Consider the following 72,089-nt stretch of genomic DNA (forward strand, 5'->3'; position numbering starts at 1 on the left):
ACCTCATCAAGAAATACAGAGTAATAGTGACAAAAAAAAATACACAGAATTGATACAGAGACAGATGGGTTGATGATTGGAATCAAATTGAAGACCCAAAAATAAATCCATACTCCTATGGACACTTGATCTATGAGAACGAAGCCAAAACCACATAGTGGAAAAAAAGAAAGCATCTTCACCAATGATGCTGGTCTAATGGGCAGTCTACATGTAAAAGAATGCAAATTGATCCATATTTATCACCTTGTACAAAGCTTTTGATAGAAGAGAAAGTGAGAAAGAGCCTCAAATGCATTGGCACAGGGGAAATTTCCTGAATAGATCACCAATGGTTCAGGCTCTAAGATCAAAAATTGACTAATGGGACCTTATGAAACTGAAAAGTTTCTGTAAGGCAAATGACACTGACAATAGGACAAAATGTCTGCCTAGAGAATGGGAAGAGATCTTCACTAACCCTACATCTAATATCCAAAATATATAAAGAACTCAAAAAGTTAAACTCAAAAACCAAACAAAAAAAATAACCAAATTAAAAATGTGGTTCAAAGTTAAAGAATTCTCAACAGAGGAATCTTCATTAAGAAGTACTTAATGAAATGCTCAATATCCTTAGTCACTAGGAAAATGCAAATCAAAACAACCCTGAGATTCAAACTTACACTAATAAGAATGGCTAAGATCAAATATTCAGGTGACAGCCCATTCTGGCAAAGGTGTAGAAAGAGGAACACTTCTCCATTGTTGGTGGAATTCCAAACAGTTACAGCCACTCTGGAAATCAATCTTGTGGTTTCTCAGAACATTAGAAATATTTCTACCTGAAGAACCAGCTATACCACTCCTGGGCATCCAAAAGGTGCCTTACCATACCACAAGGACACATTCTCCTCTATGTGCATAGGAGCTTTATTCATTATAGCCACAAACTGAAAACAAGTCAGATATCCCTCAACTTAAGAGTAGATATAGAATGGAATATTATTCTGCTATTAAGAACAAGGAAATAATGAGGTTTGCAGGCAAATTAATGAAACTAGAAAGTATATTCCTTAGAAAGGAAATCCAGACCTAAAAGGGCATTCATGGTATGTAATCATTGATAAGTGGATAATACCCATGACACAATCCACAGACCATTTGAAAATTAACAAGAAGGAAGGCCCAAGTGAGGATGCTTTAATCCCACTTAGAAGGGGAAACAAAATAATAAAGGGAGGCAGAGGGAGGAAGAGAGGTGTAGGAATGGAAATCCAAGGCAGGATCATGTAGAGAAGACAGGAGAGAAGCCTAGAGTGCCAGGGAATGATGGTTATATGTAGTAGTGTGGGTGGGGCAGGGGAAAACCTATAGAAATTCCCAAAGACCAAGGAAGTGAGAAGCTCCCGGGACTTAAAGGGAATGACCTTATCTGAAATGTCCAACAGTGGAGAAATTGAACCTGAAGAGACCATCTCCAACAGATAGAGTCAGTGGAGTTATGGGACCACCCACCTACTTTCAAATTTTTGACCAAGAATTGTTCCTATCAAAAAGAAATGCAGGGACAAAAATGAAGCAGAGACTGTAGGAAAGACCATTCAGTGACCAGCCCAACTTGGGATTCATCCTATACATCAAATGCTGACAGTATTACTGATGCCATGTTTTGCCTGCAGGCAGGAGTCTAGCATAGCTGACCTCTGAGAGGCTCTACCAGAAGTTGACTGAGACAGATGCAAATACATAGAGCCAACCATTGTACTGAGGTTGGGAACCCCTATGGAAGAGTTAGGGGGAGGATAAAAGAAGCTGTAGGAGGTTACAACCCCAAAGAAAGAACAACTATATAAATGAATCCAGAGTCCTCAGAGCTACCAGAGTCTATGCCACCAACCAAAGTGCATACATGGGCTAGTCTGTGGACCCTAGCCCAATTGTAGCATAGATGCACCTAATCCTGTAGAGACTTGATTCCCCTAGGGAAAGTTGATGCTGGAGAGAGTAACATAGGGGTAGAGAGAGGACCAGGAACAGGGGCAACATTGGGAATGTATATAAATAAAATAATTTAATAAAAATTGCAATGGTGTATGAAAAGAATAATGGAAATGGGATGTGTTTTACAGAGACAGGAATGATTTACCTCATAGTATAAGTTCAACTAAACAGTTTCCTCTAAGAACAAAGGGCCAATATTATATCACTTGGCATACTTTTTCTATGCTGTAACTATTGTAATTGGTGTGATTTAGAACTTCTATGCCATTATAACACTACGATTTGATAGTAACTTTTGATTGTAAAAGAAGTACTCCTATTCACTTAACACTACAAGTGAGATCGGTTACAGTTTATTGAAGACCAAAAAATCTGTCATGAACAGGAATACATTTTAGAATCACTAAATTGAAATAGTTGGCTATAAACTTCTATATCAAGATCCTCACTCTCAACAAACACACACATACACAAACCACACAAAACCCATCCACTCTAATATGTCTGTATATTTATGAAGAAGTTCTGAAATATAAGGAGAGTTTAGAGGCAAAAGAATAGTAATAATTAGGTGAAGAATGCAAGTGGTGATATAAATGTACATTGAGCATTCAAATTTTCAAATGATAAATGGGCTGAGAAAGAAAATAAGGAAACAACACCCCTCACAATAGTAGCAAATAATATAAAATACCTTGGGATACCCAAACAAGTGAAATAGCTGTATGACAAGAACTTCAAGTCTCTCAAGAAAGAAATCAAAGACGACTTCAGAAAATGGAGAGATTTCCCAGGCTCATGGACTGGTAGGATTAACATAATAAAAATGGCCATCCTACTAAAAGCAATCTACACATTCAATTTAATCCCCATCAAAAATTCCAAAATAATTCTTCAAAGACATGGAAGCAGCAATTTGATATGGAAAAAAAAAACAGGATATCAAAAACAATTCTTAACAATAAAAGAACTTCTGGGGGAATCATGATCACTGACCTCAAACTGTACTACAGAGCAATAGTGATAAAAACAAAACAAAACAAACAAACAAACAAACAAACAAAACCAGCATGGTATTGGTACATAGACAGACAGGTTCATCAATGGAATAGAAATGAAGACCCAGAAATAAAACCACACTCCTTTGGACACTTGATATATTTTGGCAAAGAAGCCAAAAAATATACAGTGGAAAATTGAAAGCATTGTCCATAGATGGTGCTGATCTAACTGGTAGTCAGTATGTCTAAAATGAAAATTGATCCATATTTGTTACCTTGCACAAACTTCAAGTCCAAGTGGATCAAGGACATCCAGATAAAAGCAAATTCAATAAATCTAATAGAAAGGAAAATGGGCAAAAGCCTCGAACACATGGGCACAGGGGAAATTTTCCCGAACAGAACTCCAATGGCTCATGGTCTAAGACCAAAAATTGATAAATGGGGCCTGATGAAACTGAAAAGTTTCGATAGGGAAAAGGACAGAGTCAACAGCAAAAATCACCAAGATTAGAAAAATAAATTTCTCTAACATCACATCTGAAAGAGGCTAATATCCAAAATATGTAAAGAACTCAAGAAGCTAACCTCCAAAAAAACAAACAAACAATCAACCCAATCAAAAAATGAGGTATAAAACTAAACAAGATGCAAAACAGAAGAATCTTAAATGGCTGAGAAGCACTTAAATAAATGTTCAAAGTCCTTACTAATCAGGAAAATGCAAATCAAAATAACTTGGAGATTTTAGCTTATACCAATCAGAATGGCTAAGATAACCTCAGGAGATAGCACCTGTTGGCAGGAATGTGGAGAAAGAGATAATACTTCTCTGTTGCTGGTGGGATTGCTACCTGGTACAAACACTTCGAAAGTCAATCTTGAGTTTCCTCAGAAAATTAAAAATAGAGTTACCTAAAGATCTAGCTATACCACTCCTGGAAATATACCCAAAAGATGCCCTACTATACCACAAGGGCATGTGTTCTACTATGTTCATAGTGGCCTTATTTTGTGATAGTCAGAAGCTGCAAACAACCCAGATGTCCTACAACAGAAGAATGGATACAGAAATTGTGGTTCTTTTACACAAATGAATACTATTCAGCTATTAAGAACAAGGACATCATGAATTTTGCAAGCATAGGGATGGAAATAGAAAATATCATCCTGACTGAGTTATCTCAGACCGAAAAGGAAATGCATGGTATGAACTCACTAATAAGTGGATATTAGGTAAAAATTTACAGAACACCTAGAACACCATGCACAGAACTAAAGAAGGTTTTCAAGTTGAAAGGCCCAAGTGAGAATGTTTCTGTTACACTTAGGAGGGTGAAGAAAGCAATCATGGGGTACACAGGGAGGGAGGGATATGAGTAGGCTATGGAGGGGGAGGGGGAAAGGGGAACAGGATCTGGTATTGGGGGAGGGGTTCAGGAGCAAAGCCCTGAGGACCAGCAGAATGAATGGAAACAGGCAACCTCGGGAGGTGGGAGATCAGGGGTCTCTCCAGAATGTACCAGAGACCTGGGAGGTGAGAAGCTCTCAGGACTCAAAGGCAGGGACCTTAGATGAAATACCCAACAGTGGGGAGAGGGAACTCATAGAGTCCATCTCCAGTATAAAGATAGGGTATCAACTGGAGGGATTGAATTGCAACCACACAGTCAAAAACTTTGATCCAGTATTGTTCCTGTCTAGAAGAACTTCAGTGACAAAAATGGAGAACAGACTGAGGGAAAGGAGGTTCAGTGACTGGCCCAAATTGGAATCCATCTCAAGGAGAGGCTTCAAGGTCTGACACTATTATTGATTCAATGACGTATTTACAAACAGGAGCCTAGCATGTCTGTCCTCCAAGAAGCCCAACAACCAGATGACTGAGACAGATGCAGATACTTAAATACAACCAATGGTCTAAAGTCTGGGAACCCTGTGGTTGAATTAAGGAAAGGCTGGAAAAAGTTGAGGAAGAGGGTAATCCCATAGGAAGACCAGCAGTCTCAACAAACCTTGACCCCTGAGATCTCTCAAACACTGAGTCAACAACCAGTCAGCATACACCAGCTGATATGAGCCCCCCCCATATATAAACAGCAGAGCACTGCCTGGTGTGGTCTCAATGAGAGAAGATGCACCTAACCCTTGAGAGACTTGAGACCCCAGGGAGTGGGGAGGCCTGGCAGGGTGTGGAGGAGTGTCTAGGGATATGGGGATATCCTCTTGGAGACAGGACAGGAGGAATGGGATGAGGAACTGTCTGAGAGTGGACGTGGAGGGGGTTAATGGCTGGACTGTTAAAGAAAAAAAAAGATTAAGGATAGGTAATTTTTTTTAAGTAATATCCTTTTACAAGGCACAGAAAGGAATGTGAAATAACAGCCATATTTCAACAACAAAAAGACTCTTAATCACATTTTCTGATTATGGATACTACTTTGCATCTGTTTCATCTTTAGAATTTAGAAAACAGTATTTAACACCACTGTCTAGCATCTTCTCCCTTTCACTGTCCCAAGCCCTCAAAGAGGACTGCATCTGCCTTTTCTTTTTTGATAGATAACTACATTCTAAGGAATCATTGCAATACACATAGAAAAAATGTAGTATATAAATGTATATTTATAAGGTTTGGTATAATGGATTATCATTACAGTTAATTTATTCTATTCCTCAAAACTGATTGACTCATTTGTATACTCTTTAAAGATATCTGAATTCCTTTGATTGCTGAAGTCATTAAGCAAAAGATAATCCCCTCAGATAGATTTCTGGAAAAGAGATTTATTTTCTCTGATTTAAATAATGTGGAGAATGTAGCCAGAACCAATGAGTTTGTTATGTGAAATATTTTAGTGTGCTGGGATAATTAAACCTCCTATCATGAATTACAGGTGAAACAAAATACTAAGCAAAATATAAAGTTCACTTCGGTTGTGTTCTTGGCAATACCCCTAGAAGTGTGCATTTTCAAATATTACAAAAGTGTTAGTTATGAAGATATCATTTGTTCCACATTTATGTGTTACACTTATTTATGTATTACATCACATGCCTTTTGTTTGTTTTTTTTTCCGCATGCAAGCTTTAACACATTCCTTATTTTTATGAGGTTTCTTACAAGTCTGTGTTAATTTATACATTATGAGATAAATGTCAATGTCAACTGCAAAGGCCTTACCACATTATTCACACAAAGGTTCTCTCTCCAGTGTCTTCTTTTATGTATTCTAAGATATATCATGTGCTCTTTTATGTATTCAAAGATAACTATGATATGCAAAGGTTCACCACATTGTGTATATTTATACAGTCTCTCTCTCTCTCTGTATCTCTGTCTCTGTCTCTCTCCAGTATGTGCTCCCTGCTGCATTAGGAAATAACTTTGCATAGCATAGGTTTTACCACATTGCTTATACTCCGGATTCTTGCCCCTACAAGTATGTTCATGATGATTAAGACTATGATCACATTCACAGTCTTTCTCTTCAGTACATTCACTTATACATTCAGAAATGATGGCGTTGTAAAAAGGTTGCTTTCATCCATTTCCTTCGTAGCTTTTCCCTCCAGTGTGGATTCTTTTGTTCTTTTGAAGATGACCATGTTTTGAAAAGACTTTCACACACTGATTACACTTGTAAGGACTCTCTAGTATGTCCTTTATGAATTTATAGATTATAATGATGGGAAAAGGCTTTATCACATTCATAACATTCATAATATTTCACTCCAGTATAAATTCTTCTATGGATTGGAGGTTACAAGGTTGGGAAAAGGCTTTGTCACACTGATTACATTTGTAGGATTTATCTCCTGTATATCTTCTTCTATGAATTTGAAGATAACTGTGTTGTGAAAGGCTTTGTCACTTTGATTACATTTGTAAGGCTTCTCTCCAGTATGTGTTCTTTTATGATTTTGGAGGTGTTTTGAAAAGGTTTTATCACATTCATTACATTTGAAGTGTTTCTCTCTTATATGTATACTTCTATGAATTTTGAGATGAATATATTGGGGAAAGGCTTTATCACATTCATTACATTTGTAGGGTTTCTCTCCAGTATGTGTTCTTTTATGAATGTGGAGATTACTGTGTTGGGAAAAGGCTTTATTACATTGATTACATTTGTAGGGTTTTTCTCCAGTATGTATCCTTGTATGTGTTTGGAGACAACGTTTCTCAGAAAAGGCTTTATCACATTGATTACATTTGAAGGGTTTCTCTCCTGTATGTCTTCTTCTATGAATTTGAAGATAACTGTGTTGTGAAAAGGCTTTATCACATTGATTACATTTGTATGGCTTCTCTCCAGTATGTGTTCTTTTATGATTTTGGAAGCAAAATTGTTTTGAAAACGGTTTATCACATTCAATACATTTGAAGGGTTTCTCTCCAGTATGTATTCTTCTATGAATATAGAGATGACCGTATTGGGAAAAGGCTTTATCACATTGATTACATTTGTAGGGTTTTTCTCCAGTATGTATTCTTATATGTGTTTGGAGACTACGTTTCTGGGAGAAGGCTTTATCACATTGATTACATTTATAGGGTTTATCTCCAGTATGTGTTTTTCTATGAATTTGGAGATGACCAAATTGAGAAAAGGCTTTATCACATTCATTACATTTGAAGGGTTTCTCTCCGGTATGTGTTCTTCTATGAATGTGGAGATGACTGTATTGGGAAAAGCCTTTATCACATTGATTGCATTTGTAGGGTTTTTCTCCAGTATGTTTCCTGATATGTGTTTGGAGACTACGTTTCTCAGAAAAGGCTTTATCACATTGATTACATTTGTAGGGTTTATCTCCAGTATGTGTTCTTCTATGAGTTTGAAGAGTACTGTGTTGTGAAAAGGATTTGGTACATTGATGACATTTGTAAGGCTTCTCTCCAGTATGTGTTCTTTTATGATTTTGGAGGTGAAAGCGTTTTGCAAAGGCTTTATCACATTCATCACATTTGAAGGGTTTCTCTCCAGTATGGGTTCTTATATGAATTTGGAGATGACCGTATTGGGAAAAGGCTTTATCACATTGATTACATTTGTAGGGTTTTTCTCCAGTATGTATTCTTATATGTGTTTGGAGACTACGTTTCTGTGAAAAGGCTTTATCACACTGATTACATTTGTAGGGTTTCTCTCCAGTATGAATTCTTTCATGCCTTTTAAGATGACTGGGCGTTGCAAATCCTTTACCGCATTGATTACATTCATAGGGTTTCTGTCCAGTTTGTGTTCTTTTATGTACTCGGAGACTTGTGTAAGGTAAAAAGTCTTCGAAACAGTGAATAACTTCAGAGGGGATCTTTTCTGTATGAATCCTTTCATGCCTTTGGGCATGACTGTGAGCATGTAAATCAAAGGCTTTACCAAGTTGAGTATATTCAGAGGATTTCTCTGCACTCTGACTCCTTTCAAACCTATAGCATTGAGGTTCTTGTAGGTATCCAACATGACATCTTTGTAGAGCTTCTTCTGAGAAGGATCCAGCAGAGCCCACTCCTCTTGAGTGAAGTTCACTTGCACGTCCTCATAAGTCACTGCATTCATGATGAGACTCAATAGCTTGCAAGCACTCCACCAAGGCACCCAGCAGCAAAGGTCAAAGCAAGTCACACCAACCATTCAAGGCTGCTCCACAATCATCACATGCCTTTTGAATGAGCTCTTTTCATAAGGTCATTATTGCTTCTTAAATCACTTTATTTAATCATTCAAAAAAGGAATAACAGATCATAGATCATGAGAAGAGAAAGAAAAGGCAAGTCAGGAATGTGGTATGCAGTATCCTGGCTGCTCAGGGGAGGAAAAATGTATTTTGAAAGGAAAGGTGAATTATACATGATACTGATTCCACCGTCAAGAGGTTATGATGCATAATTCTCATCCTGCTGTTATCTGTGCAAACATGAAAAATAAATAATACATGATTAAGCTGGCAGGAACGTTTTCATTACTGAGATTGCAGGAGTCCAAAGTCAAATATGACAATGTAGACTATAGAGGAATAATTGTACAAAAGGTCTTCCTTTGGCAGAAATCAACTGTGTCCCATACATTGGATATATAGTTTCTACATGAAATAATGACACTGTGGTCCTACATTCAAATTTAGACTGAGAGTGATCAAAGTATATATTTAAATGTCAACAGGCTTATGCCAAGTCAGTGGAAAATATATTCCACAAATTATATACAAATTGAAAGTTTTCAAGTGAAAAAAATATTTTGTTGATGGAATATTTTCAAAATAAAAACACTACAAATTCTGAATGATACAAAAATCTTTAATATTGTTTTATAAATGAAATTATTCTCTATGTCATATTTGTCACTATGGGATTTGCAAATATAAAGTCCTAGTAACAGACTGTCTAGATTTTGCTTCATTTAAGAACAAGTACTTTTCTTCACATGCTTATGTTAAATTTTCACATGCTTATGTTAAATTTATACCTTCTGTTTCTACTCACCTACAGAAGATCATTACTCAGGACAGGTATCTGTAAAAGAAAGTAAGTGGGGTAAGGAACAACAATGTTTTTATCACTACAAAATGAGGACAGCTCCCAAATAATTCTATCTAAATCATGAATTATGGGTGTGTGTGTATATACATATATACACATATATACATATATTCACATATATGGATTTTAATATGAACATTAATATAAGCATTATATGCATATATATATATATATATATATATATATATATATATATATACATATATATATGTGCTATAGCAAAAAACAACATGCATTAACTTTACCTGTACCCAGGACATGTTGAATGTTTTCAGGAGGAATGTGGCTTGACACAGCATATTTCACAAGTCTTTCATTTTCTTCAGAAGTTAAAGGTTTATTGCCTGTATTCCATGAATAATAATGTCAGAGATTTGTTCATGACAATCCTGCATTATGTACATTGCTTCCTTTGTGTCCCACCATGATATTTAATGAAAAGTCCCAACTTTTCCAAAGTCATTTATGCTAGATGAGCCAATACCGATAATGAAAATTAACCCAATGATCATGGACACACTTACTAAGGTAAAAATTGTGGTATGAGATCACTTTCCAGTATTTCATGATGAAGAAAACATAGAAACTATTTTTCTATGGAAATTACACATATCAATCCCATCTACTCTTAAAAATAAAAGAGTAAAGAACTTCAATGGAAAATAGAAACTTCACATTTCTCTTGGGCTATTTTTTTAATTTTCTACACATTTAGAGACATGACAATGAAAATGGTCTGAACTTTGGGAAAATCACATATGCTCCATTTTTTTAGGGAACAAACATGAACATGAATTCTTCTAATCACTTCCATCATTGCCCACAGTCTTCAGTGCCATGCTACTCAAATTACAATATAATACACAAGTAGGTCCACACACAATCTGGTTGTCAGTTAGTAGAAAAGGTTTTGGAAATCCTATAACACTTCATGGGTGGGTGGGTGGGGGGAATCTGACTTAGTCCTTATTTGTGGAGCAGTAATTTTGTTACTATTTCAGAGATCCACTGCCATTCTTACCAAGAACAAATATCAATTTTGTTTTCCAGTCAGCTCTGTCCACATTCTCACTATAAAATACTACGTTCTCAGGTGTCTCCTTCACAAGTTTAAAATGATTATTTCCTTGATCTGTAATGATAATAGAAATATTTCAAAAGTCAGTAACACTCAATGTTCTACTTTATTTGATGTCACCTATTTGTGAAACATTAATGTTGACCCTGACAGTAACAGTCATCTCTGATTCACTAATATACAACCCATGCATGCATGGCTATTCCTGTAGGCATTCTTTTTCCATATTATATTGTAATATGAAGAACATCTGTTTCTATGCTATAAAACTGATTAAAAATCCAAAGTACAGAGACTTTCCATTCCTCTGAATATCTGTGTCAAGACTAGTGTGCTATTGGTGAGGTATTCCTGCATTTTCAACAAGCTAACAAAGGGTTCTTGTAAATTTCGTGAGAAGTTAAAACTGATTTTTAGCAACACTTGGTGGGAAATGTATAATGTATAAAAAGAAAATATTTGTAATTAGTAAAATGCACAAACATTGTACTTTTTCTATTATTGACAAAAAAGATGTAAGTATGAAATTTTTAGTGATAACCAGACATTCACACTGTGGGGGGGGGGGGGCGAAAAGAGAGAGAAAGAGAGATAAAGACAGATTCTGTGAGTAACATTTCCACTTATTGTATGATACATCTGGTCCCTTTCATTAGCAAGACTGTTTTTTTTTTTTTACACCCCGCCCCCCCGCAAGACTGTTTTTTAACAACCATGTAAAGTTAGGTAAAGCATTTCCTTACCAATAGAATGTACACTCTGGTGTTTGTTTGTCTGTTTTGCTTGTTATAATATCAAAAGTCAAATTTTGTATAATTTAATTGAATAATGTAGCTATTATTTTAGCAATTCTTACAAATATGAAGGAGAAATTTTGAAATCCTTAAACAGATTTTGCCCATAACTGCTTTTCGGTATTAAAGTTTTTAAATATTCTCTGCAAAATATAAGAAAATAAATATTGAAAATAAAAGTGTAAACTAAATTTCCCTTACTCAAGGGTGACAGATCATCTTGGTAATGTAAGCACATGGGAGCCAGATGCAGGAATTTTGCAAAGATATTTGATGATATTGAGGCCTTCTAGAGAGAACCTGATTTGGCAAATAAAACAGTGATGTAATATATGACAAAAAACACAGTAAAAATGATCTAGATATTGTTTATCTGTGGGAAAACTTCTTGGAAAATATATTGTTAAAATCATTCACAACTTTAGGTTATAGTGGTCTTCTCCAAGTAAACCTGGGATGACTTAGAATTTATTTGGACTTAGTTGCATATCTGAGGGTGTTGGGAATGATTGATAAATTTCCAAACAGCCAGATTTACTTTTGATCTATGTACCTTTGGGCAGTTGAACTGTGAGCTTGCACGACCACAATGCTTTGATAATAGAGGGTACTCCCAGAACATGTACTTACACTGAGTTTTGTAGGTCTTACCATCTTCTTGCAAATACCCAGTGATTGTGGTCAATGAGCACTGTCCATTTTCACTAAAAAGTTAAAGAGAGAACATATGGCTTGTTCTTTGCTACCAATGAATCCATATTAAAGATCTTCAAGTGTTAGAATGCATTTAAGAAAGTATTGTACAGAGACAGAAGCTAATTACTTATGTTTACCTCAATTTGTCCTAATTCTTGTTTAGAAATTGTCATACTGTTTGCGGGCATAGAGTTGCCTTTCTTTATTTGTGCCAATTTTGCTCCATGGTATGAAAGTTCTGGTGATATCCTTATACAAACTTCAATAGTCATCGAGTATGATACTCTGTACAAAAATTCTTTTGTTTTAGTACAGCCATAATATAGACATGGGTTTATAAGTATATATTTTAAGTGGTGTTATATGTAACCTAAAACTTACAATTGTGGCTATTAGACAGAAATGGTTCTAAGAATTTTCAATACTTATTGACTTATGTACACATGCATTGGACACAGTAATCCAAATGTCAGAGAGAACCTGTGAACATAGAACTTCAGGAAATAGGAATTCAAAAACTAAATTTATCTGACTCATTTGTGGAAAAAGTTTATGAAAACTCTTAATTGAATAGCACAGCATATATGGCACTGACTTATATGATCACACCCTTTACCTAACTACAATCAATATCTTTAGAGGGTTCTGTATCTAACAGAAATGATAAAATTCAATAGCAGCCCTCCAACCATATTGATTACTCAGGATATATTCATAAAATTGGAGACACTGACTATATCTCTATGTGATGTCCAGATATGACCCATCATATCATATTAATATTACATTGCTAAAAAATGGGGTCATGGTTTTCATGATCAGGACCAAAATATTCTCCTGTAATTTACACAGGGTTGATTGTAAGAAATGAAAACAGTCTTCTCAGTTTACATTCTTGATAATTTGCTTACAGCACATAAAATGTGACTATCAATTTCTTGCATTCCTCTTCACAAACAATTCTACGACAAAAGAGTCTCAGTTCTCCACTTTCCTCTATCTTGTCTACTCTATCAGCAGCGATAGCAACAGTTTTCTTAGGTCCTTCCAACTGTAAAAGGAATAAAAATAACAAAGAAAACCATACAAACCATTAGAATATGAGTTGGTATTCACATCTCTCCTCTCAATCCTTCATATTTTTAAAATTACTAGAAATATTCATCAGTAATATTTTATTTGTTAACTCTAGATAATGTTTCCAGGAGTGAAGCACAACTCAGAGCATTATGATGACTTGATTAAAATAGAACCTTGGACATGAGATGCTCATCTTTCATTCTAATATACTCTGAAAATCCAATCCCTTATTTCACTAATTTCATCTTAGAGAACATCTGATTGGCAAAGTGTAACTAAATGAAAGTCAGAAAGTTTATTTCATGGAGTAGCATGGATTAACTGAATGACAAATCACATTCATAGAATTATGCTACTGAGGATTCTCACATATAAACACAGACCCCCCCCTTCATTTACCGCAGCATGTGCCAGTCCAAATGCCAAAGCAAGCAGCAGAAATTTTGCCATGATGGCACAAGACTTTCTTTTCTACAGAAGCACAAAGCAAATAAGTAGTTCTGATAGATGTAGACTAACAAAGGTTTTTATACATTTAGTGATAAGGAGGAACATAGAATCATCCAATGATTTCCTATCACAACAACCTAGTTCTTTTCAGTACTTCCTACTGGGCCCTGGTAAATGAAATATGAACTCATGTTCTTAAGGGTATTAGATTATTTTTCATGTCATGACATGTTTTTATGATTAATTGAGCATTCCTGTTAGGATGAAAGGAGTATCTCTATGATAGTGTGTACAAGTAATGGTTTTGGTTTGGGCTCCAGAGTTATAGTGGTGGGTAAATGTCACAATGTATATCAATATATCCTATATGATTCATTTAAACAATGTGACATGCTTTGTAAGATACTTTCTGAAATGTAGCATAATACTATGCAGTTAAAGAAATTAAAACATTGGCCTGGGCAATAGGAGCCAAAGCAACCACATGCTTGCAAGAAAGAATGTTAAAGAGTAAGAAGAATTTACTATAAGGATATAGTCATAAGGCCTCTTCTACATTTAAGCCTTTCCATATATTGACTTCTTTATCCTTACAGATCAATATCATCCACTACCACACGTACATAACTACAAGAGAGACCATTGAAAAATAATACACAGGACAGTGATCACCCTGTAGGGAGTGCCATCTTGGCTCCGGGGCTCCGCCGAACTTAGTCTGCAGAGGTGAGAGTGAGGACCACAGAGGCAGACAGCTTCTGGGACAGGCGGGAGCCACAGAGCCGCTGAGGCAGCACCCTTTTGGGGCCGCAGACATCCGGCACCCTCCCAGCTAGAGGACAGTGATCTGCCCTGCAGGGAGCGCCATCTTGGCTCCGGGACTCCGCCGAACTTAGTCTGCAGAGGTGAGAGTGAGGACCACAGAGACAGACAGTTTCTGGGACAGGCGGGAGCCACAGAGCCGCTGAGGCAGCACCCTTTTGGGGCTGCAGAAATACAGCACCCTCCCAGCCGGAGGACAGTGATCCACCCTGCAGGGAGCGCCATCTTGGCTCCGGGACTCCGCCGAACTTAGTCTGCAGAGGTGAGAGTGAGGACCACAGAGGCAGACAGCTTCTGGGACAGGGGGGAGCCACAGAGCCGCTGAGGCAGCACCCTTTTGGGACTGCAGACATCCGGCACCCTCCCAGCTGGAAGACTGTATTCTGCCCTGCACAGGAGCCCTCTGCCTCAGGAGCAGGGAGCACATCTTGGATCCAGGACTCCTCTAAACTTAGGAACGTAGTCTGCACAGCTGAGAGTGTGCACCACAGAAGCTGTCAGGTTCTGTGACCTGCCAAAGCAACACAGCATCTGGGAAAGGTCCTGTTTTCCGCCTTCTTCTTCGGCCAGGAGAAGGTCCAAACGCCAGATATCTGTACACCTTCCCTTTAAGAGGAAAGCTTGTCAGCAGGGAGTGCTCTAACCACTGAAACTCAGAGGAGAGAGCCTGTCTCCCAGGTCTGCTGACAGACGATACTCAGAATCACCAGAAGAACAACCTCTGAACAGAGACAACTATAACAACTCCAGAGATTACCAGATGGCGAGAGGTAAACGTAAGAATCTTACTAACAGAAACCAAGACCACTCACCATCATCAGGACCACGCCCTAGAAACAACAAGAAGGTAATCCCTCAACAAACCTAAAAGAAGACAGCCACAAGAACAGAATGCCAACTTTAACAACAAAAATAACAGGAAACAACAATTACTTTTCCTTAATATCTCTTAATATCAATGGTCTCAACTCCTGAATAAAAAGACATAGACTAACAAACTGGCTACACAAACAAGACCCAACATTTTGCTGCTTACAGGAAACTCATCTCAGAGAAAAAGATAGACACTACCTCAGAATGAAAGGCTGGAAAACAATTTTCCAAGCAAATGGTATGAAGAAACAAGCTGGAGTAGCCATTCTAATATCTGATAAGATTGACTTCCAACCCAAAGTCATCAAAAAAGACAGGGAGGGGCACTTCATACTCATCAAAGGTAAAATACTCCAAGAGGAACTATCAATCCTGAATATCTATGCTCCAAATACAAAGGCAGCCTCATTCATTAAAGAAACTTTAGTAAATCTCAAAGCACACATTGCACCTCATACAATAATAGTGGGAGACTTCAACACACCACTTTCACCAATGGACAGATCATGGAAACAGAAACTAAACAGGGACACAGTGAAACTACAGGAGTTATGGATCAAATGGATCTGGCAGATATCTACAGAACATTTTACCCTAAAACAAAAGGATATACCTTCTTCTCAGCACCTCATGGTACCTTCTCCAAAACTGACCACATAATTGGGCACAAAACAGGACTCAACAGATACAAACATATTGAAATTGTCCCATGCATCCTATCAGATCACCATGGACTAAGGCTGATCTTCAATAACAAAATAAATAATAGAAAGCCAACATTCACGTGGAAACTGAACAACACTCTTCTCAATGATACCTTGGTCAAGGAAGGAATAAAGAAAGAAATTAAGGACTTTTTAGAGTTCAATGAAAATGAAGCCACAACATACCCAAACTTATGGGACACAATGAAAGCATTTCTAAGAGGAAAACTCATAGCTCTGAGTGCTTCCAAAAAGAAACTAGAAAGAGCACACATTAGCAGCTTGACAACACACCTAAAAGCACTAGAACAAAAGGAAGCAAATTCACCCAAAAGGAGTAGATGGCAGGAAATAATCAAACTCAGGGGCGAAATCAATCAAGTGGAAACAAGAAGAACTATTCAAAGAATCAACCAATCAAGGAGCTGGTTCTTTGAGAAAATCAACAAGATAGATAAACCCTTAGCCAGACTCACTAGAGGGCACAGGGAAAGCATTCTAATTAACAAAATCAGAAATGAAAAAGGAGACATAACAACAGATCCTGAAGACATCCAAAACACCATCAGATCCTTCTACCAAAGGCTATACTCAACAAAACTGGAGAACCTGGATGAAATGGAGAAGTTCCTAGACAGGTACCAGGTACCAAAGTTGAACCAAGATCAGGTTAATGATCTAAACAGCCCTATATCCCCCAAAGAAATAGAAGCAGTCATTAATAGTCTCCCAACCAAAAAAAGCCCAGGACCAGATGGGTTTAGTGCAGAGTTCTATCAGACCTTCAAAGAAGATCTAATCCCAGTTCTTCACAAACTATTCCACAAAATAGAAACAGAAGGTACTCTACCCAACTCATTCTATGAAGCCACAATTACTCTGATACCTAAACCACAAAAAAACCCAACAAAGATAGAAAACTTCAGACCAATATCCCTTATGAATATTGATGAAAAAATACTCAAAAAGTTCTTGCTAACCGAATCCAAGAACACATCAAAACAATCATCCATCCTGACCAAGTAGGTTTCATCCCAGGGATGCAGGGATGGTTCAATATACGGAAATCCATCAACGTAATCCAGTATATAAACAAACTCAAATACAAAAACCACATGGTCATCTCGTTAGATGCGGAAAAAGCATTTGACAAGATCCAACACCCATTCATGATAAAAGTCTTGGAAAGATCAGGAATTCAAGGTCCATACCTAAACATGATAAAAGCAATCTACAGCAAACCAGTAGCCAACATCAAAGTAAATGGTGAGAAGCTTGAAACAATCCCTCTAAAATCAGGGACTAGACAAGGCTGCCCACTTTCTCCATACCTATTCAACATAGTACTTGAAGTCCTAGCCAGAGCAATTCGACAACAAAAAAAGATCAAAGGGATACAAATGGGAAAAGATGAAGTCAAAATATCAATTTTTACAGATGATATGATAGTATATATAAGTGACCCTAAAACTTCCACCAGAGAACTCCTAAGCCTGATAAACAGCTTCGGTGAAGTAGCTGGATATAAAATTATCTCAAACAAATCAATGGCCTTTCTCTACACAAAGAATAAACAGGCTGAGAAAGAAATTGGGGAAACAACACCCTTCTCAATAGTCACAAATAATATAAAATATCTTGGTGTGACTCTAACTAAGGAAGTGAAAGATCTGTATAATAAAGCTAAAATTGTCTGAAGAACGAAATTATAGAAGATCTCAGAAGATGGAAAGATCTCCCATGTTCATGGATTGGCAGGATCAACATTGTAAAAATGGCTATCTTGCCAAAAGCAATCTACAGATTCAATGCAATCCCCATCAAAATTCCAACTCAATTCTTCAACGAATTAGAAAGTGCAATCTGCAAATTCATCTGGAATAACAAAAAACCTAGGATAGCAAAAACTCTTCTCAAGGATAAAAGAACCTCTGGTGGAATCACCATGCTGGACCTAAAGCTTTACTACAGAGCAATTGTGATAAAAACGGCGTGGTACTGGTATAGTGACAGACAAATAGACCAATGGAATAGAATTGAAGACCCAGATATGAACCCACACACCTACGGTCACTTGATCTTCGACAAGGGAGCTAAAACCATCCAGTGGAAGAAAGACAGCATTTTCAACAAATGGTGCTGGCACAACTGGTTGTTTTCATGTAGAAGAATGCGAATCGATCCATTCCTATCTCCTTGTACTAAGGTCAAGTCTAAGTGGATCAAGGAACTTCACATAAAACCAGAGACACTGAAACTTATAGAGGAGAAAGTGGGGAAAAGCCTTGAAGATATGGGCACAGGGGAAAAATTCTTGAATAGAACAGCAATGGCTTGTGCTGTAAGATCGAGAATTGACAAGTGGGACCTCATGAAACTGCAAAGCTTCTGCAAGGCAAAAGACACCATCAATAAGACAAAAATACCACCAACAGATTGGGAAAGGATCTTTACCTATCCTAAATCAGATAAGGGAATAATATCCAATATATATAAGGAACTCAAGAAGGTGGACTCCAGAAAGTCAAATAACCCCATTAAAAAATGGGGCTCAGAACTGAACAAAGAATTCTCACCTGAAGAATACCAAATGGCAGAGAAGCACCTGAAAAAATGTTCAACATCCTTAATCATCAGGGAAATGAAACTCAAAACAAACCTGAGATTCCACCTCACACCAGTCAGAATGGCTAAGATCAAAAATTCAGGTGACAGCAGATGCTGGCAAGGATGTGGAGAAAGAGGAACACTCCTCCATTGTTGGTGGGATTGCAAGCTTGTAAAACCACTCTGGAAATCAGTCTGGCGGTTCCTCAGAAAATTGGACATAGTACTACCGGAGGATCCAGCAATACCTCTCCTGGGCATATATCCAGAAGATGTCCCAACCGGTAAGAAGGACACATGCTCCAGTATGTTCATAGCAGCCCTATTTATAATAGCCAGAAGCTGGAAAGAACCCAGATGTCCCTCAACAGAGGAATGGATACAGAAATTATGGTACATCTACACAATGGAGTACTACTCAGCTATTAAAAAGAATGAATTTATGAAATTCCTAGCCAAATGGATGGACCTGGAGGGCATCATCTTGAGTGAGGTAACACAATCACAAAGGAACTCACACAATATGTATTCACTGATTAGTGGATATTAGCCCAAAACTTAGGATATCCAAGATATAAGATACAATTTGCTAAACGCATGAAACTCAAGAAGAATGAAGACCAAAATGTGGACACTGTGCCCCTTCTTAGAATTGGGAACAAAACACCCATGGAAGGAGTTACAGAGACAAAGCTTGGAGCTGTGATGAAAGGATGGACCATCTAGAGACTGCCGTATCCAGGGATCCATCCCATAATCAGCTTCTAAACGTGGACACCATTGCATACACTAGCAAGATTTTGCTGAAAGGACCCAAAGATAGCTGTCTCTTGTGAGACTATGCAGAGGCCTAGCAAACACAGGAGTGGATGCTCACAGTCAGCTATTGGATGTATCACAGGGCTCCCAATTGAGAAGCTAGAGAAAGTACCCAAGGAGCTAAAGGGATCTGCAACCCTATAGTTGGAACAACATTATGAACTAACCAGTACCCCGGAGCTCTTGTCTCTAGCTGCATATGTATCGAAAGATGGCCTAGTCGGCCATCACTGGAAAGAGAGGCCCATTGGACTTGCAAACTTTATATGCCCCAATATAGGGGAATGCCAGGGCCAAAAGAATGGGAATGGGTGGGTAGGGAAGTGGGGGGCGCTATGGGGGACTTTTGGGATAGCATTGGAAATGTAATTGAGGAAAATATGTAATAAAAAATATTAAAAATTAAAAAAAAAGTCTTCCAACCAATAAAAATCCCAGGACCAGAAAAAAAAAATAATACACATATGTGTTATGTGTGTGTGTATATGTGTGTGCAATGTAACACTACTGCTCAAAATATAAAACTTTACTTTTGCATATGTTCCCAGGACTGATCTGATGTAGAATAACCAGTTGTTCTCCTCTACCTATTCTCAATTAATCATTTCCTGGATTTCTTTATATAGAATTGTTGTTTCATGGTCTTTTTAATCTACAAGTTACTATTTCCATTGTTCTCCCAATTGAATGTTCATTTAATCATAGTGTGATGTTTGGTGGTGGCTTCTTTCTCCCTCTTTATCTTCCAACTCTCTTTTCCTATATACCATAGAATCCTTCCATTCTTCTTTCTTCAATGAAGCCAGTGCATTATATATGGAATCTGTAGAATAGATCTCTCCACATCTCTTTTTGGTTAGTTATGGTTTTCTATAATAGTATCCAAATGATGCTATAAAAGGGAAGATTTTACTATAATGAGTGAGTCCTAAATCCTTTTCCTTTTATTGAAAGGAAGGTTTTTTTCTCATAAAATATATATACAGTTTACGGATTTCCATCTCTCTACTTCTCCCAAGTCCTCCTCATATAACGTCTCATTTAGATGCATTGGCATTCTGTCTCTCATTACAAAGTAAAAAATCTTCTAAGGAATAATAATAAAATAAAACATAATATAGTAAGAAAAATAAATCTCTACCACAACTAAGTTGGACCAAACAAACAAACGGGAAAAGAGTCCAATAGAGGCAAAAAAAAAAAAAAAAAAACCCAAAACCAAAAAACAGATACCTATTGTTTCACACATTCTGGAATCTTATAAATCACTAACTTGGGAGTCATAATAAGTATGAAAATGACATAGTATTTAAGATGGGAGGAAAGTGGTGAAGTGGAAGGGGATTGGGAGAAGAACCATTGGAGGGGGACATTGTGGGGCAGCATTTGGAATGTAAATAAATAAAATCATTAACTTAAAAAATTCATTGGAAAATTGAAAAAATAAAAAATAAAATAAAATTGTAACAATAGATAATCTTTTTTCTAAAAAAGGAAAAAGAGAATATTGTGAGAAAAATCCTCCAAAGATCCTGTTGAGTCAGATTTCTGCTGGCCATCTACTGAAGGGCTTGTAGCAATGCTTAAGTTTAGTTTGATTACTCAATGAGGTTCCCTTGAAGGAAAATAGCTTTCATTTGAATGTGACTATCAATTGGGGATTGCTTCTGGTTTAGGAATGGGGCATGTATATCCACATCTCTTATCTCCAGGTCTCCACGTGGTACAGACCTGTGCAGGCCCTCTGCATGGTGCTTCAGTTTCAATATGCTCATATGTCCATCCATCATATTGATTTGGAAAGCCTTGCATGCTTGGTGTTCTCCATCACCCGTGGGTATAATTGTCTTTCTACCTCCCTTCAACAGGGTTTCCTGCACCCTTAAGGGAAGGATTTGATAGAGATACTTACTTTAGGGGCATGACTATTACAAGGTCTCAAGTGATTCCTAAACCCTTATCTGAAGATTTGGATCTAGGAAGAACACATGAGACAAAACATGCCACATTTGTCTTTCTAGATCTGGGTTATCTCACTCAACAGAATCTTTGTTAGTGCCTGTCATATATCTGCAATTTTCATGATTCCATTTTCCTCATAATTAAGTACTATTCCATAGTATATATGTACCATTTTTTGTTAGCCACAAGAGAATTTCAGGAGATTTAAGTTATTTTCAATTCCTTGCTGATATGAATATAGGAGCAATTAACATACATGAGCAAGTAACTGACAAAAAGCATGTCAAGTCATTTGGGCACAAGCCAACAAGATGTTTAACAGAGTCATATGGTGCATTTACTTTTACAAGATTGAGAATTCTCCACACTGTTTTCAAGAGTAGCTCTGCAACTTTGAAATTTCTCTAAAAGTTGTTTCTGAACCCTCTCATTTTCTCTCTGCTTCTCTTCTTTTTAAACACTTATCTTAATGTCAAACTCTCACAAGAAATCCGCCATGGGCTTTCTGACACATTGTATTTTAATTTTGAATGTATACTGGATATTAGTTTACAGCTAGCATGTTTGCCTGCAGGGGCTATAATAGATTTTGCCTGTCTGTAGCCAACAACAGTGAGGACCTGGATTATGGGACTGTGCATTTCCTTTCTGATCTAGAGACCACTGATAGATTTTGAGGTAGGAAGAGCAGTCATTTCCTTTGTGTAGGAAGAACAGTTCCTTTGTGAGGACATTAGGGATCAATAGTTAGTTCCAAAGCCAAAATAACATACATAACGCTGAATAAACTAGTAGACCCACTAGTAAAACTAAAAATAAATGATACTGTGAGAAGATCCTGTTGTATGTAGGGGATTTGAAAAGCTTGAGATGAAGATTTTAGAAATTGGAGAAAAAAATAGCAGAATACTTTTCAACGTGTGAAATTGTTGACAAACAATATTTTAGTGTAAATCACATTACTGGAGATATCCCTGAGAAATCACACATCCTTCCTCTGCATTTGTTTTCTGTTACCTGCCAGTAAGAATGAGAGAATAATCCATGATATAATCCAATTACAGATTGATGATATGCTTCTGTGTTTGGTGACCTTTTCTTTTTTTTAATTTTTAATATTTTTATTACATATATTCCTCAATTACATTTCCAAATGCTATCCCAAAAGTCCCCCATACCGCCCCCCACTTCCCTACCCACCCATTCCCATTCTTTTGTCCCTGGCATTCCCCTGTACTGGGGCATATAAAGTTTGCAAGTCCAATGGGCCTCTCTTTCCATTGATGGCCGACTAGGCCATCTTTCGATACATATGCAGCTAGAGACAAGAGCTCCGGGGTACTGGTTAGTACATCATGTTGTTCCAACAATAGGGTTGCAGATCCCTTTAGCTCCTTGGGTACTTTCTCTAGCTTCTCCATTGGGAGCCCTGTGATCCATCAAATAGCTGACTGTGACCTTTTCAAACCAAATGGATAGTTCACTGAATTCTGTTTCTCAGGAAGGCAGCTGCTGTATTTCTTGACTTTATACTTAGGATCAATATGAACAGGAGAAGGCATCTATATGTTTTCACAGTTCCAAAACACCTGTGCAGTTTTATTTGCCTCCACTATTTTGCCAATATTCACACATCATGCACAGAAACTATGTAACAGATATTTTATGATTTCTTTTTTATTCTATTTATTATTTTATTAGATATTTTCTTTATATACATTTCAAATGCTATCCCGAAAGTTCCCTATACCCTCCCTCCACCCTGCTCCCCAACCCATCCACTCCTGCTCCTTGGCCCTGGCATTCCCCTGTACTAGGGCATATAAAGTTTGCAATACCAAGGGGCCTCTCTTCCCAATGATGGCCGACTAAGCCATCTTCTGCTACATATACCACCAGAGCTCATATCTCTAGCTGTATATTTTATGATTTCAAACTGGAATTTACTTTATATTTTCATAAAGAATAAAATGATATTTTACATGATTGCATGATTCATTATTTTCTATATTCCTCTCTTCAAATATTACTCATTTTTCTTTTCTGTGTTCATTTTAGTAATACTTTTAAGGTGTTTACACATTCTGAACATATGTGATCTTGTTCAAATATATTTAAATATCTTTTCAAATACACACACACACACACAAACACACATTTTGTTAAATATGTTTTCAACTATCTCTAAATTCCACATACCGATATTTAGATAAAATTTACTCTGTCTTTATGTCTCTGTCTCTGAATTTTATCTGAAAATTCAGACATGGACTAATTGTCCAAAATGATTTTTTTCTCTTTTATAACCAAGATTGTAAATTTTCAAGTGTCCACTTCTCCTAAACATTATCCATCTTTGTCTCTTAAATATATTGTTCTCTGCTTTTCTAGGATATGGATTTATGTATGGTGGAAATGATACAGAAGTTTCTCGTTAGAGATGTTCATGAGTTTTCTTGAAAAATAAATACATTGTAAGAAGTCTATTTTAAATTCAAATACTTATCAAAATCCTTCTGCATAGAATAACCAACACCGATGGTTCTTGACATTTTCTATAAAACATTTTATTTTTACTATTCCCAAATTAAAAACAAAATTTGGATACTATTACTCTAAAATTCATAACTTCTCTGTAAAATACAAAATGTAACTTACACATCTTCAGGATGAATCAACCATGATGATTCTGAAAATCAGTACTCTCTAGCTATGATTTAATGAAAATCATCTCAGTATCCTCGACCCACAGCAGTGCCTTTGGCTTTAGATTTCTATACCATCCAGCTAGATTATCACCATCCATACAGGTTGATGTCAAATCAGAATAGATGCATTTTATTATTTTTGGCTTACATCAAATTTCTTCTTTTGTATGGCAGGAAAATGTGTCCTGGACACTCCATGTGGCCTTTCTGGAGTCAAAGAATATGCATTTTATATTGGCTAATACAACACTATTTTTAGAGTCCACATTATCTAAAGGTTAATTAAGTTTACCTCTTCATATATAATCTTAAACAATTCACCTCATCCATTCAGGTTGACGTCAAATCAGCATAGATTTTTAAATGTTTCCTTTGACCTTCTCTATGGTACTCATGTTCCATGAAATTCCATGTCTCCATGAGTTTAAATGAGCTTGTTTATAATTATATGAACAATCTTAGATAATGATTTTGTTTCCTAAATATGTTTATGGAGAACTAAATAAGTTCATTGATTCCAACTCACTTGTTTTTAATATATGATCACAAACTGTCACTGAATCATCAATTTTTCACTATTTTGAATATGACAGAAATGAACTTAAAGAAAATCTTGAAGTATCACAGAGAAAGAAAACACAAGAGGCAAATAATTTTATTATAATATCATTAATTAAAATATTTAAAATATCTTATACCATTTAAATTAATGTCTGTTAGACATATAATCCTACATCTGTTTATTCTGAATACTGTGAAATTAACTTGTTTCTTATTTCTTTCCCTTTAACTTGTTTTTATTTTGTACTACTGTTATGGTTGACAATCATTAAAGAATTATTTTTATCTTGTATTCAGATTCAACCAAGAATATCAATTTTGAATTCAATGTTCTGTGAACTAAAAACACCCAGAATATTAAACCATGAGATCCTAATTTAAGATGATATTGCATCATCAGAGTCTTCTGACACTACGATGGGTGACCTTATACAAACAAAGAGTAGAATGAAAGAAGAAAGGTCCAGGCAAAATGATACAAAACAAATGCAATTTCATACACATAAGGGCATCCCAGCTCCTTCAACTAGAGCCAGGGGAACATCGCTGAAGTGTGAATGGAAACATTTGAAGTCAAGGATACTAAAATGCAGAATAGTGGAAATTTGCTTGTAAAATTTGTCTCCAAGAAATGGTTGAATTTGGAAAATGGCAGTATCACCGAACAGGTTAACATTGAAGGGGAATTTTTTTTCTTTAGAATTCCACCTCTTAAAGTAATCACAGAAAACTAACGAGTACCAGAGGGAAAATTAACCTCATTTAGTGAAGAATACATTATATTTGGCTGTTCAGTGGAGAATTGTGATCCCTAAAACCATATGTACACAAACAGAAGAATGTTATTCATCTGGCTGTGTGTAGGTATGTGGGGTAGTGGGAGGGTGAATGGAAGAAACAAGGAAATGTTTATGTGCATTGTTGACTATTAAAAACATGAAAATGTCTTAAAACAGCCCCTGCTATATACAGAACAGGGTTAGATTAGTATAAGGATTTTGAGTAGGAATTTCCTTTCTAATATAGCAAAGCTGGGATGCAGATATAACCTATGGGACCTGGCCTCCACAATCTGTTGCTGTTTGCCTTGGGCTCAGATGCTGTTTTCTAAAATTCTTTTGATAGGCAATAAAATGACTTTTTTTTTACATGAAGTGTGCTATTTATAATTATTTTTGGTTATAAATATAAGATTTAGAATGTAGTCAGAAATGATCATGATCTAGCAAAGCTGCAGTAGGAGATTCATTTCAAAATTCCATGACCGAAAAATAACCCTGGGCACTTGACAAGGTTTCCAGTTCCAGGGATGGTTGCCTTACCATTGAGTGGTTCATGAATCCTATCACACAATTGTTGGTTGCCAACAACATGTGAGTGCCATTTCATGTATATTTTTGCTTATCCTGCCATGCCTCTAATTGTCATTGTTCTTAGGTGTTACATCTCGGTAGAACTATTTGCTGTTCTCCTTTGGCATTCTAAATAGTATCTCTGTAACTGGGAAAAAATAAACCTGACAGGACAGAATTCTTAGTATCACAGATCCAGTTAGAATTATCTAAGTCCTATATCCTAACAGTGCAGGGTCTTTAGATATAGTGGCATACCACAACCGCTACAGCTCACCCAAGCTCAAAATAATTTGTATTGTTTCAGCAGTCATATTGAAAACGTGACAAATTTGCTCATTTGTTAGTCTATCATTCCTGTGGGTAGTATATTGAGCCGAAGTGGCTAATTTTCATTTAACATATAAATGATTATATACATGTGTGTACATGAAACTACAAATACAAAATAAAAGTTTAAATATAAGATAGGTAAATATACAATATGATTGCATGGGTTTTGATAAAATTACTTTGTCATCATGTCTCCCTTGCAACCCTCTCCTATCAAATTATCAAATTATCTACCTCACCCCCAGATTAAACCTTGTTCCTGTGATTCTGTTTTCCTTTTTAGTGTACTGTTACCCTGCCTTTAACCTCTCATTCCTCAACCCCACCCTACCTATGGTCTCTTTTCTTGATACCTTTTTACTCACTCTTGTATATTTGTATCTGTGGATTTGCATCTAAGAACTGTGGATAAGAAAGAAAATGTGATGTTTGGGTTTCTTGGCATGGGTTACATAACACAGTAAGATATTTTCTTGATTTGTCTTTTTGCCTGCAAAATCCATAATTCCATTTATATTTACAGTATTATAGTATCCTATAGTGAGTGAGGAACTCATTTTTATTATCCATGTCTCAGGTGAAGGGTATTTAGATTGTTTCCAGTTCCTAGATATTATGAATGGACCAGCAATAAACATGACGGACAAAGTGTCCTTGGGATAGAATGGCAAGTCCTTTGGGCATGTCACAAAGAGTTGTATAATTGCTTCATATGGTAGATTTACATTCAGTCTCTTGAAAATAATATACACTGGATTTCAGAGTAGTACCACTTTACAACCCACCATGAGTATTCCCTTTACCCTTCATCACCTCCAAGTTTTCTTATGCTTGTCTTTTCTATTCTGCCTGGGATAAGAATTAATCTTAGCCATGCTTTGATTTGCATTCCCCAATTGATTAGTGCAGAGCTGCCTTTTTTTAGATACTATGAGTCATTTTCACTCTTTCTCAATGTATATTTTTAAAATACTTTCTTCAGATAAAAGGCCCATTTTGTTTTGGGAAGATTTATTTATTATTATACATAAGTACACTGTAGCTGTCTTTAGACACACCAGAAGAGTGCATCAGATCTCATTACAGATGGTTATGAGCCAACATGTGGTTGCTGGGACTTGACCTCAGGATTTTTGGAAGAACAATCAGTGCTCTTAACTTCTGAGCCATCTCTTCAGACTACAAGGCCCATTTTGAGTTGAGAATTTATTTTCTGACCTGTTTTTGGAGTTCTTTATATTTTCTGGATATTAATTATATTTCAGGTATAGAGTTGGCAAAGATTCCTTCCCATTCTGGATGCTTGCTCTTCACCCTGTTTATTACTTCTTTAGCTATACCAAATTTTCTTTATGTGAAGTCCTACTTGAAATGTTTTAGCTTTAGTGCATATTTTACATGTTTTTTTCTGCACTGAGCCCTTAAAAAACATTGCCAATATTTTGGAAGTTATGCCTGAGGAACTGTCTAATTTTATTTTAGCCTTTTATGCTGAGCTACAGGCCATTGAATGATGTTTCCTTAGGGAGACAAATTATCTTCAATCTTGTACCAATTGGTATGGTCCCTAGATTACCAATGTTATTTTCAAAATTATCTTTAATTCAGTGATAGGATGAACTTATTTAGTAACACAAGATCATTTTTAAAAATAGATCTAGAAAAGAGTTTTGCGATTTAGAAAGCTTTGATAAGTTTGACATAAAAGGGAGAGAAATGTGAAACAAGAATAAACAGAATACCTCAGATATGTGATACATGTGTGAAATGGTCAACAGCTTCATTTAATCAATTGTTATTAAGATATACATGACAAAGCACATATTTTCACAAATAAATAATATTGTAGAATCCTGGATAAAATATGCAACAGTGAGACATTCTATGCTTTCAGCTTAATGGATATTGCACACAACTCAGATAGAGTCCAAGAAATCACTCCACTCTGTTCAAAGAACATATGCTAAGGTTTATGACACTCTTCATATCTTTGAGTTCTCTAAAATTCTAGAATTCGTTGAAGTGGGTTGAATAGTTTTAGTAGTTGAACATGTATCACAGTTTTATGCATTTTTGTCTCTGACAATTTTTGAAGGTTAGTTTCCAACTACTAGTGAGTAATAATTAGGGACTAAAATTCCATGTTACAATCTGATTAAAATTGATAGATATATTCTTATGGTTGTTGACCTTTTCAAAATAAAAGAAAGATTCAATGACTATTGTTCACAAGAACTGTACTGATATATTTCTTGGCTTGATACTCAAGCTTGGTACAGTCAAAAGAGGACAGCTTTAAAATTTGACATAGTGTGAGAATAAAATAGACTTCGTAATTTTTCCAAATTGTAACCATTTTGCACAGATCATTGTAATGACTGTGTGATGATATGTAAATTCAGGTTGCTTATAATCTCATCATGAAACAAGGGACTTTATAATGAGTATTTTGTTTCATTTTTATATGCCTCTGAATAAATCATTTACTCATTATATTTACGTATTTCATTTTTATTAAAATTGGGAATTTCATCATGCATTCTGAATACATGTCCTGTTACATTAAAAACTTTTTAGGTATTTCCTAGAAAATGTATGATTTTTTTATTTGCTGCCTCTTTAATATCTCTCAACTTTCTAAACAAATAAATTTTGATAAAGTTTACTTTTCCGTCTCTGCCTCTCTCCTGCTTTCACTGGAGAATGCACTAATTAATTGCTATTTCCTTCCCTAAAAAATGTTCCCTCTCTCCACTGTCAATGTTTTGCAAGTCTCATGGGATCATTTTCACTAAAGCTCTCCAGCTTAACTTCTTAATTATTTAGTCGATTGACACCCTAAGTTGTAGCTGTACCCTATTCTAAAAAATCCCTTAGAAATACTTTACATACCATCAATCTACAAGAAACAAAATCAACAACTTCAAAAGAAATTTGTCTCCTACTGATTTTTTCAATTTTTTATTAGAAATTTTCTTCATTTACATTTCAAATGCTATCGCGAGAGTGCCCTTTACCCTCCCCCGCCATCCTGTTTCCCTACCCACCCACTCTCACTTCTTGGCCCTGGCGTTCCCCAGTACTGGGACATATAAAATTTGCAAGACCAAGGGGCCTCTCTTCCCAATGATGGCCGACTAGGCCATCTTCTGCTACATATGCAGCTAGAGACACGAGCTCTGGGGGTACTGGTTAGTTCATATTGTTGTTCCACCTATAGGGTTGTAGACCCCTTCAGATCCTTGGGTACTTTTTCTAGCTCCTCCATTGGGGGTCCTGTGTTCCATTCAATAGATGACTGTGAACATCCACTTCTGTACTTGCCAGACACTGACATAGCCTCACAAGAGACAGCTATATCAGGGTCCTTTCAGCAAAATCTTGCTGGCATGTGCAATGGTGTCTGCGTTTGGTGGCTGATTATGGGATGAATACCTAGGTGGGGTAGTCTCTGGATGGTCGATCCTTTCATCTTAGCTCCACACTTCTGTCTCTATAACTCCTTCCATGGGTATTTTGTTCCCTATTCTAAAGAGGAATGAAGTATCCACATGTTGGTTTTCCTTCTTCTTGATTTTCTTGTGTTTTGCAAATTGTATCTTGGGTATTCAAATTTTCGGGGCTAATATCCACTTATCAGTGAGTGCATATCAAGTGACTTCTTTTGTGCTAGGGTTCACTCTCTCTGGATGTTATCCTCCAGATACATCCATTTGCATAATAATTTCATAAATTCATTGTTTTTAATAGCCGAGTAGTATACCATTGTGTAAATTGCCTCTTATTATAAAGAGTAAGATTTTCCTGTTCATGCTTAGAAAAAAAATCCTGTTTCATAGACTATGTAATAGCAGCATGCCTCTTTAGTTTTCATTAAAACAAAATATTTCTCTAGTCAAAAATTGTATCTACATTTTGAAAACCATGACACTATGAAAGAGATGTGAATTCAGTTTTACAAAAGTAAGGATGAAACAGTTACAACAGAAATTCACTATGGTGAGTCAAGAGAGTAAATACTCTTTAATCTTATTTCAGTGATAATTGACCTCTGAGTCCACAACCTCAAAGAGTGTTGGCTTTGGCTCCATGTATAGTTCAAGGCAAATCCTTTCTTCCGTTTTGGTTAAAGTCAAATCAAGATAGATGTGTTGTTATCATTTCCTTCTTCCTTCTCTTTACTCAGCTGTATGACAGGAATTACTTAGTCTTCTGTATGGCCTGAAGACTGTGTGTGTCCATTCTGCAGTAATTGTATATGCACAAATTTTATTCTATGAAAAGCTTTTTAGAGCACTAAAGTAAGTTCTTTATTCATTAGTTCTCTTCTGGTTGCTATATTTCACCAAACAATGACAGCATTTCACCAAAGGTCCACAAATACTAAATTAAAGTAGATTCTGCATTCTATCTCTGCATAAGTTTATTTGGAAAATGAAAATTCAATTTCCTTCAATCTTTTCAAATTCTCTCTTATTTTTTATTTCATCTTATACTAATCTTACCAGCAAGGAGGTTTAAGGACTTATTTTGATCTTGTTTACAGGGTTCAATTAATCATATAACTTTAAATTCCCAGTTGACTGAGTAGATATACCCAGATTATTGATATCCAAGATTCTTATCCTAAGGATATATTTCATCCTCAGAGTCTCCTTTCACTCTGATGGCTGACCTTACTTGATGAAGAAAACCTCATACACCACCTTCCAAGGGAAATATGATTTTATATACATGAAGAAACAAAGCTAATGCCCTTATATTGCATGTTTTGCTATCACATTTTATACTTTCCTCTAGTTTTTTTCAAAGTACTTCTCCATATTTACTTCTATCTCTTCTTGCCTCTGTATTTTACTTTTGACAGAATAACTACTGGGAGACACTATCCCCAAGGTACAGGAAATGTGCAGATGCTAGTAAGAGGATGATTTAAAATTGTGAATTAAAATTTTTATATTAAATTATGAAAATATGCAATCAAAAGAAAGAATAAACTCAATAAGACAAAAATAAATATATTGAATAAAGAGAACAATAAAAGTGAATCCTAAAAAAGTAACACATTGTCTTGGTGGTAAAATGATATGTGTCTAGTGCTCTCTTACATTACATTAGAGTATTATAGCTCAAAAGGTAATTATTGAATTATGGCCCTTATATGAGATATTAATTTAATGTAGTTTTATGACTATAACTGAAATAGAAGTATAACTTTTTCCTCCCATAACACCTGCAAGCTAGATTTCCTTTCACATACTCATACTCTAACAAGTTCATAGCCTCTTATCTTTGGCTATAATTTTCACATATGTAGTCCAACTATGTGTGTATGTTTTGCAAATAGATCTATATGAATGCATAAAGAGAATCTCAATGTATTTTGGGTTTTGATGTATATATGGTTTCCAGGCTGATATTTCTGTATTGGACAACTAATAGGGAGCTTATCCCTGGGAGAGGGTAATTCTCCATCTCTTACCTGTCATTAGTTACCAATACTTTATATCTAGGGATGGGAAGCTGCCAAGTTTTCCCTTTTCTATTTTAACATGTGAAATTATATTGCCATTGATCCAGACATTTTATTTATTTCTAAGAGACACTGTTTCACCATAGACATACTCATTTTCTGGCTCTAAAATCTTTCTGAATCCCTCTTTTATTATGTTTCCTGAGCCATTGCAACAGGAGCTATGATATAGTTATATCCATTGGTACTACATAAAGAATGCCATGGTATCCTCAATGATTCCATAGTAGCACTTTTTATAGGCATTAACCAACAACTCTCTATTCCATTTAAATGTCCTGACTGAAGATAGAAAATCATTCCTAGTGATTTAAACATAACCAGCTATCAATGGCTTGAAAGGTGACATTGATAAAAAATCACTTTTGAACTTTCCCTACACTGGTAAAATTTTTCACTATATTCTGAACCATAATTCCTTAATTAACACTTCCAAAGAAGGTTTAAATTGCATTGTAATTTGTAAGTATTCTCATATTGGCCTGTGTACATAAAATGTTTCAATAAGAAAATTTGTGAATATATTTCTGTCAGCAAAAACATAACAAGTGAAATTTTTTTCAAAGATAAAGTGAGTAATTTTAGACAAGGAAAACTAACTTGCTGTGTTGTCTGTTCTATTTCCCAAGACCGACACATTTTTTTAATCATCATCAATATTGTACTTAATGGCAATTATTTGGATTTCAAAAGCTCATAGTCCTGTGTCATTTCTCAGGAGCCATCCAGCTGGTTTTGCAGACATGCTGTTCCATTGTACTGAAGATTCTCAAATATCTTCAGTTAGCTGTTTACCTAGGCCCAGGGATCTTCCTGTTTCCATTCCCAGCTAAGAATATACAAGTAAGTATCCAATATCTACCATATTATATAGAAGGGGGCCATGAACTCAGGTCAATATACTTACTCTGAAAACACATTATTGAAGGAGATATCTCCCATGAACCTAAAATGATAACAAATTTGATACCATGCATCCATATGTAGCACAGTTTTATGTGGGTCTCTGTAACCACCAGCATCAAAAGAGGAAGCTAGAAGGTTATTAGTTTCAACACAACTAAATAGGTTTTTGTTCAATCTTTGATAACCTGGCCCCAAATAAGTTACTGTAGGCATTGCTAAACACCATACTATTTGGAAAAAATATTTCTGGTGTTAATTAACTCAATACTATGTGCACAATAAACTGCAAAGTAAGCTAAATAATGATCAGCCAGGGATACATTAAAATTATTTGTGAAGTCATATTATATCTTTCAGAAAGATAGGTTCTGTAGATTGATCACTTATGATGCCCTTAATCAAGATATGTTTTATAGATTGACTACTTATGATACCTTTTATCAAGATGGGTTCTATAGATTAATTATATGTGACACATTCCATAAAGATAGGTTCCATGGAGTAGCTAAGAAAAAACAAGCTCACAATCAGGGTCTAGGGGAGGCTCTGGTGTGTTCTCTGCCATACAGGTAAAGCATCATGTTGTCCCAAGCCCTCTGGGCTGATGAGCAGTTATGCCTTACTGCCTTTTAAAGAACAACCCTACATATGCAACTAGAGACACAGTTTGGGGGGGCTGGTACTGGTTAGTTCATATTGTTGTTCCTCCTATAGGGTTGCAGACCCCTTTAGCTCCATGGGTACTTTCTCTAGCTCCTTCAATAGGGGCTCTGTGTTCCATCAAATAGATGATTGTGAGCATCCACTTCTGTATTTGCCAGGCACTGGCATAGGCTCACAAGGGAGAGAACTATATCGGAGTCCTGTCATCATCAATGGGAGAAGTCTTGCCAAGATCATATACCCCAGTACAGGGGAATGCCAGGGCCAGGAAGTGGGAGTGAGTTGGGCCAGGAAGTAGAAGTAAGTTGGTTGGGGAGCAGGGTGGTGGGAGGGTATCCAGGGCTTTGGGGATAGCATTTGAAATCTAAATGAAGAAAATATCTAATAAAAAAAGAAAAAAAACATAACCCTGTGTGGTTAACATTCCAGGTCCCCTAGCACTCTTTTTTTAGCACAAGGCCTTAAGTTGTTCCTATACCTTTGACCCAGAAATCATAATCTCCCTGCTCAACTTCTGATGTTTTAGAATTAGAGAATGTATTCAAACCAGAGTGTTTTAAATATTATATATATATGTGTGTGTGTGTGTGTGTGTGTGTATAAATATATGTATATATATACATGTATATGTATACATATATGTGTATATATATAATTTAAAACTACTAAATATAACAAAATCTTTTAACCTCCAGTTTTACTTTCTATAATGTTTAGATTCTTAATTTTTAAAATACTGCAGATAATGCTACAATTAGAATATATACTTTTTATAATAATTTAACCTACTGCAAAAACATAAAGGAATTATAATGTTCACATGGGAAAAATCTGAAAAGTAGTTATAGTTTCTATTTAAGATATTGAGCCATCACTCACTTCCAAATTCATGTTTTTCTTCAAACTTAGAAAAACCTAACTAACATGATTAATATAAGAACATTTTTGTGCAAATTGACTGAGTATAGAAAAGATTTTAGTCTTTGTGTAGTTTTATTTTCTACAATCATTGAGTTTCATTTTAAAACAATGAGGTACTTTGTCAATGGATTTTTCTTCATCTATTGAGTTGATGTTGATCCTGCATCTCTGTACCTCTGCCTGTAACTCTGGAATAAAGCCACCTTCATCATAGGAGATATTCCTCTTAAAATGAGCATGTATTCATTTTCTAGTATTTTATTTGGGATTTTTAACTTTATGTTCATCAGGTATTCTCTCTCTGTCTTGTCTCTGTCTCTGTCTCTCTCTGTCTCTCTGTCTCTCTGTCTCTCTCTATCTCTCTCTCTCTGTCTGTGTGTGTGTGTGTGTGTGTGTGTTCTTTAGGATTTACATTAATACTGGATATATAGAACAAAGTAGTTAGTAATTCTTTTCTTTAAATATTTAAAACCAGATGTTAAGAAATATGGTTATAATTCCTATTTGAAAATCTTCTATTTATATCAATATAGTCCTTTTTGGGAAACTACCCATTGATTTTTACAGAGATGTATCAATTTTCAGTTTCACCAACAATGAACAAAAATAGTCCTTTCCCTGCACTTCCAACAGAATGTCTCATCAATTCTTTTATTGATCTTGGTTATTTTGACTTTGATAATTCAAAAATCTTTAAGTTGTTTTAATTTTACTCTTCTAGTGGTTACAATTTTTAAAGACTGTTGATTATCAGCAATTTGTTTCAGTTTCTGAGAATACACTTTTTAGTTCTATAATCCATTTTTAATGTAGCTATTTGTTTTCTTGTTCATTTTTCTGGGGAAGAAGTGAAAGTATTATTCCTGGGCATTGTTAACTTGGAAAACTGGCACTTCAGGGAGGTTTGAGCTTTTATGAGGGCTTGCCTAAAAACAAACTACAACAAAAAAAGGGAAAAAAACTAAAAAGAATTCTGCAATTTAATATAGAAAGATTATCCCTGACCAAGCTACACTTTTGCTACACATATGCAGGGGGCCTAGGTCTAGACCATGTATACTCTTTGGTTGGTGATTCAGTATCTGAGAGCCCCCAAGGGTCCAGATTAGTTGACATTGTTGGTTATCTTTGGAGGGAATACCCTATTCCCTTTGGGTATTTCAATCCTTCCACCATTTCTTCCACAAGACTTCCTGTGCTATATCTTGTGTTTGGCTGCGGGTCTCTGCATCTGTTGTGGTCAGTCACTGGATGTAGCCTCTCAGAGAACAATTATGCAGTGCTTCTCTCTGCAAGTATCACAAAGTATGATTAATAGTATTCCCTGGGCCACAGCTCTGCTGGCATTTCTAGAGGCCTGCTTCCACCTGGGACAAACTGAGAAGATCCCCACAGCTCAATCTGTTGCCCATGGGATCCCCTTGCAAGCCAGTAGCCATCAGAGACTACCACTTCTGTCTGAATCCCTGGAAGCCTGCTGCTTCACAGAACAATCAGAGGCCTACTGCTGTCAGGGAATACCAACTCTGCTTTCATCCCCAGAGGTCTGTTGCCACCTGGGACAACCGGCTCAACCAATTGGCAGAGGCTTGTTGCCATCAGGAACTACACAGGCCTGGCAACACAAATAAACATCCAGATGGCTAAAGGCAAGTGTAAGAGCACAATCAACAACAGCTGGGGCAATATATCATTACCAGAACCCAGCTATTCTACAACAGCAAGTCCTGGATATTGAAGTGAAAGAAGATGACATTAAGTCTAATCTTTTGAAAAACCTAGAAAAGAGTACAAGAACAACAAATGCAAGCATCACCAATAGAATCCAGGAGATGGAAGAGAATCTCAGGTATAGAAGATATGATGGAAGAAACTGATACATCAGTCAAATAAAATACTAAATATAAATAGTTTCTAACAGAAAACATAAGTAAATTAGGTACACCAGGAAAAGATGTGAACACTATTTAAAAATACTGTGATTCATTTCCTTGCTCATTGAAATCATATAGGAAAAGATAATCTCCTTACATGGACTTTGGAAATGAAACTTCATCCTTTGTTTTAAATAGTATAGACATGCATGGAGACCCAAAGAGTCTGCTATGTGTAATATTTTACTGTGTTAAGACCATCCAACTGGCTGACAGTGAGCCCAAATCTGAAGCATTTCAGATCACAGACTTCACCACAGCCTCAGAGTGGGAAAGGTTTATTTAAAAATTTGAAGAAGTCTTGAATGACTAGAAACTGATTGGACACACTCTGGGAAAACCACTGGAAAAGGCTTCCGGTTTCTGTCTGCACCCAGAGATGATCCTGTGCCACAATACCTGGAGCTGATCCTGTGCTGCAGGGCTCCTTACAAAAAAAAAACCACCAGGAGAGAGTGGGTCTCCAAGGAGTGCTGATAAGCCTGTGAGCACAGGTAAGACCACCACTTCTGATCAAATTCCTGACCCAAGAGAGACCTGTCCTGAGCCATCAGGACACAGAAATCAAGGAACACCAGGCTCAGGATCCTTCCGGTTTCCATCTGTACCCCAGAGCTTCCCCTGTGACACAGCTGTCCATGCCCAAATTCCTCCCAGAGAGAAATGGTCTTCCTGAAGTGCTGACACAAAGGCTTGTAGGACTGACAAGCCACAGTGTAAGACAGGAAGGTAAACTAACACCAGAGATAACCAAATGGTGAGAGGCAAGGGCAAAAACATAAACAACAGAAACCAAAGCTAAATGGCATCATCAGAGCCCAGTTCTCCCACCACAGTGGTCTCTGGATACCTCAACGAACCAGAAAAGCAAAACTTTGATTTAAAATCATATCTCATGATGATGTTAAAGGCCTTCAAGAAGGACATAAATAGTTCCCTTAAAGAAATACAGGAGAATTTGGGTAAATGGCTTGAAACCTTTAAAGAGGAAACATAAAAATCCCTTAATTAATTGCAGGAAAGCACAACCAAACAGGTGAAGGAACTGAACAAAATAATCCAGAATCTAAAAATGGAAATAGAAACAATAAAGAAATTACAAAGATAGAAAAACCTGGAGATAGAAAACCTAGGAAAGAGACAAGGAGTCACAGATGCAAGTATGACCAACAGAATACAAGGGATAGAAGAGAGCATTTCAGGGGCAGAAGATACCATAGAAAACATTGACACAACAGTCAAACAAAATACAAAAAGCAAAAAGCTTCTAACCCAAAACATCCAGGCAATCTAGGACACAATGAGAAGACCAAACCTAAGGATAATAATAGGTATAGAAGAGAACAAAGATTCCTAACTTAAAGGGCCAGTAAATATCTTCAACAAAATTATACAAGAAAACTTCCCTATACTAAAGAAAGAGATGCCAATGAACATACAAGAAGCCTTCAGAACTCCAAATAGACTGGATCAGAAAAGAAATTCCTCCCATCACATAATAATCAAAACACAAAAATGTACAAAGCAATGAAAGATTAAAAGCAGTAAGGGAAAAAGGTCAAGTAACATATACCTATCAGAGTTACACCAGACTCCTCACCAGAGACTATAAAAGCCAGAAGATCCTATGCAGATGTCATACAGAACCTAAGAGTATGCAAATGCCAGCCCAAGCTATTATACCCAGAAAATCTCTCAATTATGATAGATGGAGAAATCAAGATATTACATGGCAAAACCAAATTTACACAATATCTTTCTACAAATCCAGCAATAAAAAGGATAATAGATGGAAAACAACAACAGAACGAGGGGAACTACAAACTAGAAAAGCAAGAAAGTAGTATTCTCTCAACAAACACAAAAGAATATAGCCACACAAACATAAAAATAACATCAAAAATAGCAGGATGCAGCAATCACTATTCCTTAATATCTCTTAACATCAATGGACTCTATTCTCCAATAAAAAGACATAAAATAACAGACTGGATGTGTAATCAGGACCCAATATTTTGCTGCATACAGGAAACACACCTCACTGACAAATACAGATACTACCTCAGAGTAAAAGGCTGGAAAACAATTCTCCAAGCAAATGGTCCCAAGAAACAAGCTGGGACAGCTATTCTAATATCGAATAAAAACAACTTTCAACCAAAAATTATCAAAAAGGATAAGAAGTATACTTCATTCTCATCAAAGGAAAAGTCTACCAAGATGAACTCTCAATTCTGAACATCTATGCTCCAAATGAAAGGGCACTCATATTCATAAAAGAAACACTACTAAAGCTCAAAGCACACATTGTGCATCACACAATAATAGTGATAGATTTCAACACCCCACTCTCATCAATGGACAGATCATGGAAACACAAACTAAACAGAGACACATTTAAACTAACAGAAGTTAAGGACCAAATGGATTTAACAGATACCTATTGAACATTTCATCGTAGAAATTGAATATACCATCTTCACAGCATCTCATGGTACCTTCTACAAAATTGACCATATATTCAGACACAAAAAAAGCCTCAACAGATACAAGAAGATTGAAGTAATCCCATGCACCCAATCAGATAACCATGATCTAAGGCTTGTCTTAAATACCAACAAAAACAACAGAAAGCCAACATAAACATGGAAACTGAACAACACCCTACTCTTTGATAAGTTGGTAAAGGAAGAAATAAAGACATTAAAGATATTTTAGAATTTAATGAAAATGAAGCCACAGCATACCCAAAATTTTGGGACACAATGCAACCAGTGCTAAGATGAAAATTCAGTTCTGAATGCCTCAAAAAAAAAAAAAACTGGAGAGAGCATACACTAGCAGCTTAACAGCATGCCTGAAATGTCTAGAACAAAAGCAAGCAAATATACAACAGGAATAGACAACAGGAAATAATGAAACTCAGGGCTGAAATCAACCACGTGTAAACAAAAAGAACTATACAAAGAATCCATCAAACCAGGATCTGGTTCTTTGAGAAAATCAACAAGATAGATAAACCCTTATCCAGACTAACCAGAGAGCACAAAGACAGTATCCAAATTAAGGAAATCAGAAATGAGAAGGGAGACATAACAACAGAAATTGAGAAAATGCAAAAAGTCCTCAGATCCAACTACAAAAGCCTATATTCAACAAAACTGGAAAATCTGGATGAAATTGACAATTTTCTAGACAGTTGCCAAATACCTAAGTTAAAACAGGATCAGATAAAGCATCTAAAACAGTCACATAAACTCTAAAGAAATAAAAGCAGTCACTAAAAATCTCCCCCCACGCCCCCCAAAATTCCCAGGTCCAGGTTTTATTGAAGCGTTCTATCAGACCTTCAAAGAAGACCTAATACCAATACTCTTCAAACTATTCCACATAATAGAAACAGAAGGAACACTACACAGTTCATTCTATGAATCCACAGTTACATTGGGTATTCTCCCTTTAAGATGGAACTCTTTCTGTCTGATCAGGAACTTTTCACAATTTCCTTTCATAGAGGACTTTATAAGAGTTTTTTTTTTCTACTTTTTTTTAACGTTCCAAATAGTTTTTAAAAACTGATTGAGTGCATATTACTTTTAGCTTCAGAAGATATAATGTATAGTTAAGAAGCATTTAACTATTACAAATTATTTTCATAACAAAAATCCATCCAACCATGTATCATAATTTATAAATTAAAGTAAATATGAAGCACAGCAAAAATTTACTTCTGCAGTATTCTTACCAATGAATCTCTATCAGCTGTGACATTTTCAATGATTACAATCATTTTATTAATTAATGTACCATTTTTAAACCAGAGTGATTATTTAAAATTGGCTTAGTCAATATTTATTTGTTATTCAAAACAGACCCTTTTCTTTTTTCTTTCTTTCTTTTTTATTTTTTGTTTTTGTTTTGTTTTGTGTTTTGTTTTTGTTTTTGTTTTTTCGAGACAGGGTTTCTCTGTATAGCCCTGGCTGTCCTGGAACTCACTTTGTAGACCAGGCTGGCCTCGAACTCAGAAATTCACCTCCCTCTGTCTCATGAGTGCTGGGATTAAAGGCGTGTGCCACCATCACCCTGCAAAAGAGACCCTTTTCACGTGTACATAATTGCTTCTTAAATCACTTTATTTAATCATTCAAAAAGGAGGAACAGCTCATAGATAGTGAGAAGGGGAAGGAAAGGAATGTCAAGAATTTGGTGTGAAATATCCTGACTTCACAGGGGAGGGAAAACTTGTTTTCAAAGAATAGGTAAATTAGAGATGATATGATTCCTATATCAAGACCATATGATCCATAACTCTCACCCTGTTGTTTTCTGTGAAAACCTGAAAGAGAAAAATTAACTCATGGTTGAGCCAACAGAAGAGATTTCATCCTTAAGATTACACAAGAACAAAATTAAATCTAGCAATGTAGACTCTAGAGAAGGGATTGTACACAAACAGTTCGTTTCTTAGAAAGCACCTGTAGTTTGTACATTAGTTACAATAGGATAAGGTTCTACATGAAATAATGACATTTTGGGCTCCTACATGAAATTTTATGTTGAGAGTTATCAAAGTATACATTGAAACTATCTGGCTTATACCAGATCTGTGGCAAATAATATCTTTCAAGTCATATTATAGAGTTTGAATTTTCAAATAACAAGTCACATTTCCTTGATGGAATATTTATCAATATAAAAATTACCAATTCTAAATGAGATAACATTCCTTACTATTGTCATCTAAAATTTTACTCTGCTTTATTCTTGTCACAATAATATTTTCAAGTTGAAAAGTCAATATTCTTCTATCTTAATTTTGTGTAATTGAAAACCAAGTTTATTACTCATGTTTATCTAAAATTGTATACACAATAATCCAAAATCAAGTTAGATATCAATTTGCATAGGCATGGCTTCAGTTTCTACTCACATACAGGAGTACTTTCCCTAGGACAATAATCTGTAAAAGAAAATAGAGTAAGGTGTGATATGTTTTATCATAATAATATAAGGGTGGCTACACACTGATTATTCCTGATGATGACAAAATAAAGATATAAATAAATTTAGCCTCAATTCAGGATCTAACTGAGCACTTATATACATATAGTATATGTATATATGAGGGGGGAAAAAAACATGAATTGAGGTTACCTGTAATCAGGACTTCTCTAATGTTTCCAGGTGGAATGTTATTTTCCTAAGCATATTCAACAATTTTTTTCCTTTTGTTCCAGAGTTAAAGGGTGGCCACTTCCTAAATTCCATTAAAGACCATGTTAGGGATTTTATTTATTAGAATCCTGCATTATATCAATTGCTTCCTTTGTGTTCCACCATGATATTCAATGGAACCCCCAACTTCACCAAATTCATCTACCTTGTCAATACTGTCAATAAAAATTAACCCAAAAGTCATGGGAATATTTAATAAAGTGTAAATGGTGTAACAACTACTTGTCTAGGAAACTCACTCATCTCAACCACATCTACACTTTAAAATAAGTGTCAAGTATTCCTGTCAATGAAAACTTCACATTTCTCCTGAGGCTCTACTCTAGGTTTCATGTTTTAATTTTCTATATGTTTAGCAAAATGAAACTGGAATATTCTGAACCTTGGAGAAATCATATATGCTCCATATTTCCAGGGAGGAAACCTGAACATGAACTCTTCCAATTACTTCCTTCATATTCCCACAATCTTCAGTGTCCATGCTACTCAAATTACAACATAATGTACAGTTTGGTCCACACATAATCTGGTTATTAGTTAGTTCAAAGGAATTTGTAAATTTTTTTTGTTAATTTTTTTATTATTTTCTTCATTTACATTTCAAAAGCTATCCCAAAATTTCCCTATACCCTTCCCCCACTCTGCTTCTCTACCCACTCACTCCCACTTCTTGGCCCTGGTGTTCCCCTGTACTGGGGCATATGAAGTTTGCATGACCAAGGGGAAATTCTATAACACTGTATTGGGGGAAGGGTGTGAATCTGTCTTAGTCCTTATTTGCAGAGCAGCACTTTTGTTACTATTTCAGAGATCCACTGCCATTCTTACCAACAACATATACCAATTTTGTTTTCCGGCCAGCTCTGTCCACATTCTCACTATAAAATACTATGTTCTCTGGTGTCGTCCTCACAGTTGCATAATGATTATCCCCTTGAACTGTAATGATAATGGAAATGTTTAAAAAGTCAGTGATACTCAATGTTCTACTTTATTTGATGTTACTTATTTGTGAAACATTAATGTTGACACTGACAGTAACAATCATCTCTGATTCACTAATATACAACCTATGCATGCATGGCTATTCCTGTAGGCATTCATTTTGCATAATACATTCTAATATGAACAATACCCACTTGTATGCTACAAAACTGATTAAAAATCTTAAGGACAGACATTGTCCATTTCTCTGAATATCTTGTGTCAAGACAAGTGGGACTATTGGTTAGGTATTTCTGTTGTTTTCAACCAGATATCAAAGGCTTCTTGTGAATTTTGTGAGAAGTTAAAATTCTGGATTTTTATTAACATGGAGACATGTGGTGGGAAAAGGCATACATGTGCAAATAGAGATAGTTACTAATTAGTAACATGCAAAAACATTGTAATTTTTTCTATTGTTGATAAAAGGTAAGTATGGAATATTTATATATTATCAGAAATGCATAGTGTGTGTGTGTGTGTGTGTGAGAGAGAGAGAGAGAGAGAGGGTGGGGGAGAGAGAGAGAGAGAGAGTATGTGAGAAACATTTCCACTTATTATATGATAAAAGTTAGTCAAAGGAAAGTAAAGGAATTTTAGAATCTAGTCCCTTTCATTAACAAGACATTTTTAACAACCATATAAAATGAGGTAAAGCATTTTCTTGACAATAGAATGTACACTCTGGTATTTGTTTGTTTGTATGGTTTTTTATGTTGTTGTTTTGCTTATTTTAATATTAAGCCAAAAGTCTAATTGTATATAATTTAGTTAAATAATGTTGCTATTATTTTAGCAATTCTTACAAAAATTGAGTCATTCTAAAATCTTTAAACAGATTTTGTCCATAACTGCTTTTCAGAATTGAAGATTTTCAATATTCTAAATATTATAGATTAATCTGAGAATTGCGCTTTCTGTGCTAGGATTTTGATGGGGCTTTTGTTGAATCTGTAGATTGAATAGCATGACCATTTTTACTATGTTAATTCTACAAATCCATGAGCATGGGAGATCTCCCCATTTTTTGTGATTTTTTTCAATTTCTTTCTTGAGAGACTTGAAGTTCTTGTCATACACATCTTTCACTTCCTTGGTTAGAGTTACACCAACATATTTTATATTATTTGTGACTAATGTGAAGGATGTTTCTCTAATTTCTTTCTCAGTTCATTTATCATTTGTATAAAGGAAGGCTTCTGGTTAATTCGAGTTGATTGTATATCCAGCCACTTTGCTGAAGATGTTTATTAGGTGTAGGATTTCTCTGGTAGAACTTATGGTGTCACTTATATGTGCTATCATATCATTGGGAAATAATTATACTTTGACTTCTTCTTTGCCAATTTATATGCCCTTGATTTCCTTTTGTTGTTTTATTGATCTAGCTAGAACTTCAAGTACAATATTGAGTACATATGGGAAGAATTGGGATCCTTGTCTTGTTCTTGATTTTAGTGGGATTGCTTCAAGTATCTCTCCACTTAATTTGATATTGACTGTTGGTTTGCTGTATATTATTTTTATTATATTTAGATATTGTCATTGAATTTCTGATCTCTCCAAGACTTTTTGGGGTTTTTTGTTTGGTTGGTTGGTTGGTTGGTTGGTTTGGTTTTTCGGGACAGACAGCTCTGGCTGTCCTGGAACTCACTTTGTAGACCAGGCTGGCCTCGAGCTCAGAAATCCTCCTGCCTCTGCCTCCCAAGTGCTGGGATTAAAGGTTTGTGCCACCACACCCAGCTTCTTTCCAAGACTTTTAACATGAATTGGTAATGTATTTTGTTAAATGTTTTTTCAGCATCCAATAAGATGATCAAGTGATTTTTTTTCTTTGAGTTTATTTATATACTGGATTACATTAACAGATTTTCGTATATTGAGCCATTCTTGCATCCCTGGGATGAATCCTATGGGATTATGGTGGATGGTAGTTTTGATGTGCTCTTGGATTCTGTTTGGGAGAATTTTATTAAGTATTTTTGCATCAATATTCATGAGTGAAATTGGCCTGAAGTTCTCTTTTTTGTTGGGTTCTCATGTTGTTTAGGTATCAAAGTAAATGTGGCTACATAGAACGAATTAGGTAGTGTTCCTTCTGTTTCTATTTTGTGGAGTAGTTTGAAAAGTATTGGTATTAGCTCTTCTTTGAAGATCTGGTTGAGTTCTGTACTAAAACCATTTGGCTCTGGGATTTTTCTGGTTGAGAGGGTTTTAAAGACTTCTATTTCCTTAGGGTATATGGGGCCATTTAGATAGTTTACCTGCTAATAATTTAATTTGTTATGTGGGATATGTCTAAAAAACCATCCATTTGCTATAGATTTTCCAGTTTTATTGCTTAAAGGCTTTTGTAGTAGGATCTGTGATTTTTTAAATTTCCTCAGTTTATGTTGTTATGTCTTCCTTTTCATTTCTGACTTTGTTGATTATGCCCTTCACTGAACTACAGATGATTTTTAGACGGTTCTATATCTAACAGAGATGATAAAATTCAGTGGCAGCCCTACAAGCACAATGATTACTCAGAATTTATTCATGAAATTAGAGACACTGATTATTTTTCTGTGTGGTATCCAGATATGCCCCATCATAGAATATTATTATCACATTGCTAAAAATGGGATCTTTGGTTTCATGATCAGAACCAAAACATTACCATTTAGTTACAATCTATAAAAGATGATGAATAAATAATTAAAATAAACGTGTAAATTAAGATTTCCTTTCAAGGATAACAGATCATGTTTATGATAAAAGCACAAGTGAACCATAGGCATGAAGTTTACAAATATATTTTAAGATATTAAGGACTACTAGTAAGTAGCAGGTTTAGCAAATAAAATAGTGATGTAATGTATGACAGAAAAAAAACACAGTAAAAATAGCTAGAAATAATTTTTCTGTGGCAAAGCTACTTGGAAAATGTATTGATAAAATTATTCACAAATTTGGGTCACAGTGGTCTTCTCCAAGTAAACCTGGAATGATCTAGAATTTATTTGGACTTAGTACATATCTGAGGGTGTTGGAGAGATCGCTAAATTTCCAAGCAACCAAAATTGCTCTTCATCTATGTACCTTTGGACAGCTGAACTATCAGCTTGCACAACCACAATGCTTTGGTCATAGAGGGTGCTCCCACAACCTGTACTTACACTGGGATCTGTAGGTCTTGCCATCATCTTGCAAATACCCAGTGATTGTGGTCAATGAACATTGTCCATTTTCACTAAAAAATTAAAGAGAGAATGTATGGTTTGTTCTTTGCTACCATTAAATCCATATTAAAGATCTTCAAGTGTTAGAATGCATTTAACAAAGTATTGTACAGAGACAGGAGCTAATTACTTATGTTTACCTCAATTTTTCCTAATTCTTGTTTAGAAATTGTCATACTGTTTGCAGTCATATAGTAGCCTTTCTTTATTTGTGCCAATTTTGCCCATGGTCCAAAGGTACTGGCGATATTCTTATACAAACTTCAATAGTCATTGAGTATGATTTTCTGTATAAAAATTCTCTTGTTTTAGTCCAGGTATGATATAGACATGGGTGTACATGTATGAACTTAAGTGGTGTTATATGTACCTAAAACTTACAGTTGTGGCTATAAGATAGAAAAGGTTCTAGGCATTTTCAGTTCTTAATGAGTTACTCACGTCTGCATTGAACATAGTTATCCATATGCCAGAGAGAACCTTTGAACATACAGCTTCAGGAAAAAGAAATTCTAAAACCAGTTTTATCTGACCCATTTATGGAAGATGTTTATGAAATTTCTATTTGAATAACATATCATATATGGCTTTGACCTATGTGATCACACCCTTCACCTAACTACAGATGATTTCTTTCGAGAGTTCTATATCTAACATTGATGATAAAATTCAATGGCAGTCCTCCAACTACAATGATTACATAGGATGTACTCATGAAATTAGAGACACTGAGTATCTCTCTGTGTGGTGTCCAGATGTCTCCATCATATAATATTATTATTATATTGCTAAAAATGGAGTCGTTGGTTTCATGACCAGAACCAAAACATTCCCCTGTAAATTATACAGCATTAAGGGTAAGAAATGAAAACAGTTTTCTCAGTTTACTTTCTTGATAATTTGCTTACTCACTCGACATAAAACGTGACATTCATTTTCTTGCATTCCTTTTCACAAGTAATTTGATGAAAATAGAGCCTCAGCTCTCCACTTATCTCCATTTTGTCTACATTATCAGCAGCGATAGCAATAGTTTTCCATGGCCCATACATCTGTAAAAGCAATAAAAATAACAAAGAAAACCATATAGACCATTAGAATATGAGTTGGTATTCATATTTCTTCTCTCAATCTTTTAAATATTTAAAATTGCTAGAAATAATCATCAATAATATTTCATTTGTTAGTTCAAGATTATGTTTCCAGAAATGAAGCACAATGCAGAACAATATGATGACTTTACTAAAAAGAGAATTATGGAACTGAGACTGCTCATTTTTGTCCTCATATTCTCTTAAAATCCAATCCCTTATTTTACTTCTTTCATTCTAGAGAAACTCTTAATGGAAAAGTAAACCTGAGTGAAAGTCAGAAAGATTATTTCATGAAGATGGACTTGCATGGATTAACTGAATGATATATCACATCCACAGAAGTATGTTAATTGGGAATCTCCAACATATATACAGACCCTATGCATTTACCTGAGCATGAGCCAACCCAAAGGCCAACTCGAGCAACAGAAATTTTACCATGATGGCACAAGAATTTCTTTTCTACAGAAGCTCAAAGTAGATAAGTAGTTGTGAAGGATGTGGACTAAAAAAGGTTTTTATACATTTAGTGAAATTGAGGGACATAGAATCAACCAATGATATTATATCACAACAACCTAGTTCTGTTCAGTACTTCCTGTTGAATGTAGTTCCTGGTAAAAGTTCAGTACTTCCTGGTAAATGTCCTTAAAGGACATAAGATTATCCTTCAGGTCAGGATATGTTGTGTTGATTGAGTATAACTGATAGAGTAAAAGTATTATCTCTATGGTAGCATTTATAAGTAATGGTTTTGGTTCTAGAAATACAGTGGTGGTAAAGGTCACATGCATATCAATATATCCTCTATGATTCATTTAAACAATATGACATGCAACTTAAGATACATTCTGAATCTTAGCCTTATACTATTCAGTTAAAGAAATTTAAAACTGTGGCCTAGACAATAAGATCCAGAGTAAACATATGCTTGTAAGAAAATATGTTAAAGAGTAAGGAGAATTTCTTATAAGGATATAGTCATAAGTCTTCTCCTACTTTTAAGACTTTTCATATATTGACCATTTGTACAGAACTATAAGAGAGATCATTAAAAATAACTGTATAAATAATAGAAACACTTAAGTCAGATGCCACTGCTAATAAAAGTATACTTGATGAAAGGAAACCAAAGCAAGTGAAAAAGTAAGTAAAAAGTAATGATATTCTGAAAGACTTCATATGTACAAATGGACCGTATTCAAGCAAAAAAATATGCTTCACATTTCTTAAAAGAAATATCCCTCTTCCCAGTAACATTTTGTCATCTTTACACATCAAGTCAAAGATATCTGTTGTCCTCAGAAATAAGATCTAGTCTGTTATTTCTAAAAAATAAAAATCAGCATTTCAGAGTATTGTTTTTTCTATAGGGATGTACTTTCTAACACATGGAATAAACTACAGTTAGCACTGTGTTATTATTGTTTGAAAACTCATGGTTTATAGATACATCACTGTAAAACTTTAAAGGTGTGTTCTTTATGACATTTTCATTAAATTATATTCTAGATTTATCTTCATTTGTTTTTGAGGTTATAATTACCTATTTTCCCACATCCCTTTCCTTCTTCTAAACCTTCCCATATGCATCTCCATGATCTGTTTCAAGTTTGTGACTGCTTTATTCACATATTGTTGATACACACACACACAAACACACACACACACGTGCACACACACACACACACATATATATACATATATATATGTAATTATTGCTCAAAATATATAATTTTACTTGTACATATGTTTGCAGGGCTGACCATCTGATGTAGAATAACTAGTTGTTTCCCCCTTCCTACTCACAACTTCCTTTATTTCCTGTAGTTCTTAATATAGAATTGTTGCTTCATTGTCTTTTAATCTACAATTTTTCATTTCCATTGTTCTCCTAGTTGAACTTATCTTTAGTCATTAGTGTCATTTTTGGTTATAGATTCTCTCTTCCTCTCTTCATTACAACCCTCTCTCCCTCTTTCTTTTACAATCCTTCCATTCTTTCTTCTGTAATGAAGCCAGTACCTTAGGTTTAGAATCTGTAGAATAGATGCGACTGGGCTTCACATCTCTGTATTTTGCTTGGTTCTGCTTTTTTATATTGATCTCCACCTGCTGCTATAAAAGGGATTTTACTATAATGAGTGAGTCCTAAATCCTTTTCCTTTTATTGAAAGGGAGGTTTTTTTCATTTTTTTTAATTAGGTATTTTCCTCATTTACATTTCCAATACTATCCAAAAAGTCCCCAATACACTCCCCCCCCAACTCCCCTACCCACCCACTCCCACTTTTTGTACTGGGGCATGTAAAGTTTGCAAGTCCAATGGGCCTCTCTTTCCAGATGACTAGGCCATCTTTTGATACATGTGCAGCTAGAGTCAAGAGTTCTGGGGTACTGGTTAGTTCATAATGTTGTTCCACTTATAGGGTTGCAGTTCCCTTTAGCTCCTTGGGTACTTTCTCTAGCTCCTCCATTGGGGGCCCTGTGATCCATCCAATAGCTGACTGTGAGCATCCACTTCTGTGTTTGCTAGGCCCCGGCCTTGTCTCACAAGAGACAGCTATATCTGGGTCCTTTCAGCAAAATCTTGCTAGTGTATGCAATGGTGTCAGCGTTTGGAAGCTGATTATGGGATGGATCCCTGGATATGGCAGTCTTTAGATGGTCCATCCTTTCGTCACAGCTCCAAACTTTGTCTCTGTAACTCTTTCCATAGGTGTTTTGTTCCCAATTCTAAGAAGGGGCAGAGTGTCCACACTTTGGTATTCGTTCTTCTTGAGTGAAAGAATTTTTTTCTCATAAAATATATACAATTTATAGATTTCCATCTTTCTGTTCCTCCCAGTTCCTCCTCACTCTCTGTCTCATTTAGATACATTGTCTTTCTGTCTCTCATTAGAAAGCAAAATGTCTTCTAAAGAATAATAATAAAATAAAACATAATATGATACAGCAAATAAAACACTAACAGATCTAAATTGAACCAAACAAACTAACAGAAAAAAGAACCCAATAGAAGCCACAAGAAAAACATACATATATTTTTCACACACTCTGTAATCCAATAAATCACTTCCTTGGAAGTCATAATATGTACCATTTAAAAATGGGGGAAAAAAGTGGTGAGGTATAAGGGGATTGAGAAGAAGAACCCTCAAAGGGGGACATTGTGGGGCAACATTTGTAGTATAAATAAATAAAATTAGTAAGTTTAAAAATTCATTGGAAAAATAAAATAAAGTTTTAAAAATCAATAATTTTTCAAAGAAAGAAAAAGACAATTGTGAGAAAATAAAGGTCCAAAGATGCTGTTGAGTCCAATGTCTGCTGACCATCTACTGAAGAGCTTGTAACTATGTTTAAGTTTAGTTTGATTACTCAGTGAGGTTCCCTTGAAGGAAACAGTTTCATCTGAAAGTGACTATCGACCAGGGGCACAAGTCCCTTCCGGTCGGCACCAGCACCAACGCACTTTGTGCACAGAGTCTGTGTACACCCCCAAGGTCCCCACAGGACTCTACATGGGATCTTAGGACCTCTGGTGAGTGGAACACAACTGCTGCTCCAATCCAATCATACAGGACCTGAGACTGCATTAATTAGGAAAGCAGAAAACCTGGCCTGAAAAGGGACACAAGTCCCTTCCACTTGGCACCAGCACAAGCACCTGGCCACCTTGGGCACAGAGTCTGCGGACACCCCTAAGATCCCCAGAGGACTCTCCACGGGATCTTAGGACCTCTAGTGAGTGGAACACAACTTCTGCCAGGAGGCAGGTTCGAACACCAGATATCTGCGCACCTTCCCTGCAAGAGGAGAGCTTGCCTACAGAGAGTACTCTGACCACTGAAACTTAGGAAAGAGCTAGTCTCCCAGGTCTGCTGATAAAGGCTAACAGAATCACCTAAAGGACAAGCTCTAAACAGAGACAACTATAACAACTAACTCCAGAGATTACCAGATAGCGAAAGGCAAACATAAGAATCTTACTAACAGAAACCAAGACCACTCACCATCATCAGAATGCAGTACTCCCACCCCACCCAGTGCTGGGCACCCCAACACACCAGAAAAGATAGACCCGGATTTAAAAGCATATCTTATGATAATGGTAGAAGACATCAAGAAGGACTTTAATAACTCACTTAAAGAAATACAGGAGAACACTGCTAAACAGGTAGAAGACCTTAGAGAGGAAGCACAAAAATCCCTTAAAGAATTGCAGGACCAGTCGGAGGACAGTGACCTGCCCTGCAGGGAGCGCCATCTTGGCTCCGGGACTCCGCCAAGCTTAGTCTCTACAGGTCAGAGTGGGGACCACGGGGGCAGACGGCTTCTGGGACAGGCAGGAGCCACAGAGCCGCTGAGGCAGCACCCTTTTGGGGTCGCAGACATCCGGCACCCTCCCAGTCGGAGGACAGTGACCTGCCCTGCAGGGAACGCCATCTTGGCTCCGGGACTCCGCCGAGCTTAGTCTCTACAGGTCAGAGTGGGGACCACGGGGGCAGACGGCTTCTGGGACAGGCGGGAGCCACAGAGCTGCTGAGGCAGCACCCTTTAGGGGCCGCAGACATCCGGCACCCTACCAGTCGGAGGACAGTGACCTGCCCTGCAGGGAGCGCCATCTTGGCTCCGGGACTCCGCCAAGCTTAGTCTCTACAGGTCAGAGTGGGGACCACGGGGGCAGACGGCTTCTGGGACAGGCAGGAGCCACAGAGCCGCTAAGGCAGCACCCTTTTGGGGCCGCAGACTTCCGGCATCCTCCCAGCCGGAGGACAGAGACCTGCCCTGCAGAGAGTGCCATCTTGGCTCCGGGACTCCGCCGAACTTAGTCTACAGGTTAGAGTGAGGACCACAGAGGCAGACAGCTTCTGGGACAGGCAGGAGCCACAGAGCCGCTGAGGCAGCACCCTTTTGGGGCCGCAGACATCCGGCACCCTCCCAGTCGGAGGACAGTGACCTGCCCTGCAGGGAACGCCATCTTGGCTCCGGGACTCCGCCGAGCTTAGTCTCTACAGGTCAGAGTGGGGACCACGGGGGCAGACGGCTTCTGGGACAGGCGGGAGCCACAGAGCTGCTGAGGCAGCACCCTTTAGGGGCCGCAGACATCCGGCACCCTACCAGTCGGAGGACAGTGACCTGCCCTGCAAGGAGCGCCATCTTGGCTCCGGGACTCCGCCAAGCTTAGTCTCTATAGGTCAGAGTGGGGACCACGGGGGCAGACGGCTTCTGGGACAGGCAGGAGCCACAGAGCCGCTGAGGCAGCACCCTTTTGGGGCCGCAGACTTCCGGCACCCTCCCAGCCGGAGGACAGAGACCTGCCCTGCAGAGAGTGCCATCTTGGCTCCGGGACTCCGCCGAACTTAGTCTACAGGTTAGAGTGAGGACCACAGAGGCAGACAGCTTCTGGGACAGGCGGGAGCCACAGAGCCGCTGAGGCAGCACCCTTTTGGGGCCGCAGACATCCGGCACCCTCCCAGTCGGAGGACAGTGACCTGCCCTGCAGGGAACGCCATCTTGGCTCCGGGACTCCGCCGAGCTTAGTCTCTACAGGTCAGAGTGGGGACCACGGGGGCAGACGGCTTCTGGGACAGGCGGGAGCCACAGAGCTGCTGAGGCAGCACCCTTTAGGGGCCGCAGACATCCGGCACCCTCCCAGTCGGAGGACAGTGACCTGCCCTGCAGGGAGCGCCATCTTGGCTCCGGGACTCCACCGAACTTAGTCTGTACAGGTCAGAGTGAGGACCACAGAGGCAGACAGCCTCTGGGACAGGCGGGAGCCACAGAACCGCTGAGGCAGCACCCTTTTGGGGCCGCAGACATCCGACACCCTCCCAGCCAGAGAACAGTGACCTGCCCTGCAGGGAGCGCCATCTTGGCTCCGGGACTCCGCCGAACTTAGTCTGTACAGGTCTGCTGACAGAGGATACTCAGAATCCCCAGAAGAACAACCTCTGAACAGAGACAACTATAACAACTCCAGAGATTGCCAGATGGCGAGAGGTAAAGGTAAGAATCTTAGTAACAGAAACCAAGACCACTCACCATCATCAGGACCCAGCACTCCCACTTCGCCCAGTCCAGGGCACCCCAACACACCTGAAAAACTAGACCTGGATTTAAAAGCATATCTCATGATGATGGTAGAGGACATCAAGAAGGACTTTAAAGAACTACAGGAGAACATGGCTAAAGAGTTACAAGTCCTTAAAGAAAAACAGGAAAACACAACCAAACTGGTAGAAGTCCTTAAAGAGAAACAGGAAAACACATCCAATCAGATGATGGAAATGAACAAAACCATACTAGACCTAAAAAGGGAAGTAGACACAATAAAGAAAACCCAAAATGAGGCAACACTGGAGATAGAAACCATAGGAAAGAAATCTGGAACCATAGATGCAAGCATCAGCAACAGAATACAAGAGATGGAAGAGAGAATCTCAGGTGCAGAAGATTCCATAGAGAACATGGGCACAACAATCAAGGAAAATGGAAAATGCAAAAAGATCCTAACTCAAAACATCCAGGAAATACAGGACACAATGAGAAGACCAAACCTACGAATAATAGGAGTGGATGAGAATGAAGATTTTCAACTCAAAGGACCAGCAAACATCTTCAACAAAATTATAGAAGAAAACTTCCCAAATCTAAAGAAAGAGATGCCCATGAACATACAAGAAGCCTACAGAACTCCAAATAGGCTGGACCAGAAAAGAAATACCTCCCGACACATAATAATCAGAACAACAAATGCACTAAATAAAGATAGAATACTAAAAGCAGTAAGAGAAAAAGGCCAAGTAACATATAAAGGCAAGCCTATCAGAATTACACCAGATTTTTCACCAGAGACTATGAAAGCTAGAAGATCCTGGACAGATGTTATACAGACACTAAAAGAACACAAATTCCAGCCCAAGCTACTATACCCAGCCAAACTCTCAATTAACATAGATGGAGAAACCAAAGTATTCCACGACAAAGCCAAATTCACACATTATCTCTCCACGAATCCAGCCCTTCAAAGGATAATAACAGAAAAAAACCAATACAAGGACAGGAACCACGCCCTAGAAACAACAAGAAGGTAATCCCTCAACAAACCTAAAAGAAGACAGCCACAAGAACAGAATGCCAACTTTAACAACAAAAATAACAGGAAACAACAATTACTTTTCCTTAATATCTCTTAATATCAATGGACTCAACTCCCCGATAAAAAGACATAGACTAACAAACTGGCTACACAAACAAGACCCAACATTTTGCTGCTTACAAGAAACTCATCTCAGAGAAAAAGATAGACACTACCTCAGAATGAAAGGCTGGAAAACAATTTTCCAAGCAAATGGTCTGAAGAAACAAGCTGGAGTAGCCATTCTAATATCAGATAAGATTGATTTCCAACCCAAAGTCATCAAAAAAGACAGGGAGGGGCACTTCATACTCATCAAAGGTAAAATCCTCCAAGAGGAACTATCAATCCTGAATATCTATGCTCCAAATACAAAGGCAGCCTCATTCATTAAAGAAACTTTAGTAAATCTCAAAGCACACATTGCACCTCATACAATAATAGTGGGAGACTTCAACACACCACTTTCACCAATGGACAGATCATGGAAACAGAAACTAAACAGGGACACAGTGAAACTAACAGAAGTTATGGATCAAATGGATCTGGCAGATATCTACAGAACATTTTACCCTAAAACAAAAGGATACACCTTCTTCTCAGCACCTCATGGTACCTTCTCCAAAATTGACCACGTAATTGGGCACAAAACAGGACTCAACAGATACAAAAACATTGAAATTGTCCCATGCATCCTATCAGATCACCATGGACTAAGGCTGATCTTCAATAACAAAATAAATAATAGAAAGCCAACCTTCACGTGGAAACTGAACAACACTCTTCTCAATGATACCTTGGTCAAGGAAGGAATAAAGAAAGAAATTAAGGACTTTTTAGAGTTCAATGAAAATGAAGCCACAACATACCCAAACTTATGGGACGCAATGAAAGCATTTCTAAGAGGAAAACTCATAAATCTGAGTGCCTCCAAAAGGAAACTAGAAAGAGCACACATTAGCAGCTTGACAACACACCTAAAAGCACTAGAACAAAAGGAAGCAAATTCACCCAAGAGGAGTAGACGGCAGGAAATAATCAAACTCAGGGGTGAAATCAACCAAGTGGAAACAAGAAAAACTATTCAAAGAATCAACCAATCAAGGAGCTGGTTCTTTGAGAAAATCAACAAGATAGATAAACCCTAGCCAGACTCACTAGAGGGCACAGGGAAAGCATCCTAATTAACAAAATCAGAAATGAAAAAGGAGACATAACAACAGATCCTGAAGACATCCAAAACACCATCAGATCCTTCTACCAAAGGCTATACTCAACAAAACTGGAGAACCTGGATGAAATGGAGAAGTTCCTAGACAGATACCAGGTACCAAAGTTGAATCAAGATCAGGTTAATGATCTAAACAGCCCTATATCACCCAAAGAAATAGAAGCAGTCATTAATAGTCTCCCAACCAAAAAAAGCCCAGGACCAGATGGGTTTAGTGCAGAGTTCTATCAGACCTTCAAAGAAGATCTAATCCCAGTTCTTCACAAACTATTCCACAAAATAGAAACAGAAGGTACTCTACCCAACTCATTCTATGAAGCCACAATTACTCTGATACCTAAACCACAAAAAGACCCAACAAAGATAGAAAACTTCAGACCAATATCCCTTATGAATATTGATGCAAAAATCCTCAATAAAATTCTTGCTAACCGAATCCAAGAACACATCAAAACAATCATCCATCCTGACCAAGTAGGTTCCATCCCAGGGATGCAGGGATGGTTCAATATACGGAAATCCATCAACGTAATCCAGTATATAAACAAACTCAAAGACAAAAACCACATGGTCATCTCGTTAGATGCGGAAAAAGCATTTGACAAGATCCAACACCCATTCATGATAAAAGTCTTGGAAAGATCAGGAATTCAAGGCCCATACCTAAACATGATAAAAGCAATCTACAGCAAACCAGTAGCCAACATCAAAGTAAATGGTGAGAAGCTTGAAGCAATCCCTCTAAAATCAGGGACTAGACAAGGCTGTCCACTTTCTCCATACCTATTCAACATTGTACTTGAAGTCCTAGCCAGAGCAATTCGACAACAAAAGGAGATCAAAGGGATACAAATTGGAAAAGATGAAGTCAAAATATCACTTTTTGCAGATGATATGATAGTATATATAAGTGACCCTAAAAATTCCACCAGAGAACTCCTAAGCCTGATAAACAGCTTCGGTGAAGTAGCTGGATATAAAATTAACTCAAACAAATCAATGGCCTTTCTCTACACAAAGAATAAACAGGCTGAGAAAGAAATTAGGGAAACAACACCCTTCTCAATAGTCACAAATAATATAAAATATCTTGGCGTGACTCTAACTAAGGAAGTGAAAGATCTGTATAATAAAAACTTCAAGTCTCTGAAGAAAGAAATTATAGAAGATCTCAGAAGATGGAAAGATCTCCCATGCTCATGGATTGGCAGGATCAACATTGTAAAAATGGCTATCTTGCCAAAAGCAATCTACAGATTCAATGCAATCCCCATCAAAATTCCAAATGAATTCTTCAACGAATTAGAAAGTGCAATCTGCAAATTCATCTGGAATAACAAAAAACCTAGGATAGCAAAAACTCTTCTCAAGGATAAAAGAACCTCTGGTGGAATCACCATGCCGGACCTAAAGCTCTACTACAGAGCAATTGTGATAAAAACTGCATGGTACTGGTATAGTGACAGACAAATAGACCAATGGAATAGAATTGAAGACCCAGAAATGAACCCACACACCTACGGTCACTTGATCTTCGACAAGGGAGCTAAAAACATCCAGTGGAAGAAAGACAGCATTTTCAACAAATGGTGCTGGCACAACTGGTTGTTAACATGTAGAAGAATGCGAATCGATCCATTCCTATCTCCTTGTACTAAGGTCAAGTCTAAGTGGATCAAGGAACTTCACATAAAACCAGAGACACTGAAACTTATAGAGGAGAAAGTGGGGAAAAGCCTTGAAGATATGGGCACAGGGGAAAAATTCCTGAATAGAACAGTAATGGCTTGTGCTGTAAGATCGAGAATTGACAAGTGGGACCTCATGAAACTACAAAGCTTCTGCAAGGCTAAAGACACCATCAATAAGACAAAAAAACCACCAACAGATTGGGAAAGGATCTTCACCTATCCTAAATCAGATAAGGGACTAATATCCAATATATATAAAGAACTCAAGAAGGTGGACTCCAGAAAGTCAAATAACCCCATTAAAAAATGGGGCTCAGAACTGAACAAAGAATTCTCGCCTGAGGAATACCGAATGGCAGAGAAACACCTGAAAAAATGTTCAACATCCTTAATCATCAGGGAAATGCAAATCAAAACAACCCTGAGATTCCACCTCACACCAGTCAGAATGGCTAAGATCAAAAATTCAGGTGACAGCAGTTGCTGGCGAGGATGTGGAGAAAGAGGAACACTCCTCCATTGTTGGTGGGATTGCAAGCTTGTACAACCACTCTGGAAATCAGTCTGGCGGTTCCTCAGAAAATTGGACATAGTACTACCGGAGGATCCAGCAATACCTCTCCTGGGCATATATCCAGAAGATGTCCCAACCGGTAAAAAGGACACATGTTCCACTATGTTCATAGCAGCCCTATTTATAATAGCCAGAAGCTGGAAAGAACCCAGATGTCCCTCAACAGAGGAATGGATACAGAAATTATGGTACATTTACACAATGGAGTACTACTCAGCTATTAAAAAGAATGAATTTATGAAATTCCTAGCCAAATGGATGGACCTGGAGGGCATCATCTTGAGTGAAGTAACACAATCACAAAAGAACTCACACAATATGTATTCACTGATAAGTGGATATTAGCCCAAAACTTAGGATACCCAAGATTTAAGATACAATTTGCTAAACGCATGAAACTCAAGAAGAATGAAGACCAAAGTGTGGACACTGTGCACCTTCTCAGAATTGGGAACAAAACACCCAGGGAAGGAGTTACAGAGACAAAGTTCGTAGCTGTGATGAAAGGATGGACCATTTAGAGACTGCCGTATCCAGGGATCCATCCCATAATCAGCTTCTAAATGCTGACACCATTGCATACACTAGCAAGATTTTGCTGAAAGGACCCAAATATAGCTGTCTCTTGTGAGACGATGCTGGGGCCTAGCAAACACAGGAGTGGATGTTCACAGTCAGCTATTGGATGTATCACAGGGCTCCCAATGGAGAAGCTAGAGTAAGTACCCAAGGAGCTAAAGGGATCTGCAACCCTATTGTTGAAACAACATGATGTACTAACTAGAACCCCGGAGCTCTTGTCTCTAGCTGCATATGTATCGAAAGATGGCCTAGTCAGCCATCAATGGAAAGAGAGGCCCATTGGACTTGCAAACTTTATATGCCCCAATATAGGGGAATGCCAGGGCCAAAAGAACGGGAATGGGTGGATAGGGAAGTGGGGGGGCGCTATGGGGGACTTTTGGGATAGCATTGGAAACGTAATTGAGGAAAATATGTAATAAAAATATTAAAAAAAATTTTTTAAAAATTAAAAAAAAAAAAAGAATTGCAGGAAAACACAAGGAAAGAGGTGATGGAATTGAATAAAACACTCCAAGACCTAAAAAATGAAGAAGACACAATAAAGAAAAACCAAAGTGAGGCAACGCTGGAGATAGAAACCCTAGGAAAGAAATCTGGAACCATATATGCAAGCATCAGCAACAGAATAGAAGAGATGGAAGAGAGAATCTCAGATGCAGAAGATTCCATAGAGAACATGGGCACAACAATAAAAGAAAATACAAAATGCAAAAAGATCCTAACTCAAAACATCCAGGAAATCCAGGAAACAATGAGAAGACCAAACCTAGGGATAATAGGAGTAGATGAGAATTAAGATTTTCAACTTAAAGGCCCGGCAAATACCTTCAACAAATTTGTAGAAGAAAACTTCCCAAACCTAAAGAAAGACATACGCATGAACAAACAAGAAGCCTATAGAACTCCAAATAGACTGAACCAGAAAAGAAATTCCTCCCGACACATAGTAATCAGAGCAACAAATGCACTAAATAAAGAGAGAATATTAAAAGCAGTAAGGGAGAAAGGTCAAATAACATATAATAGCAGGCCTATCAAATTTATGCCAGACTTTTCACCAGAGACTATGAAAGCCAGAAGATCCTGGACAGATGTTATACAAACACTAAGAGAACACAAATGCCAGCCCAGGCTACTATACCCAACGAAACTCTCAATTACCATAGATGGAGAAGCCAAAATATTTCACGACAAAACCAAATTCATACATTATCTTTCCACAAATCCAGCCCTTTAAAGGATAATAACAGAAAAAAAAATACAATACGAAGAACGAAAACCACGCCCTAGAAAAAGAAAGAAAGGAATCCTTCAACAAACCAAAAAGAAGACAGCCAAGAACAGAATGCCAGCATTAACAACAAAAATAACAGGAAGCAACAATTACATTTTCATAATATCTCTTAATATCAATGGACTCAATTCCCCAATAAAAAGACATAGACTAACAGACTGGCTACACAAACAGGACACAACATTTTGCTGCTTACAGGAAACCCATCTCAGGGAAAAAGACAGACACTACCTCAGAGTGAAAGGCTTGAAAACAATTTTCCAAGCAAATGTTCTGAAGAAACAAGCTGGTGTAGCCATTGAAATATCGAATAAAATATACTTGCAACCCAAAGTTATCAAAAAAGACAAGGAGGGACACTTCATACTCATCAAAGGTAAAATCCTCCAGAGGAACTCTCAATTCTGAATATCTATGCTCCAAATGCAAGGACAGCCGTATTCATTAAAGGAACTTTAGTAAAGCTCAAAGGACACATTGCACCTCACACAATAATAGTGGGAGACATCAACACCCCACTTTCATCAATGGACAGATCATGGAAACAGAAACTAAACAGGGACACAGTGAAACTAACAGTTTTGAAACAAATGAACTTAACAGATATCTACAGAACATTTTATCCTAAAATAAAAGGATATAACTTCTTCTCAGCACCTCATGGTACCTTATCCAAAATTGACTATATAATTAGTCACAAAACAGGCCTCAACAGATACAAAAATACTGAAATTGTCCCATGCATCCTATCAGACCACCATGGACTAAGGCTGATCTTCAATAACCACAGAAATGATGGAAAGCCAACATTCACGTGGAAACTGAACAACACACTTCTCAATGATACCTTAGTCAAGGAAGGAATAAAGAAAGAAATTAAAGACATTTAAGAGTTTAATGAAAATGAAGCCACAACATGCCCAAACTTATTGGTCACAATGAAACCATTTCTAAGAGGGAAACTCAGCTCTGAGAGCCTCCAAAAAGAAACTAGAGAAAGCACATATGAGCAACTTGACAAAAAACCTAAGAGCTCTAGAAAAAAAAGGAAGCAAATTCACCCAAGAGGAGTAGACAGCAGGAAATGATCAAACACAGGGGTGAAATCAACCAAGAGGAAGCAAGAAGAACTATTCAAAGAATCAACCAAAGGAGGAACTGGTTCATTGAGAAAATCAACAAGATAGATAAACCGTTAGCCAGACTCACTAGAGGGCACAGGGACAGCATCCTAATTAACAAAATCAGAAATGAAAATGGAGACATAACAACAAATCCTGAAGAAATCCAAAATATCATCAGATCCTTCTACAAAAGGTTATACTCAACAAAACTGAAAAACCTGGACGAAATGCACAAATTTCTAGACAGATACCAGATACCAAAGTTAAATCAGGATCAAGTTAATGATCTAAACAGTCCCATATCCCCTAAAGTAATAGACGTAGTCATTTATAGTCTCCCAACAAAAAAAAGCCCAGGACCAGATGGGTTTAGTGCAGAATTCTACCAGACATACAAAAAAGATCTAATTCCAGTTCTGCACAAACTATTCCACAAAATAGAAACAGAAGGTACTCTACCCAACTCATTCTATGAAGCCACAATTACTCTGATACCTATACCACAAAAAAAAACAAAGATAGAGAACTTCAGACCAATTTCCCTTATGAATATCAATGCAAAAATCCTCAATAAAGTTCAATAAAGTAGGTTTTATTCAAGTGCTGCAGGGATGGTTTAATATACTGAAATCCCTCAACCTAATCCATTATATAAACAAACTCAAAGTTAAAGACCACATGATCATCTCTTTCAACACAGAGAAAGCATTTGACAAAATCCAACACCCATTCATGATAAAAGTCTTGGAAAGATCAGGAATTCAAGGCCCATACCTAAACATGATAAAAGCAATATACAACAAACCAGTAGCCAACATCAAAGTAAATGGTGAAAAGCTGGAAGCAATCCCACTAAAATCAGGGACTAGACAAGGCTGCCCACTGTCTCCCTACCTATTCAACATTGTACTTGAAGTCCTAGCCAGAGCAATTAGACAACAAAAGGAGATCAAGGAGATACAAATTGGAAAGGAAGAAGTCAAAATATCACTTTTTGCAGTTGATATGATAGTATATATAAGTGACCCTAAAAATTCTAAAAATTCCACCAGAGAACTCCTACACATGATAAACAGCTTCGGTTAAGTAGCTGGATATAAAATTAACTCAAACAAGTCAATGGCCTTTCTCTACACAAAGAATAAACAGACTGAGAAAGAAATTAGGGAAACAACACCCTTCTCAATAGTCACAAATAATATAAAATACCTTGGCATGACTCTAACTAAGGAAGTGAAAGATCTGTATAATAAGAACTTCAAGTCTCTGAAGAAAGAAATTAAAGAAGATCTCAGAATATGGAAAGATCTCCCATGCTCATGGATTGGCAGGATCAACATTGTAAAAATGGCTATCTTGCCAAAAGCAATCTACAGATTCAATGCAAGCCCCATCAAAATTCCAACTCAATTCTGCAACAAATTAGAAAGAGCAATCTGCAAATTCATCTGAAATAACAAAAAACTTAGGATAGCAAAAACTCTTCTCAAGGATAAAAGAACCTCTGGTGGAATCACCATGCCTGACCTAAAGCTGTACTACAGAGCAATTGTGATAAAAACTGCATGGTACTGGTAAAGCAACAGACTAGTAGACCAATAGAATAGAATTGAAGACCCAGAAATGAACCCACACACCTATGGTCACTTGATCTTTGACCAGGGAGTAAAAACCATCCAGTGGACAAAAGACAGCATTTTCAACAAATGGTGCTGGCACAACTGGTTGTTATCATGTAGAAGAATGCAAATTGATCCATCCCTATCTCCTTGTACTAAGGTCAAATTTAAGTGGATAAAGGAACTCCACATAAAACCAGAGACACTGAAACTTATAGAGGAGAAAGTGGGGAAAAGCCTCGAAGATATGGGCACAGGGGAAAAATTCCTGAATAGAACAGCAATGGGTTGTGCTGTAAGATCGAGAATTGACAAATGGGACCTAATAAAACTGCAAAGCTTCTGCAAGGCAAAAGACACCATCAATAAAACAAAAAGGTCACCAACAGATTGGGAAGGGATCTTTACCTATCCTAAATCAGATAAGGGACTAATATCCAATATATATAAAGAACTCGCTCTTCCGGCCGGACCAGCACCAGGGTAGCTAGAGCGCAGGGTCGGCTGACACCCGCCAGCTACCCAGGACCCCCGCCACAGGATCTTGAGACTGCTGGTGAGTGGAACACAGCTTCTGCTCCAGTCCAATCACGCGGGACCTGAGACTGCTTTGGTTGGGGAGGCAGAAATCTGCCCTCAGTAGGGCCACAAGCCTCTCTGGTCAGAAAAGTGCCGGAGTAGCTAGGGCGCAGGGTCGGCTGACACTCGCCAGCTACCCACAACACCCGCCACAGGATCTTAAGACTTCTGGTGAGTGGAACACAGCTTCTGCTCCAATCCAATTGCGCACGGGACCTGAGACTGCATTAGTTAGGGAAGCAGAAAACCCGGCCTGAGTAGGACCACAGGCCTCTTCTGGCCGGACCAGCACCAGGGTAGCTAGATCGCAGGGTCGGCTGACACCTGCCAGCTACCCACGACCCCCGCCACAGGATTTTGAGACTGCTGGTGAGTGGAACACAGCTTCTGCTCCAGTCCAATCACGCGGGACCTGAGAATGCTTTGGTTGGGGAGGCAGAAATCCGCCCTCAGTAGGGCCACAAGCCTCTCTGGTCAGAAAAGCGCCGGGGTAGCTAGGGCACAGGGTCGGCTGACACTCACCAGCTACCCACAACACCCGCCACAGGATCTTAAGGCTTCTGGTGAGTGGAACACAGCTTCTGCTCCAATCCAATTGCGCACGGGACCTGAGACTGCATTAGTTAGGGAAGCAGAAAACCGGCCTGGGTAGGACCACAGGTCTCTTCCAGCCGGACCAGCACAGAGGTAGCTAGAGCGCAGGGTCAGCTGACACCCGCCAGCTACCCAGAACCCCAGCCACAGGATTTTGAGACTGCTGGTGAGTGGAACACAGCTTCTGCTCCAATCTTTAAACAGTGACAATGACAACAACTAACCCCAGAGATTACCAGATGGCGAAAGGTAAACGTAATAATCTTACTAACAGAAACCAAGACCACTCACCATCATCAGAACCCAGCACTCCCACTTTGCCCAGTCCAGGGCACCCCAACACACCGGAAAAGCTAGACACGGATCTAAAAGCATATATCATGATGATGGTAGAAGACTTCAAGAAGGACTTTAATAACACACTTAAAGAAATACAAAGGAATACTGGTAAACAGGTAGAAGACAGTAAAGTGGAAGCACAAAAATCCCTTAAAGAATTGCAGGAGAACACTGCTAAAGAGTTACAAATCCTTAAAGAAAAACAGGATAACATAATCAAACAGGTAGAAGTCCTTACAGAAAAACAGGAAAACACATCCAAATAGATGATGGAAGTGAACAAAACCATACTAGACCTAAAAAGGGAAGTAGACACAATAAAGAAAACCCAAAATGAGGCAACACTGGAGATAGAAACCCTAGGAAAGAAATCTGGAACCATAGATACGAGCATCAGCAACAGAATACAAGAGATGGAAGAGAGAATCTCAGGTGCAGAAGATTGCATAGAGAACATTGGCACAACAATCAAGGAAAATGTAAAATGCAAAAAGATCCTAACTCAAAACATCCAAGAAATACAGGACACAATGAGAAGACCAAACCTACGGATAATAGGAGTGGATGAGAATGAAGATTTTCAACTCAAAGGACCAGCAAACATCTTCAACAAAATTATAGAAGAAAACTTCCCAAATCTAAAGAAAGAGATGCCCATGAACATACAAGAAGCCTACAGAACTCCAAATAGACTGGACCAGAAAAGAAATACCTCCCGACACATAATATTCAGAACAACAAATGCTCTAAATAAAGACAGAATACTAAAAGCAGTAAGAGAAAAAGGCCAAGTAACATATAAAGGCAAGCCTATCAGAATTACACCAGATTTCTCACCAGAGTCTATGAAAGTCAGAAGATCCTGGACGGATGTTATACAGACACTAAAAGAACACAAACTCCAGCCCAGGCTACTATACCCAGCCAAACTCTCAATTAACATAGATGGAGAAACCAAAGTATTCCACAACAAAACCAAATTCACACATTATCTCTCCACGAATCAAACCCTTCAAAAGATAATAACAGAAAAAAAACCAATACAAGGACAGTAACCACGCCCTAGAAACAACAAGAAGGTAATCCCTCAACAAACCTAAAAGAAGACAGCCACAAGAACAGAATGCCAACTTTAACAACAAAAATAACAGGAAACAACAATTACTTTTCCTTAATATCTCTTAATATCAATGGACTCAACTCACCGATAAAAAGACATAGACTAACAACTGGCTGCACAAACAAGACCCAACATTTTGCTGCTTACAGGAAACTCATCTCAGAGAAAAAGATAGACACTACCTCAGAATGAAAGGCTGGAAAACAAATTTCCAAGCAAAAGGTATGAAGAAACAAGCTGGAGTAGCCATTCTAATATCTGATAAGATTGACTTCCAACCGAAAGTCATTAAAAAAGACAGGGAGGGACACTTCATACTCATCAAAGGTAAAATCCTCAAAGAGGAACTATCAATCCTGAATATCTATGCTCCAAATACAAAGGCAGCCACATTCATTAAAGAAACTTTAGTAAATCTCAAAGCACACATTGCATCTCATACAATAATAGTGGGAGACTTCAACACACCACTTTCACCAATGGACAGATCGTGGAAAAAGAAACTAAACAGGGACACAGTGAAACTAACAGAAATTATGAATCAAATGGATCTGGCATATATCTACAGAACATTCTATCCTAAAACAAAAGGATATACCTTCTTCTCAGCACCTCATGGTACCTTCTCCAAAATTGACCACATAATTGGTCACAAAACAGGCCTCAAAAGATACAAAAATATTGAAATTGTCCCATGCATCCTATCAGATCACCATGGACTAAGGCTGATCTTCAATAACAAAATAAATAATAGAAAGCCAACCTTCACGTGGAAACTGAACAACACTCTTCTCAATGATACCTTGGTCAAGGAAGGAATAAAGAAAGAAATTAAGGACTTTTTAGAGTTCAATGAAAATGAAGCCACAACATACCCAAACTTATGGGACGCAATGAAAGCATTTCTAAGAGGAAAACTCATAGCTCTGAGTGCCTCCAAAAGGAAACTGGAGAGAGCACACATTAGCAGCTTGACAACATACCTAAAAGCACTAGAACAAAAGGAAGCAAATTCACCCAAGAGGAGTAGACTGCAGGAAATAATCAAACTCAGGGGCGAAATCAACCAAGTGGAAACAAGAAGAACTATTCAAAGAATCAACCAATCAAGGAGCTGGTTCTTTGAGAAAATCAACAAGATAGATAAACCCTTAGCCAGACTCACTAGAGGGCACAGGGAAAGCATCCTAATTAACAAAATCAGAAATGAAAAAGGAGACATAACAACAGATCCTGAAGACATCCAAAACACCATCAGATCCTTCTACCAAAGGCTATACTCAACAAAACTGGAGAACCTGGATGAAATGGAGAAGTTCCTAGACAGATACCAGGTACCAAAGTTGAATCAAGATCAGGTTAATGATCTAAACAGCCCTATATCCCCCAAAGAAATAGAAGCAGTCATTAATAGTCTCCCAACTAAAAAAAGCCCAGGACCAGATGGGTTTAGTGCAGAGTTCTATCAGACCTTCAAAGAAGATCTAATCCCAGTTCTTCACAAACTATTCCACAAAATAGAAACAGAAGGTACTCTACCCAACTCATTCTATGAAGCCACAATTACTCTGATACCTAAACCACAAAAAGACCCAACAAAGATAGAAAACTTCAGACCAATATCCCTTATGAATATTGATGCAAAAATCCTCAATAAAGTTCTTGCTAACCGAATCCAAGAACACATCAAAACAATCATCCATCCTGACCAAGTAGGTTTCATCCCAGGGATGCAGGGATGGTTCAATATACGGAAATCCATCAACGTAATCCAGTATATAAACAAACTCAAAGACAAAAACCACATGGTCATCTCGTTAGATGCAGAAAAAGCATTTGACAAGATCCAACACCCATTCATGATAAAAGTCTTGGAAATATCAGGAATTCAAGGCCCATACCTAAACATGATAAAAAGCAATCTACAGCAAACCAGTAGCCAACATCAAAGTAAATGGTGAGAAGCTTGAAGCAATCCCTCTAAAATCAGGGACTAGACAAGGCTGTCCACTTTCTCCATACCTATTCAACATTGTACTTGAAGTCCTAGCCAGAGCAATTCGACAACAAAAGGAGATCAAAGGGATACAAATTGGAAAAGATGAAGTCAAAATATCACTTTTTGCAGATGATATGATAGTATATATAAGTGACCCTAAAAATTCCACCAGAGAACTCCTAAACCTGATAAACAGCTTCGGTGAAGTAGCTGGAAATAAAATTAACTCCAACAAATCAATGGCCTTTCTCTACACAAAGAATAAACAGGCTGAGAAAGAAATTAGGGAAACAACACCCTTCTCAATAGTCACAAATAATATAAAATATCTTGGCGTGACTCTAACTAAGGAAGTGAAAGATCTGTATAATAAAAACTTCAAGTCTCTGAAGAAAGAAATTAAAGAAGATCTCAGAAGATGGAAAGATCTCCCATGCTCATGGATTGGCAGGATCAACATTGTAAAAATGGCTATCTTACCAAAAGCAATCTACAGATTCAATGCAATCCCCATCAAAATTCCAAATCAATTCTTCAACGAATTAGAAAGTGCAATCTGCAAATTCATCTAGAATAACAAAAAACCTTGGATAGCAAAAACTCTTCTCAAGGATAAAAGAACCTCTGGTGGAATCACCATGCTGGACCTAAAGCTTTACTACAGAGCAATTGTGATAAAAACTGTGTGGTACTGGTATAGTGACAGACAAATAGACCAATGGAATAGAATTGAAGACCCAGAAATGAACCCACACACCTACGGTCACTTGATCTTCGACAAGGGAGCTAAAAACATCCAGTGGAAGAAAGACAGCATTTTCAACAAATGGTGCTGGCACAACTGGTTGTTAACATGTGGAAGAATGCGAATTGATCCATTCCTATCTCCTTGTACTAAGGGCAAGTCTAAGTGGATCAAGGAACTTCACATAAAACCAGAGACACTGAAACTTATAGAGGAGAAAGTGGGGAAAAGCCTTGAAGATATGGGCACAGGGGAAAAATTCTTGAATAGAACAGCAATGGCTTGTGCTGTAAGATCGAGAATTGACAAGTGGGACCTCATGAAACTGCAAAGCTTCTGCAAGGCAAAAGACACCATCAATAAGACAAAAAACCACCAACAGATTGGGAAAGGATCTTTACCTATCCTAAATCAGATAAGGGACTAATATCCAATATATATAAAGAACTCAAGAAGGTGGACTCCAGAAAATCAAATAACCCCATTAAAAAATGGGGCTCAGAACTGAACAAAGAATTCTCACCTGAGGAATACCGAATGGCAGAGAAGCACCTGAAAAAATGTTCAACATCCTTAATCATCAGGGAAATGCAAATCAAAACAACCCTGAGATTCCACCTCACACCAGTCAGAATGGCTAAGATCAAAAATTCAGGTGACAGCAGATGCTGGTGAGGATGTGGAGAAAGAGGAACACTCCTCCATTGTTGGTGGGATTGCAAGCTTGTAAAACCACTCTGGAAATCAGTCTGGCGGTTCCTCAGAAAATTGGACATAGTACTACCGGAGGATCCAGCAATACCTCTCCTGGGTATATATCCAGAAGATATCCCAACCGGTAAAAAGGACACATGCTCCACTATGTTCATAGCAGCCCTATTTATAATAGCCAGAAGCTGGAAAGAACCCAGATGTCCCTCAACAGAGGAATGGATACAGAAATTATGGTACATTTACACAATGGAATACTACTCAGCTATTAAAAAGAATGAATTTATGAAATTCCTAGCCAAATGGATGGACCTGGAGGGCATCATCTTGAGTGAGGTAACACAATCACAAAGGAACTCACACAATATGTATTCACTGATAAGTGGATATTAGCCCAAAACTTAGGATACCCAAGATATAAGATACAATTTGCTAAACGCATGAAACTCAAGAAGAGTGAAGACCAAAGTGTGGACACTGTGCCCCTTCTTAGAATTGGGAACAAAACACCCATGGAAGGAGTTACAGAGACAAAGTTTGGAGCTGTGATGAAAGGATGGACCATCTAGAGACTGCCGTATCCAGGGATCCATCCCATAATCAGCTTCTAAACGCTGACACCATTGCATACACTAGCAAGCTTTTGCTGAAAGGACCCAAATATAGCTGTCTCTTGTGAGACCATGCCGGGACCTAGCAAACACAGGAGTGGATGCTCATAGTCAGCTATTGGATGTATCACAGGTCTCCCAATGGAGAAGCTAGAGAAAGTACCCAAGGAGCTAAAGGGATCTACAACCCTATAGTTGGAACAACATGATGTACTAACCAGTACCCCGGAGCTCTTGTCTCTAGCTGCATATGTATCGAAAGATGGCCTAGTCTGCCATCACTGGAAAGAGAGGCCCATTGGACTTTCAAACTTTATATGCCCCAATATAGGGGAATGCCAGGGCCAAAAGAATGGGAATGGGTGGGTAGGGAAGTGGGGGGCATTATGGGGGACTTTTGGGATAGCATTGGAAATGTAATTGAGGAAAATATGTAATAAAAAATATTAAAAATTTTTTAAAAATCCGGAATTACTATATATTTGAGGTGAAATCAGATAAACTAATAAAAGGATGGGCTATATGGGTTAAATTCGTAGATTTTATAATTATTAAAAAACAAGTTTCATAGAACGTATAGTATTTCATCAACTTTTGTGCTTATGCTTGCTAATTTTGAAATTGTTTGCTGCTTACCAAACAGCTCCTATTGACCACACAACCCATTTCCAGTTTCACTGATAAAATTCCCAAGTTTGTTATATGCCCCAGTACAAGGGAATGCCAGGGCCAAAAAGTGGGAGTGGGTGGGTAGGGGAGTGGGGGTGGGGGTATGGGGGACTTTTGGGATAGCATTGGAAATGTAAATGAGGAAAATACCTAATAAAAATATTTTTTAAAAATTCCACCCCCCCCCCAAAAAAAAAAGAATTCTGAACATTTCTTAAAGTGCTTCTAGGCCATTCGAGATTCCTCTGCTGGGAAATTTCTGTTTAGTTCTTTACTCCATTTTTAATTGGGTTATTTGGGTTGTTGGTATCTAAATTCTTGAGATCTATTTATATATTAGATATTAGCCCTCTATCAGAAGTAGAAATGGTAAAGATTTTTTCCCAATCTGTAGGTTGCTGTTTGGACCTATTGACAATGCCTTTTGTCTTACAGAAGCTTCTTAAATTCATGAGGTCCCATTTATCAATTCTTGATCTTAGAGCCCAATACACTGGTATTCTGTTCAGGAACTTGTCTCCTATACCAGTGAGATCAAGGTCATTCCCCACTTTCTGTTCTATTAGATTTAGTGTATCCAGTTGTACATTGAAGTCTTTGATCCATTTGGACTTGAGTTTTGTGCATGGTGACTGATATAGATCTATTTGAATTTTTATATGCAGTCATCAAGTTAGACCAGACCATTTGTTGAAAATGTTTGTTTTTTCCCTTGTAGGTTTTTTCATTCTTGTCACAAAAAAAAAGTGTGTGTAGGTGTATGGGTTTATATCAGTGTCTTTGATTTGATTCCATTAAACAACCTGTTCTTATACCACTATCATGAAATTTTTATTACTATTGCTCTGTAGTACAGTTTGACTTCAAGGATGGTGATACCGCCAGATGATCTTTTATTGTTCAGAATTTTTTTAGCTACCCTGGGATTTTTTGTTTTTCCATATGAAGGTGAGAATTGCTCTGTCAACATCTTTAAAGAATTGTGTTGGAATTTTGATAGAAATTACATTACACCTGTAAATTCCTTTCGTAAGATGGCCATTTTCTACAATGTTAATCCTACTGATCCATGAGCATGAGAGATCTTTCCATCTTCTGATATCTCCAATTTCTTTCTTCAGTGATTTGAAGTTCTTATCATATAGTTCTTTCATTTAGTTTGTTAGAGTTCTCAAACTATTCATTATTTGTACAAATGAGGGATCTTGAATTTTTTAGTTAAATTTTTATCCAACGACTTTGCTTAAAGTATTTATCAGTAGGAGCTCTCTGGTAGAATTTTATATTATACTATCATATCATCCGCAAATAATTTGATTTCTTCCTTTATGGCTTCTATCCCCTTGATCGCTTTTAAGTGTTTATTGCTGTAGCTAGGAATTCAAGTACTATATTGAATAGATAGGGAGAGAGTGGTCAGCCTTGTCTTGTCACTGATTGTAATGGTATTGCTTTAAGTTTCTTGCCACTTAATTTGATTTTGTCTATTGGCTTGTTTTACATTGCTTATATTATGCTTAGGTATGTGTCTTGTAAACCTGATCTCTCTAAGACTTTTAACATGAAGGGGTATTGGATTTTGTAAAAAGTCTTTTTCAGCTTCTCTTGAGATGATCATGTTTTGGTTTTAATTCTATTTATATGGTGGGTTACATTGATGGATTTTTGTATATTGAATCGTGTCTGCATCCCTGGGATGAAACCTACTTTCTCATGGTGGATGATGTTTTTGATGTATTCCTGGATTTGGTTTGAGAGTATTTTATGAAATACTTTTGCACCAATGTTCATAAGTGAACTTGGTCTGAATTTCTCATTCTTTGTTGAGTCAGTGTGTGGTTAAATATCAGGGTGACTGTGGTCTCATTGAATGAATTTGGCAGTGTTTCTTCTGTTTCTATTTTCTGGAAGAGTTTGAGGAACATAGCTATTAGCTCTTCTTTAAATGTCTAGTATACTTCTGCACTAAACCCATCTGGCTCTTGTATTATTTAAGCTGGGACTCTTTAATGACTGCTTCTATTTCCTTAGGGGTTATACATCTGTTTAAATAGTTTACCTGATCTTAATTTAAGTTTAGTAAGAGGTATCTGTCTAAAAAATCATCTGTTTAGTTAAGACTTTTCAATTTTGTGGAGTACAGGCTTTTGAAATAAGACCTAATAATTCTTTTGATTTTTTACATTATTTCTTTTAATTGCTCACTTCTCATTTCTCATCTTGATTACTTGGATAATGTCTCTCTGCCATGTAGTTAGCTTGGCTCAAGGTTTGTCTACCTTGCTGATTTTCTCAACAACCCACCTCTTGGTTTCATTGATACTTATATTGTTTTATTAATTTCTAACCGATTGATTTCAGCCCTAATTTTGATTATTTCCTGCATTCTTTTATCTAGAGCTTTTAAGTGTACTTTTAAGTTGCTGATATGAGTATTTTCTCACTTCTTTATAGAGATACTTACTGCTGTGAACATTTCTCTCAATGCTGCTTTCATTTTGTCCCATAAATTTGGGTATGTTGTGCCTTTTGTTGAATTCTAGAAAGTCTTTAACACTTTTCTTTATTTCTTCTATGACCCAGAGATCATTGAGTAGAGTAT

General features: G+C 37.3%; 2 protein-coding genes and 1 pseudogene across 2 annotated transcripts; all 3 read right to left on the minus strand.

Annotated features, from left to right (window-relative positions):
* Positions 1–6,658: 6,658 nt before the first annotated feature.
* Positions 6,659–8,623, minus strand: LOC147004681 (uncharacterized). The gene is given in 4 exon segments (XM_085837682.1): positions 6,659–6,741; positions 6,744–6,845; positions 6,848–8,416; positions 8,419–8,623. Coding segments are annotated over 4 exon segments (1,959 nt in total).
* Positions 8,624–9,484: 861 nt separating this feature from the next.
* Positions 9,485–13,626, minus strand: LOC110288274 (odorant-binding protein 1a-like). The gene is made up of 6 exons (XM_021154663.2): positions 13,576–13,626; positions 13,008–13,147; positions 12,031–12,104; positions 10,550–10,660; positions 9,774–9,872; positions 9,485–9,501 (listed from the first exon to the last, which is right to left on the minus strand). The coding sequence occupies exons 1-6, from the start codon at positions 13,624–13,626 to the stop codon at positions 9,485–9,487; spliced, it is 492 nt and encodes a 163-aa protein (XP_021010322.1).
* A 23,602-nt stretch (positions 13,627–37,228) lies between these two features.
* On the minus strand, positions 37,229–47,299 carry LOC110287466 (odorant-binding protein 1a-like; annotated as a pseudogene).
* Positions 47,300–72,089: the final 24,790 nt, after the last annotated feature.

Source organism: Mus caroli, unplaced genomic scaffold, assembly GCF_978045245.1.
Source record: "Mus caroli unplaced genomic scaffold, Mus_caroli_1 scaffold_5, whole genome shotgun sequence".
Taxonomy (NCBI): domain Eukaryota; kingdom Metazoa; phylum Chordata; class Mammalia; order Rodentia; family Muridae; genus Mus; species Mus caroli.

What these genes read in the sequence shown, in the direction of transcription:
- LOC110288274 (XM_021154663.2), bottom strand. Translation starts at nt 13,626, where the DNA reads ATGGCAAAATTTCTGCTGCTTGCTTTGGCATTTGGACTGGCACATGCT. An exon ending in TTGGACTGGCACATGCTGCG is followed by an intron (nt 13,148 to 13,575) that starts GTAAATGAAGGG and finishes TTCCTTTTACAG; the next exon opens with TTGGAAGGACCTAAGAAAAC. An exon ending in TAAGACCTACAAAACTCAGT is followed by an intron (nt 10,661 to 12,030) that starts GTAAGTACATGT and finishes TTATCATTACAG; the next exon opens with ATCAAGGAAATAATCATTTT.